The sequence below is a fragment of the Canis lupus genome, chromosome 6 (genome assembly GCF_048164855.1).
Source record: "Canis lupus baileyi chromosome 6, mCanLup2.hap1, whole genome shotgun sequence".
Classification (NCBI taxonomy): domain Eukaryota; kingdom Metazoa; phylum Chordata; class Mammalia; order Carnivora; family Canidae; genus Canis; species Canis lupus.
Genome location: NC_132843.1, coordinates 17807977 through 17880065, shown reverse-complemented (window position 1 = coordinate 17880065; position 72089 = coordinate 17807977). Strand labels below are relative to the sequence as shown.

The window sequence follows — 72089 nt, the reverse complement described above, 5'->3', positions numbered from 1 at the left end:
TGCTTCTCTAGCATATACAGGAATGTCAGGAGGGAAAGCTGAGGGGGAAAGTGCTTTTAATTATGAACTTGAATATGAACTCTGGAATTGGAATTAGGACATGAATGTTTGAGTTCAGCTCTGTTACCGAGAAGATCTATGGCCTTGGGTATGTCACTTACCTTCATGGGGCTCGGTTCTGGAATCAGCACCATCAGTGAGGACATTGATGATCTCTGAGGCCTGTTCTGGGATTTCATCCCAGTGCTTGGCACTTTCATGTGTTTGACTTTCCCCCATGATGCCAGACTCCTAAAAGTGGTCAGTCTGGTGCTGACTTGAATAATAATGTCAATAGTGACTTGGTTTGCCTGTGGTTGGTGATGTGTGAGAACTTCTAGCACTACCAACCTTTGTGTGTGTGTGTTGGTCTTATTTCACTAACTGAATTCATCTCTTCCTGAGCACAACACCTGTGACTTTTACTCTTTTGTGTCCCTAGTAGTAGAAATGAATATCTGTTTCATGAATGAATTCTTGGCCTTGCTGGCCCTCTAGGGGAAATGAAAAGAGGACCGCATGAAGAGTACCACTCTATCAGTTTCAATCAGTGTCAGAGCATCATTTCAGTTCTGGTACACCTAAACCACTTTTGGTTCAGAATGATGTCTACAACGTATTTTATAGGCATTTATCTGGCTAATAGATCAGAGAGATGGTGAAAACTGGAGACATTTTGGGAAAAGAGTACTTTCTGAAAAACTTAGTAATGTTTAGAAAAACATCACCTCAAATATTTTCCGTGTTAAGTAATCTCAGATTTTGCTATACTTCTTTTTTCTAACTTAGAAAAAGAAAGGGATCCCTGGGTGGCGCAGCGGTTTGGAGCCTGCCTTTGGCCCAGGGCGTGATCCTGGAGACCTGGGATTGAATCCCACGTCGGGCTCCCGGTGCATGGAGCCTGCTTCTCCCTCTGCCTATGTCTCTGCCTCTCTCTCTCTCTCTCTGTGACTATCATAAATAAATAAAAATTAAAAAAAAAAAGAAAAAGAAAGTGCCATCACCATCCATAAGTGATTAAGTGATACCTTCTCATTGAGTTTTTCCGAAGTCCCAGGGAAATTATTTTGAAAAAGACTCAAAATAATCAATAAAGAAAAGCCTCTGCTCCTGTTACAAATCTGAGCCAAATCTTGTCACTGTGTTTTCCCACTGACATTGTTCTATTTTCCGGAAATCCTTCCTGTAGCATTCAGTTGCTTTTTTACCCCTTCCCTGTTGGGGGACCAGGAATAAAATTGTTCATCTAGCATTTGGCACATTCTTATAAGAAGGAGGCAGGGGTTTGCTGAAAGTGTCCCTTTAAAGTACAGAAATGCTTCACTTTGCATTTCTGCTCTTCTACCTCAAGGTCACTGACATGGAGGACTTGATTGGAAGCAATAGCTTAAAGGGAGAGAAGAAGCATATCTCATGCTACTTCAGGCCCCTCCTCTCTCCACCCTAGATTCTGAGCTCATTGCATACAGTGGCATGTGATGTGCTCAAATATCGTCTCTTGGCCAAGTCAGTCCTGAGCTTGTCATGCCACCATCTGAGTCTAGAAGAAAAGACTCCCATGGTTTCCTGATACTCTGCCCTCTGGAGCTCTCAAGCTCCTGGTGTCCTGACAGACTGTTCTCTGATTGCAGAAGGGTCCTAGTTAGCCCCTTCCCTCTGCATGTGTGTAAAAACCTTCCCCATTCTTCATCCTCTGGGAACAAGCTTGACATTCAGAAAAGAAATGAGCCACCTTCCTACTGAGGACAGGCTTAGGAAGCTAACAATCCCCCAAGAATCAGAAAACCAAAAGAACCACTCAGTAAATGCCATTGCAAAGTAGGAAAGGGCACCAGCCTTGGTTGCCTTCAAATGCTCTGAGCTAACGGGGCTCTCAGCCAAAGCCAGATGATGGGGAGTTTTATGACAGTGACACCTGACAACTAATGCCCGGTGAAACTTGTCAGTTCATTGCAGCAATTCTAAGCTCCAGCCAGGAGAATCACATCTCTTGGTCTTTATGGATGCTTCATGAATGCCATTGACCGAGAAGAAGGTGGTTGGCTAACAGAGAGTGGCAGGTCAGCAACTAGACAGTGTGGATGGACCCCAAGTCACTTCTATCTGGCATTGGCATGTCCTGCTGCAATGTTAGTGGGATGTGTCCTTGATTCCTGGCATCCCCCATGTTTTAGACTAAATAACAAGTTGGAGCTTTGAATTACTCTGGGAGAGACTAGAGTGCTGGCTACACATCCTGTCCTGACTCCCTTCCTGAGCAAAGGTTGAAAGCATGGAACTAGTGCTCTGTCTTTGACAGGCTCATGGCTCCCTGAGGTACAGGGCCTTGTCAGGGACCAGCACTTAAAAGGGCCTCCTTTTCATCCACCTTCTGACTCAAGTTAACCAGGGTTTCATTAACCTCAGCAAATGAGTTAATTAAATTTGGTTAATTAGATTTGGTTAAAATGGGAAAATTAAACTGATTTCCCCCAGTAGCTTTTCCTACTATACCAGATTTTGGAATAAGAAGCCAATGTCTGTGAGTCTCCACCATGTTATGAAATGGGGTTTCCACGGAGGCAGGCAGAGGTTCTAAATGAGATACAGTCAATTCTCCAGGTGCTCACTTGAGGAGCAATGGGCTCAAGTGACCATAATCGTCTCTGGACCCGGACATGCTGTTCCCAGGGCAGCCTTTTGAAAGTGTGTCCTTCCATGTCTTTTTTTTTTTTTTTTTTTTTTTTTTTAGCCAATTGCAGTGTTGTTAATTGAAGATAAGAATCTGTCTACAAACAAGGCTGCTTCCAAATGGTACCTAAGCTAACGGTTTGCGATTGCTCAGCAAGGGGCTTACTTACCCCCCCAGACCAGCCCAACCTCAGAACAGACTGCTGCTGCATGTGCCAAGTGGAAGCTCATGTTTTAAGCAGTGCTAATTGGAAGTGAACATCTTATAAATAATCCATGCCCACAATCTTTGACGTGCATATACATTCAGCAAACCAAACCCCACAGATTACATTCAGAGTGGTTCAAGAGGAAGGCCTGTGACATCCGTGGCCTTTCAGTGCCTAGACAGACAAAGATGCAGCTGTATGCTGGGGTAGTGTTCTCCTTGCCTCCTTCAATTATACTTCCTGTCTTCATTGGGTTGTGTGTTCTAATAAAATATGTAGAATTCAGGTGTAGGTCTCTTGTCTCCCTCTCTCTCTCTCTCTTTCTCTCTCTCTCTCAAAAGTGAACAAGATGAGAAAGAAAGAACTTGGCTTTCATGGGTTTTGGGGGGCCAAGGCAGGTCTGAGTAATTGGAACCAATTAACTTAAGTGAAAATTTCTGAAGCTGTATTTCATGTGAGTGTTTGGCATTTTCAGGAGAAGGCTGTAATTATGTTGCTTGGAAAAATAATTGGTGGTTTGGAGCCACACAGATGTACAGTGCCCCTGAAAAGAGATGCATTTTCTGAGTGATAGGAAATGTGGTGATTCTTAGGACCCATTCCCCCAAATTCCTTTTATACTTATTTTGTCTCTTGCATCTGTTCCTTCAAAACCACAAGAGCTTAGCATAGTTCTGCAGTGCTGTTCGGGGAGTGAGGTGGGGGAGCTGGAGCTGAATTTTCCATATTCATGCCCTCAAATAGACCCTCAGAGGTCCCCTGTGGGAAGGAAAGGGAAACTCAAGCCCGGTACAATAACATACGCTTCTGGGGGCTCCACGCTCCTCAAATCTATTTTTAAAAGCATGCTTTAGTAAATTATATATAACATATAGCCCATCATGAATGTATGTGTACAAAATGATGAAATGGAATCACTTCAGGTTGTGAATGTCATTCAGTTCCTTCCTTCATCCAAGTTAGCATCAAAGATGAGCCACACAGCCTTGCCTTCGAGATTGGGCCCCTGTGGTGTGCGGGTCACTGCCACTTGTCTCCCCTTGGGCTCTTTTTTTTTTTCAGAGTCATGGCGTGCATGGACCATTGGGCACCCTGGAGACCATCATGTTAGTCTAACGGATGCCTCTTCTGCTTTCCCCGGTATTAAGAAGTCATGGGTACGTAAAAACCACCCTTGTCAGCCCATTCATGAAACTATGGGTTGATTTCTTAACTCTTTCTTAGTCTCAAGGGTGAGGAATGTGTGGGACAGTTTGAAATTGAATTCCCCAAAGTCACACTGGAGTTTGTAGCAAAGCAAAAACAGGACAAAACACAAGAAGGTGTTTGATGCCTGGCTCCTCAGCACCCCAAAGGCAGGAGAGTAGATGCTTCTCTCAGCCACTGAATTTATTTCATCTTCCTGAAGGTCTGGCGGTTTCACCTGTGGAACTTCCTTTTGAACAGGGCTACCACCTCTACATGAGCTTTTTGTTATTTGAGGGCAGCTACACTGGATGAAGTTACAGAATTTCCTTCATTCCATTCTCCTTGGCCAGTCCACAGTGGCAACCTGTGTCCAGAGCTCCCTCTCCAAGCCATGGGAACGGACACAAGGGAGTGGAGGGAGATTTTCTTATGTGGATATTTATAAGGAGCTGACTGAGGAGGTCACGAGACACGAAAGTCGACCAGGACTAGCAGATGAATTCAGAAAGAGTCTTTAAAGGCCCTCAAAATCTGGAAACCCCCAACCAGTGTCCAATTGAAAAATCAGCCTATGCTGAAAGAAATGTTGGAGAGGAAGAGGCATGCCTGTCTTCCCCTCTCATACCAAGTGCTTTGAGGAGGATGAAGAAGTGGGCTGCAAGGCAGAGAGGGAGCCTCCGACTGACGATCGGGCCTTCTCGAAGGTTGTAGCGTGAGGGTGACCATTCTGAGCACAGTCTTCCTGGGCTAGAGCGGCCAGAAACCACACAGGTTGTGGTTAACTAGCCAGGAGGCATGGAAGGAAGTCAGGCAAGCCAAGCAGGCAGTATTTCTGAGCTCAACAAGGCTATTGACATTTGCTCACTGGCCTCTGGACAACAAAATACCATAAGGCAAGATCATGAAGTAAAGGAAAACGTATGCATTTTGAAACCAAATGAAATACTCTGGGCTAAGTTCCAGAGCGTATTCCTAAATTCTTCTTTTCGGGGGGAAGAGGGGGCTAAATTTCATTAGTTAAAATCCTTTAAAGCATCATTTATATGCAGTTTTGGAAATGAAGAATTTGCCTTTTAATGACAAATCTGCATTTCATCATAAAGATGGAACATGACATCCTTGGCTTGGTTATTCTCCTGAGAAGTAGGCCCTTGTTTGTACAGTGTGTTTAGAATAGAGCAGAGACAAAGACTACAGCAAATTTATTTCAGGCACAAGAGAGTGGATGCGTATAAACATATGAAGCTGGAGCCATGAACAATGTAGCTTCTATTCCAAGTGCTCCAAATCCCTCTTAACAGAACTCCAGAAATAATTTCATTATTCTATTGTTTTTAATTGCAACTCTAAAGATAGTCACCAATATAAGAAATATTTTAGAATGACTGAAAAAATCTTAACATTTTGATAACGTAGGCCCAACATGTCAGAAGCATTGTGTGAGGAGCAGTTAATGTCAAAGGCAAGTTTAAGTACTTAAATAATGGGCAATGGGAATGATTTGGGTATTCTGTGCTGCTACACAGCTTCAACATACAACCCCTTTAAAACTGCATAATAAAATAATATTTATAGCCTAATTGTATAATGCCTTGCTTCATATTGTAAACGAAAGAAGGTTTGCTACCATAAGGAATAACTAAACCAGGCTACAGTGTTTGAGGCTAATCGAAGAACACTTCGGGCACGTGTGTGGTCAAGTCTATTTATAATCAGCTCCACTCGTAATAACTCCTCTTGAGGTCCTCTTGAGGTTTTATGTAAGAAATTGGATTTGTACCCATGAAGGAAAACTTCAGGGATGTGGGACTTCTACAGGTGTTCCTTCCATCAGTACCATGACGTGACATAAGGAGAGAGCTAGAACGATGACCTGTGGTTGGAGCTGGATATTTTCACATGAAATAGCCAGATGATAAAGGCAAAGTTTTTGGTAGTAGAGACTGGCCACTCTCCTTGGCACCAGGGCTCTTATATACCCAAGCCCTTTTGACTGAGGAAAGCCTTTAGGACCAAGGCAGTTCAGAGTGGGTGCATATGTGCCACATTCTCTTTTCTCTCTTTTGTGTTCTGTGGTTTTCTTGGAGACCACAGGGTAGAGATGGAGGTAACAAGAGATGGATGAGTTCATGGTGTAGAGCTTCATGCTACCTCCTGAATCTTGTAAGACTGTGATGGGAGGAACAAGAAATCTTTATTATGTTAAGGTGCTGAAACTGTAGGGCTCATTTTAACAGAGTCACTTATCCTAATATAGCATCCTCATCTGGAATCAATGAGATAATTAATTCAAGTAGCCTCTTTGCCTAAAACTGTGGGCAGAGACTGAGAGAGATTGGATCCAAGTCAAGGTGTATTTACCAAATGCTGCTCAATGTAAGACACAGCCCAATATGGCACCTACTTCCTTGTAATTACCCAGTCTGCTTCTACTATTCTTCACACAGTCACATTTCACGAGCAACCTGGGCCCTGAAGAAACAAGCCAGATAACCACACCAGATTAAGTCTTTGATTTCTCTCCAAAAAGGCTGATGTGTGTGTGTGTGCATGCACACGCATGCATGTGAATATGTGGTTTTAGTTGTCATTCAGAGGCTTTGCCTTGGGACAAGGTTCATACATTCATTTAAGCAGGACTCACCAGAGGGGTCAGTTAGATACCTCGAGGGGATTCTTGGAGAAATCTTTCCCCAAGCTTCGATTTATGACTTGACCATAAGCATTGATATGCGAAAATCATAGAAGATGCCAAAGCCTGATTCTCCTAAGAGGAAATCATATTCAAATTATTCTCCTGAGCAGCAAGCTCAGAGATGGACAGTCAGCCAACAGAAACCTCATCCATAGCAAGAATTAGGACTTGATCCTCAGTAGTAAAAACAACACCTATTACTCCTCCACCATCCCTCAAACTAAAACCATGATCAGTGCGCATTTAAACGATTGAAAATGCCACATACATTCCATTCTGTGCCTGGGCCAGGCAGCTCCCAAGGCAGATGGTGTGCAGTGTTTGAAAACTCGGTATTATTTAAATGAAACAAGCATCCCATTGCTCTCGATCATACTGAACAATGAAGATTTCACACCCAGCGATTCCATCAGTGGAGCTCCCTCTGTCTCCATTTGCGGCGTTGGGCAGGTAAATAAATACTCTTTAGATCAAGTTCTCTGCCTGATGCTGCTTACGGAGACAGAGATTCTAACGATCAAGTTGGTGTAGCACCGGGTCATTACCATCTTCCTCTGAGACCTGCTGTTTGAGGGAGAAGTGTGCAATATGCTGTGATATGACTTTAAGAAAGTATTAACGTGCCTAAGATGACTTGGAATTGCCAGCCTTCCGGGTTGTTGTGGGGACATTGGAAGGAATCAACGAACATTTCCAGGAGATTACAGATATCGCAGGGGAAATTGTTAGTTAGCGCTGTGCACACAGACGGACTTTAGACACCTGCAAAGAACAGAATCGTTGCACAAGGAGGGGAAGGAAAAGATAAAGCCAGAATGCTCTACTCCATTCGGAATAACAGCGCCCTCCCCTTCCAATGCCTCTGTACTGTTTTCTCAGTTTCTCTCCCTGCCTGGGTGGCTCGGTTCCATCTGGTCTATACGGAGTTGCCTCACTTGCTGAAGAACCTCAGTGATGAGCTGCAACTGACTTGGTTTCTGTGCTTAAGAAAAAGCAGGCCGAGAGCAGGAGGCATCGACCCTGCCTTCATCTCCAGGAACCATTCCCATGTCTCAGTAGGACAGATCGTGACCTTAATTCCTCTCTCGGTGATCTGTCCCCTAGCCTTTGGCTCTTGAGATTCACACTCCACACTTTTGCTTGCTCTTGGGAGAAAGGCATTTATCAGGACAAATCAGGAACCTGAACTCCCAAGGGCTCTGTGGGCGGTCATCGCGTTGGCTTGCTCTGCTCTGAAAACAATGACTTCTGGAGAGCCTGGGCAAGAGTGACAGGAGCCTACAAGAACCAGGCTGTGACAGCCGGGAAGCTAATGCGTGTTACCACAGAAGCCACCAAGGGGAAAAACTTTGAAACATTTTAAAAATGCAGGTGCACAAATTACTCATGCCAGGAGCGGCGGTGGCACTTTGTAATAAAATCTTATGTTTATTTTCCACTGTTGAATACACATACCTTAGTGTTCCCAGAGAGAGAAGCCCACAACGCTATCCAATGAACAGTTTGCAGATGGATTAAATACATGTACCAATGAAATAAAACGTGCAGATTTGGGGCTTTTTGCCTCCTACCTTTGCTCTGGGCCCAGAGCTCCCCAGTGATGACGCGGGAGGTTTGTGCAAAGATCTGAAGTTGAGAAGGATTAGTTTGAGAGTCAGATGGAAAAGGACACAAATGAAAATACTTCAGCATGAGCCTGACAACCAAAACTTAGCAATGAGTGATTTGCTAGCTTTGGAGCCTGTGATAAATGATAGCAAATGAAGGAAGTTTCCAACGGTTTGGGGGCGGGCAGGGCAATGGCCAGTGAAGTACTGTGGGATTTATCAGTCAACAGGACTTCCTGGTTCTCGTGGAAGCTTTGAGGGCGATGGAGCATGGGATATATGTTAGGGTCTTTGTTGTTAATATTTTTTTCTGAGGTGTAGAGTTTGCAGGGGCAAATCTTCAAATGACTGCTTCCTGAGAAAGCACTCATTGGAACCAAAATTTACTTGAAACCTAGTTGTTGAATAACACTATTAGTGGCACCATTTGGAATGCCAGATTGTACAAGACAAGACGCCAGCACCCACTGTGCTAATTATCTAGAGGCTTTCCCGAGCTATACAATGTTCAGCAGAATGACATGAGATATTCAGACAATAAGCTCCGCAGACGGAAAAGAGAAGTCCCTCTGGCTAACATGATCCGAAAGGAGATTCGGAGGGCAAGCCAGGTGCCCCAGGCTCCAGGCTCCAGGTATGATGTATGACCCAGTGCTTAGGGAGAAGAGAGTCCGACCTGAGAAGAATGGGAAGACCTCTGTGATTGCCATCCAGGATTTGGTTGGGGGAGGAGAAGCCCGGAGTCCTGGACATGCACGTGGGTGTGCTGCTCTATTGGCCCAGAGACATACCCCATGATTCCCAGGCCTCCTTGTTCCACAGACTGCAATCCAGACCCCAGGGCTTCTGTTATCTGCTGGGTCCAGCAGGCTTTCCCTGGGAGTCCCTCAGATGGCTATTCAAATTGATAATGAAAAATCCAAAAGATGTATTGACTAAATACCACTTTTGCACAAAACACACACACACATACACACACACACACACACACACACACACCAGTGCTAAACCGGCCACTCCCCCACCCACTCCACCATCAGCATGGCTGGGCCTAGGCAGCCAAGGGGGTTGACCTTGAGAAGAGAAGAGAACAGACTCCAGCCCTCAGTGCAGGGAGTTAATATTCTGGTGTGCCTATTGTTCGAGGGAGGAGGAAAAAAAGAGGGCACAAAAACACATCTCTTATTGTCAGAAATCCTAACAAGGATGCACAATGGCCCGCTTTCCCCCAGCCTGGTGACAGAATTTGCGTCTGCCACAAAGAGGAGCCCCATCTCCTGCCCCTCCAAAGCTTTCAATCTGTGTTGGGTCTCCGGGCCCACCTTCTCCTAGGCAAGGTAGAGATGGCACCGGACCTTGTCCTCAGGCATCACACGGAAGATGGTGTGGTGCAGGGAGGGGTTGGCCCTCCCCCTTGCCCATCCTGTCCTCAAGGGGACAGAGGAGACCAGGGGGACAGAGAAGAACCCAAGAGCGGTTTCCTCCCTGCTCCACACACTGGCCCCCGACCCCTTCAAAATCAAGTCATTGGCATGGGCAGATTGCACAGCAGTGGCATGTGGCACGTTCGGCAGAGGATCAGCTGTGGCATCTGTACAGCTGGGCCAACGTGGCCGGTAGGTGTGTCAGCCAGTGTCCGGGAACTAGCTATCCATCAGCAGCCATCTCGCTCTGTTTGTTTAAGCAACCACAGATGCAAGGGAGAGAGAGAGAGACAAAGAGAGAGAGAGAGAGAGGGGGAGAGAGAGAGAGACAGAGACAGGGGGAGAGGGAGAGAGGGAATTTCCACCCCCTCTCTTACAAATCTGTCCTGAGGTTTAGAATCTTCTTTCCCACTCCAAGCTCTCTGGGCCATATTAGATTCTATTTTTGTGCCCCCTCTTCAACCGGAATGAGGTTTGCTTTGGCATCTGAGCTACCACCTGCCGTATGCTCTTTAGTTCCTGTTTGCTGTAAAGCTTGCTTTGGGTCTTGGGTATCTTCACAGCTCATTCTGTGGAAGAGAAAGGAGCATTCCGGTCTTGAGGTAACTCCCAGTAGGTCACCAGCCTCCTCCAGATGGAACTCTGCCCTGCTGTAGCCTCCGTGAAGATCAGCTGCCTCTAGCTTTTGCATTTTTTTTTTCTGTCTAACAGGCAACAGCCCTGAGAACAATTGTCTTGGAGGAGGGAGGAAGAGACGAGGCTGAACACTGCTGTGCAGGGAAGGGAGCCATTTTTAAAGCCCTTCTGAAATGTTCACTTGTACACTCAAGATCCCAATTGTTGTGGAGCTTCAAGCAGGTGAAAACATGAGATGAAAGGAAATGAAGTGGCTGCTGACAGACTGGAGAACATGGCTTAATCAGCAGCTCGAATCGATGAGTCCAAGGCTGGCAGCCCCCAGCAAAAATCAATGGGGGAAAAGGACTGCTGGCCCAGATTCCTCCTGTATTTGTATCTGCCCCGAGACCACCCAGAACTCTTCCTATGCCATGTGCATTTTGCCCCAAATGATAACGAAGGCTGTAACTTAGCTGTCCCCTGAAAACTTCCTGGAAATCTAGCCTCCTACCCCGCATCAATAAAGATAGGCCAACTGTTGTAGCAAGCAACCTCAAATCCCAGAGGATTAACACAATAAAAGTTTATTTCTCCCTCACACAGAGACCAATATGGATATTCCTCTCCTGGCAGTTTTCCTGGGTGGCCCTCTTCCAAACCGCGACACGGGGATCCAGGCTTCTCCCACCTTGAGATGCTTCCAACTTTAATCTTGGGCTTGTAGAAGCAGACGAGAGCATTGGGAAGGCACATTGGGTACCTACCTTTCTTGGCCTGGAGGTGACACCTGCTATTGTGCTTACATTCCATTATCTTCTTTTTGACATCTGGTCCTATGTCGATGTGAGGAGCCAAGGAAATCTAAAGCCCTGGCTAGATACCTTTGGGGTTCAGATAGGTGGCCATGCCACTTCCTCACCAAATAATACCCACATCCCCCGGCAAATAAAACTCAGAGTTATAGAACCACCGATTGGAAATGTTTCTATAATCCTGCCTACTCTGTACCTTCTCTTTATTGTTGCAGAACGCCAACCATCATTGCGTTCAATTGACCTATTCCACCCTCTTTTGGCTCTTATTGTGTAACTTTCATTAAACTTCATAGGACCTATTTCCTTTGCCTTTGTACTTTTTGTTGTTCTCTGGAATTCCTCCAGTTGCTATGCATGTAGTATTGGTTCTTATCCTTAAGGTAAATCATTTGCCTACCGTTGTTTCCCATTGTGAGCAGTTTCAAGTTGTTTCATTTAACAAAATTCCTGAGCTTGGAATTGTAGGTGATATTAAAGTTATTATTTTTCACTTATCCTGGTCTTTCAGAGCACCAGGAGGTTTTCTGATACGCCCTACGAAAGCTCAGGCTAGCATGTAGCAGATGACCAGCTGAGACAAACTGTGTATGCCAGTGCCCAGCTCAGCTCTTCCCCACAGTCTTCAGTCTTCTTCTGCAGATGTTTACTGCATTTAAAAATGCTCAGATGCCAAGGAGTTATCAAAGAAGTAAGACGTATTCCTCCAGAGAAAATCTCCAGCCTCCCCACCTATTCAAAAAACCATCTTTAGACTCCTACTTTCCATTAATGTTTTCTTTATAAGTCACCTAAAATGGAATCATAATGTCACCCCCTATATAAGGGCCTGAATGGGTCTCACTGATGGTATCAGCAAGGCCACATGCCTCTGGTGTTTTGAGGCATCCCCCACTAACTACAAATGCCCTGCCCATGAGCATTCAATCATCCTCCGAAGAGATGTCTACTGCCCTCAATGATGTGCTCCGTGGTAGGCACCAAGGAAATGAAAGTGAATTCATATGACTTTTGACCTCAAAGAGGTCATGCATGGTCTTGTACAGGAAATAGGTAGGAACGAAGGCAAATAATTCTAATGCATTGCAAGCCCTATATTTTTGCTTTGTTCAAGAGACCAGGTTGGTACCAAATGAAACACTGCTCACCTCTGCCCAGGAAGGAGAGAGATCAGAGAAAGTTTTGCTTCAAGGAAAATATAATGCTTGGGTTGGGTCTTTGGAAAGGAGACAAAATTATTGTTATAAACAAAAAGGTGACATGGAAAGAACCATCTAGCCTAGAAGGGTGGATCTTGCAAAGAAACACTGGCATAAATTAGTAGTGCATAACAACAACAAAAAAGAATCTCGGTGAGATAGGAACTTAGAGACTACACATGGGTGCAGCTGGGGAAGGGGGGTGGGAAATGGCAAAGATCATTTTAGGTGGAAAGATCCAGAATAATCTTGATTTCCATGGCTTAAGGTCTAACAAGGTTTATAGAAGGAGAGTAGGAGGACAAACTATTCTCTGTGTAGTTCTTGCTGTGAAGAGGGGTCACGTGGGTTTTGCTCTCCAGACTGTCTTCAGTGTCAGGCCATCATGCTTTCTGCCCACTCTCTCATAGCTTTCATTCACTGAGTACCTTCCTGCCCTGTGCCTTTGCAAATAATACCTTACCCACACCTCAAACTGCACTGAGTCTTTCCCAAGCACTCCATTCCACATTGATTGCAAGCAGAGTGACCATTAACCATGTACGGTGGCCTTGCACCTAAAATCCCAGTTCATGTAGAATTGGCCCCATGTCATTTGTCCCCAACTTGTCTCCAGTGGGTTCACTTGAGAAGCTCTCCTCCCTCTAACTAGTTGGAGGGGTGAGTTATCTTTTTCCACTTGTAGCCCCCTCTCCACTTGGCAGAAGGCTGGCCACATAGAAATTAGAAAATATATACTTCATGATTAATTGAAGGGAACATTTCATGAGGTCAGCTTATGGTCACCTGTGCTAGAATTACCTTTGGTGGTTGTTGGAAGGCAGATATTGGGGTCCCAGTCCAAGATCTGATAAGCCAGCAGTCTAGAGGGGGCACCCTGACCATTTAATAAGTGCCTGAAATGGTTTGTCTTGTTTTGTTTTGTTTTGTGAACATGGAAATTTGAGAACCAGTGGCTTAGAGTAGGGGTTAGTAAGCTTTTTCTGTGAAGGGTCAAATAGTAAATAATTTAGGCTTTGTGGGTCAGATATGGTCCATGTTGCATATTATTCTTTTTTTCTTAAACACTCTAAAAATGCAAACATCATTCTTAGTTTGTGGACTTTATCAAAACAAACCACGGATGTATCTTTTCCACCTCTGGCCAAGAGGACAGATTCCTCAATCTCCTCTAAAGTCTTCAGAGATATGTGAAATCCAATGACTTCAAAGTGTGGACAGTCCAGAGGGAAAGCTCTACTTAAATTCTTTGTAGCAACAGGGTCTACTCACCCTACTACCTTCCTTTGTAGCCTAGCATCTTGGGAATGTGTCCAGGCTTCTCAGGGAACATCATCTGGTCTGACCAGCACCATGAAATGGTTGATTCCCTCTGCCAGTTCCTGGGACCCACACCTCTTGGTTCCCTCACATTGGATCCTCTCAACATTGTTACATTAATACCAGCAAGGGAGGCACTAAAGCCAGAGAGGGGATTGCAGGTCCCCAACCCCCTGCCTCTCCCAATCTGTACTTAGCAGATTGCTTTCTGCAGGCATCTGAGTATCAGCTTCTAAAAGGCCTCTGGACTACCTGTTAAATCCCCCCTCCACCATTCCCTGTTTTAGGTCCTCCAGGGGCTTTTTCTTTGGGGACAGCAGAAGCGCCATCCCATCCTGCCACTCACGGTTTGACAGTGGTTAAGAGATCACTCTTCTCTTTCAGCTCCTCAGTGAGATGTGAATTTGCACAAGATGATTCAATATATTTTCCTTGTGTGTTCTTCAGTATATTTGTACTGCCGGGTGAATTTTTGACATTTCAGTGCACTGCTCTCAGCTGCCCATGTTAGGGACCTGCCCCTGACCCTGGATAGGGTCTTTTAAGCAAGAAGAGCCAGAATAAACACATACAAGTGTCCTTTGTAGTGTGTGCTGGTGCCCAGGCAGCCCTTGGTCATCTGCGTGTTCGGTCCTCCAGGGGTCATGATGAAAAGGGTAGCGAGCCCTCCTCCCGGGATGATTTGTAAGCAGTCCTGCCTGCAGGCTCAGGGTGGACAGGATGACCCCTCCGGTCCCATCCGGCCTTGGGAGTCTATGATTTCTCACCTGAGTCCATTTTGTGCCCTGGGCTCATGCACATCAATTAGAAACACAACAGTTTACGCTTCTACAGGAGGGAGGAAAATGAACCATAGCAGTCTTCCTATCCGAACCAGACCTCATTTTTCCAAGTCACCACCTTACTCTCATCTGTAAAGCGCTAAATAGCCTGAGACCCAGTTATCTTTGTGACAATCTCTCCCCAGGTGCCCCATCATGGTAATTATGCTCAGCGGGAACGCTCTAGCTGCCCATCTCTGGAGTTAAACTCATTAAGAGGAGAGGCTGAGAAATCTCCACAGAGGGCCCCCGCCCTTGAAATGATGGGCATTCCCCTTCCTCGGCTACCTGGATTGGGGGTTGGAGGAGTTTGGGGTCTAGTGTAAGACTCTAGGTTGCCACAGAGCTTGCTTTAACCTGGATTTGCTGCTCTGATTTGTACTTTGGGTTTGCTATTGGGTCAGGAGAGAAGAAGAGCAGAAGTGAGGCCATGAACAGCTTCCCTTTGATGAAATGAAGTACATTTGAAACAAAGCCATTAAGGTTGCTTTTTCCAGGTATAGAGTATGATGGGTTGATCAGAGATGACACTCCCTTCCAACTGATTAGCGAAAAGGAGAGGAAGTTTCTGGAAGAAAAATAGTACAAGTTCAGAAACAAGAATGTCAGAACCTGGGCTAAGGGTTTAGCTATGAAGAGAGAAATATGTTCAAGGAAGAGGAGGGAAGAGGGAGAGAAGGACAGAGGGGAACTCGAAGACGTAAGGTGCTCTCTAGGGGAATTCGAACATTCTGGTGTCTCAGATTTTGATGGGTACGATTTTTTAAGAGACAATAAAAAAATCTCCACTTGTCTTGTCTAATGAAACGAAATGTCAGAGATGTCCTGCGCTGAGAGACAAGAAGTGGAAAATGTGTTCGTGGTTGTATAACTTGTAACTTTTTCGGTCAAAAATAAATGCCACAAAGGCCACATCCTATTTGTCTAAGTTGGGTGCCGATATTATTCCTGTAATGGGCAAGAAGGGGCCACCCTACTCAAATGTCTGTCTGTGACAATACGTGGAAGAATCTTTCAATGCTAGAATTTATGAAGACAATAAAAACATTAATTGAAATGGCTGAGCATATGCTATGAAATGAGAACTATGTGCTGTAAACCATAAAGTATAATTATACGCAAGAAACCATAAATGAATCTATACTAGAGGTCTGTTATCCAGTTCCATTTATTCCTCATAAAAGAAATAATTTTAAAAAAAAGCACCCTCATAGATGGTTGTAGATAAGACAAATCTTTGTTCTGATTTGGTTGAGATTTTTCTTCTTGGACGTCCAAGTGATTTTAAACCTCTTAAAGGTCTCCCATGCAGTTCTGAGCCCATAGGCATCTGCACTGGAATCACTGTAAAGCCCTGGGTTCCAAATGACTCTGGGGAGGGGAGGGGATCCTCTTCCCTCTCTTTCTGCTTTGGATGGCATTTCTGCCACCTGTTCTGTGGTCCTCGATCCTTGGGTCTGGCCGTCTTTCTGTGATTCCAGTTGCCACTGGACTCTGGGCTCTGCAAACACCATTGCCTCCCTCGGATCTTCAGGCCCTAGAGGCTTCCTGCCTTGATAAACCTCTGGTTCGCCTTTCTGTTGCCTATTTCTCATTTTTGTTTTTCAATTCTCCCACCACCTTTGTAACTAGCACCCCACATAACCCCCCGACACACACCCACTGAACAGAATCAAGCTCTGCGTTTCTGCCTGGATTCTGGCTTTATATAGATACTTAGTGCTACTTGCAGAAAATGATGAGATAACATGTGTACTTTCAATTAAAAAAGCAGGGCCTCTACTAATTTATTGCCCCAGAGCATTTGCTTTTCTCCAACGTCCACTTCAAAATACCAGAGAAGTAGGGCTAGAGTTTGGTTGCTTCCCACTTTTGCAGGTGGTCTGTGTGTCTACCTGAGCGAAGATGGAGCCACTTTGTTCCTTTTGTTGGAAGAATCACTTCTAACAAGAACCAAGTTCCAAAATGCATCCCTCATTGGACAGAAGCATTGATTCAATGCATTCCTTGTGAATCACTGTTAAAATCCTCCATGGCTATAGCAGATTAGGGCTTCAGTGTCTTACTCATTTGGGCTCATTTTCACACTCACTGTGGGCTTAGGTGAAAGCAAGGTTAGTCCAGAAGCCATTCAGGTGATTTGTTGAGCAAAAGGAACAGAGGCAATTTTCCAAGGAGAAAATATCAGGGAAGGGAAGAATAAGGACCCCAACCCCAGGAGCTGAGAACATTTTTGAGACCCCAGGAGGGCTGAAGATGTTGACCACTTGAAAGCTATGCCAGAGCATATGGTGTCTTAAGAGAGGGAACGTTTATCTGCCACTTTATTAAGGAATCTCAAGGAAGACAAATATAATAGGAATGAGGGGGGATGATCAGAGGACCACATTCAGTAACTCAATAAACACTTTCAGAAACACCTTTTATATGCTAGAGACTGTGCATCTGGCTCAGGGAATAGGGAGAAATAAATGAAATTGTCTCTGCCCTCATGAAGTAAATAAAAACTGAGTCGAAAGGAATTACAAAGAGTTCAGGGAAAGAATGCAGATGTGTGTAACATATTGTAGAAGTCAAGGTGTGAAAAAGAGAAGAACTAAAGGCAGAAGAATGAGACAAGTCTGGATATAATGAAGACTTCAGAGAACAACAGATAATAGAAGTTCAGCTCCTAAGAGCAAGATGGGCTGGGGCAGGAGCAAGTTTCTCACTCTGGCTCTGGTGTGGCTTGGACATTTAACAAAGTCAGATGTTTCTGTGTGTCTCCATAGTCATTCTTGCACAGCATCTTGCATGACATCCGTGCACTGTGTTCTTGTTCTGACATGTGGGAGGATGTATACAGAAGGGAACTGGCTTGTTTGGGGTTCAAAAACACAATTTTGTACCCTATTATCTTACCCCCACCACCCCCACCAAAAAAATCAAGAAAACCGTCATGTCTACTAGCTATTCTGTGTTCCTGCACACGTACCTCATATTGACATTGTCGGTAATTAGAGTTAGCTCAACATGGAAATTGTGTGTATTTATCAAGGACTGAACAGAATAGAATTTACTCTTTAGTACATAGGCACGGTAGGTCACCATCTCCATAAAACTCTGGTTTGCTTTGTGTGTAGATTTTAGAGATTTAATTCTTAATTGTGAGCTTCTTTACTTTGCCAGTTCTTCCTCCTACCGTGAGGACATTTTGCATGTAGTTTTCATAGACTGTTTTTGTTAACCCATATTTACATGCTTATGGGTTGCTCGTTTAATGAGGCAATCGAAACAAATAGTGTAATCATGCGTTTATAAGGTTTAATGATAGACCTTCACATACAGTGACAATTATGACATCTAATCTCGTTGTAAAAATTCAGCTTAAAATTTCAGGAGGAAGAAAAGGGCATTTTCCCTCTCGAGTTTCTGTGTCTCAGATATGTTCAATTCATTGGGCAAATCGCTGAGAGGAATACAACTGCTTTGGAGACTCAGTAAATGGGAATTTTGAAGAGCACAAAAGTGCATCAATGTTCAATTTTCAACTTGTAATTTAGATAGCTGAGAAAATGACAGAACTTTTCTTGGATTTAAATTCACTCCCAATGACATCATGATATAGGAGGTCAACATTAAACGGTCAAGAGCAAATTTTCCTGTGATCCCAGCTAATCACCAAGATGGGATGGTTCCTTGACTCTTCTACCTTATGCCGCTGTGGCATTTGGCTTTCACTCAGGTGTATAAAACACGATATACGACCCTACCGGCAATACCAGCTACAATAATAATAGGAACTACCCTTAGTGGAGTGTTTACGTGTTCCAGCTGGCATTTGGACACAGTTGAGACTGACTTCGAGTTATGCCTGTACCAGGGAGGAGGCCGTTTTTTACTGATGTGTAATTCTCAGACAGCCCCAGTGTTTACTTCTCATTATGGAATTTGTATTTAACATTCTCAGCACAGGAATGCCAAGTGAAATCACATTGCTTCAGTGGCTCATTCCCCTCACCCTGGCCAAAGCCTTTGCTGGAGCATATTGACTCCGAAGGGATTTTGCCCCAATGGGGGTTTGTAGGGAGCAGAGGCAAGGGGCAGCAGCAGCCGGGTGCAGGAAGTTGTGAGGATGTCACAAAATCCATGACCGGTGACGACAGTGTGCTGAAGCCGTTGTCTTGAGCTGGTGTCAGGTTATCTTTTAAACTGTCGATGGCTCTCAGAACTGTGCCTCGCTAATTGCAGAACATCCCAATCTTTATGGAGAGTCCAGTGTAATCCCCGTCGCTCCTCCTGAAGCAGCCATGTAGTTAGCATGATGGCTCTTCCTTGAAATCATGGTTGCATTATGTCAAATAGAATTCGTCAGCCATCAGCTTGCTGAATGCAGTAATTGATCATTATTCCCCAAGAAAGGTTAAAAAAAAAAAAAGCAACAATTAAAGAAGCCATGAGAGAATTTATTAAAGCAAGGAGGAGAAGAAATCTCCAAAATGCTTTCATCAGGTTAACTGCAAGGAGACAAGGAGAAATATAGAAATGGTACTTGAGGTCCGTCATTGATTTGCTCAGAGGCAAAGCCCTGAAAAAAACAACTGATCAATGCAGGGAGGGATTGGTTCTGCTGGATGCCCTGTCAACGTTCCTCTTTGCATGGCAGCATATTAATTGCAGCAGCGTTTGCTCTGAATGAATTTCTTTATGTTCATTCATTCCTTTATTTGTTAATTCATTGTTAAATACATCGTTCAATTATAGGGGCTCCTATTACCTAGTTACCCTTGCATTTGCTCAACTGGTACTGCTAATGCTGGGCTGCCTCAGAAGAAAGAAACAGGAAAAAAAAAAAGATGCATTGAATTTTCTTACAGTTTTAGATCGGGGTGTAATATCAATAACTTTAATGGAACTGGAGTTGGTGCCCTGATAGGAACCCTGCTGCTCCTCAAATAAATGGCTTGGCTCCACCTCAGCATTTATCTGCCAGGGCTCGGCTTTATCAGGGCACCAACTCAGATTCCATTAATGTTATCTCTTAATTAGCTATGCGATTAACCTGTGTTACTCCTGCACGATAATGAGTCGAAGACAGAACCAGAGAAGTTCAGCTGCCTTATAATTCCCTCTCCAGAAGCCAAATCATTCTGGAAACCATTCCAGGAAAAGAAAAAAACCTCCAAGCAGTTCTGATTCGTTCTTCTCTTGGATACAGGGGTGAATTTTGCACTCTTTGGAGGGAAAAGCAATTGGGATGTTAGCTAACATTTATGTCACTTGGTACCAGACACTGTTCTAGTGCTTTCTATTGATTATCTCATTTAATGTTTACAGTGGGTCTATAAGGTAGGTCCTATTACCATCCCCACTTTACAGAGGAGGAAATTGAGATACAGAAACGTCAAAAACTCTATCCCAAGGTCACACAGGTGAGAGATGACTGAGCCAGGGTCCAACCACAGGCAGGAGACAGGGCACCTAGGCACCCAGTCATTCCTCTGGGATCCCGAGTATAGAACTCAGTAGTAAAGGAGTCATCAGACCATGGCAAACACGGCCCCCTGTACCCTCTTTGAGGCTGTCCCAGCAGAGCCCCCAGGACATTGGCCTCCCACTGGGCAGGTGCATTTCCCCCCCCCCCCCCCCCGGCTCTGCAGGGCGGAGAAGAGCCCTCATAGCTTAGATTTTTTGCCTGTAGAAATTTCTCTCCAGTAGATCTCAGGGGAGCAGGGGCTTGCACTGGTGGACTTGGATGGCCCTGGGCAAAATGTAAAGACGGAAAAATACCTTGGCTTGCCTGCTTCTCCCATCTTTATTCTGTGTCCTTTGTCCCCTCAAATTCTGATCCCTTCCCCCACTGCCCTCTCCCTCCCCTCTCCACCTCCTCCCACACAGATAGGCACAGCCCTCTTTTCTGCTGAAATTACCCAAATAATCAGAAATGTGTTGTCTGGACAAATTTAAAGAGATCATGACCTCATCAACCTACCACCAGTAAGTGACCTGAGTGGCAAGAGACTCCCCTCTGTAGCACTCCTCTATCCCTGCAGGCTCCTCCCCTCAGTGCTTGGTTAGGGGTGGGTGGGAAGGGAAGGAGGACAGAGCTTTACAGTATAAACCTGATGTTGAGGCATCTGGGTGGCTCAGTAGTTGAGCGTCTGCCTTCAGCTCAGGTCATGATCCCGGGGTTCTGGGATTGAGTTCCGCATTGGGGTCCCTGCAGGGAGTTTGCTTCTCCCTCTGCCTATGTCTCTGCCTCTGTCTTTCTCTCTCTCATGAATAAATAAATACAATCTTAAAAAAAAAAAAAAACACCCAGTGCTGATGGGAGAGAGGATCCTTCATGATGCTCCTAAGACAACATCACCACACTGCCTCTCTCCCTGTCCTAGCCATACCATAGGACCAGGCCACTGTCCTAGCACCAGGACACATTGGACACTATGGACATTTGGTGTGACTGGAGAAGAGGCGTTGTTGCCACCACCCTTCCTTCGCCTCCCATTCTGTTCTTCCACACTCTATGCCCTCTCATCCAGTGGAATATCATAAAGCAATTTTCCAAAGAAGTTTTAGCCCTTGAACCCCAGTGTTAAACCATTCACATCCCTTTCTCGCCCATAGAATATCCTATCACTGTGAGCTCTTCCAGAATCCTAGAGCTTCTTATTATTTGCAGTTGTCCCTATAGAGATCGAACCACAATATTGTAGATCAATCAATCACATTATAGCGTGTCAATGAAAAGAAAGAAAACTCCACCGAGGGATGGGTGTCTGAATGTTCCACTTTAGAAATGGATGTGAAGCCATATGCAGTCCCTTAACACGCCAAAGTCTGAGATATAAATGATCAATTTTTTATACAAGTAGGTGTACTTTAAAGCGCATTATTTATAAGTGATTGCTGTCATGTTCTTTAATACAAAATCTAAAAATTAGTAATAACAGTCTTTTGAAACAGTATTTAAAAACAACTACCCAAAGGACACAAAGATCTTTTTGTTGTTGTCATTGTTCTGGTTAAGGCAACACCACCAGTTCTGCCAGAGTTTATCTAACCCTCTCATATCCCTCTGTTCCTTTCTCCCACTTTTGTTCCCGGGCTGGGAAAACATGAGAACAACCTCTGTTTTACAGTTTCTAGAGCTTGCAGCCTTCGAGGCAAATCTAGAAAACATTGTTTCTCTGGGAATTAAAGGAGAAGGAAAAGATGATTTTGAAAAGGAAAAGATGGGGAGGAGGAAGACGCTGCCTCCGATCTCATATAGAGAATATCAAACACAAAAGGCACTTGAGTTCACATTTTGATTCCATTTCAGTCAGAAACGTGAGGGAGAGGGACGGCAGACTCACTTGACCACATGGGCAGGACAGACCAAATTCATTCTTATTCAGCTAATGGAGAATTTCAAATAAGGTAAATATTGCCTGTCTGATCTTTATATGGGGCATTAAAACCCACAAATCTCTTGTGTGTGTGTGTGTGTGTGTGTGTGTGTTTTTCCCAAAGACTCAAAGAACAGTTTATCATCTAAGACTTGCTTTATTTTCAAAATAATGTCTGCCTAGGTGAACACATTTTCTCTCCAAGAGCTCAAGTTTGTTTTTAAGGCAACGTTAATGACTGATGGTGAGTCATCCAGTTTTGTGGCTTGGTACAGTAGTTTATATTTATATAATAGCTTAAAATTCAACTTTGAGCAATGTCCACAGCAGGGAAGAACAATTAGTAAATTCATTAATTGTGCTTTTGTGTACACTTTTATTCTCAAGGCTAATTGTTTGTTTAAATTATTTTGCCTGCATCAAAAGTGTTACCACATGAAAATATTTCAGCATAGGTTTCTGGTGTGAAATATAAGGCTTAGGAAGTTCAGACATGCTTCTGAAATGTAATCAGCTTGCATTTGCTAATGACTGGTACTCAACGTGGAGCCTTTTATTTAAGCATATAAGCAATTAGTTTGGGGAATGTAAGTGTACAAAGAATCATGATTCATGCCGCTGCTTATCCTTCTTCTCTGCTGTGGACAATGGGCATCTTCCATGTTTGACTTTTAAATATAATCAAACTCTGATGTACTGTAAGTTGGAATCATGCGGTCTTATGCAAAGCAATGCCATAAAAGGACTCCATCAGTTGCCAAGCCGATGTGCCAGTGTACATAATAAAAGTGAGGCTTCACTCTTTTTTCATGGAGAGGGACAAAAATCTCCTTCTCCTCTCTTTTCTGAATTCTCTGTGTGTCTGGGCTGTAGCTGTAAGATGAACCAGCTGCCGCTGGAGCGGATGCTTTCCAGTTCCCAGTTCCAGGTGTGGGGCCGGAAAAGAGATTGATGACTTAGTGTAGGCACAGCCAGTTTCCTCCACCAGGTACAGGGGAGCGACAGCAGAACAGAAACAGCCAGCCCTCCCTTCTCCAGCATCTTCCCAGCCTGGCTCGGTCCTCAGGGAGACACACCATCCAGAATGCACAGAAGGAGAAGCACGATAAGGACTCAGGACCTGCTGCGTCTTGGTGCTGGGCTAGGCATCTGACCAACAGATTTAATCACTGCAACCTCCATAAGAGGTGGGCATCGTGAGTCCCATTTTTCAGAAGAGGAAATGGAGGCCAGAATGTAGATTGGAACCCACAACTATACGGCTGCAAATCCAATGGCCTTTCCATGAGACCATGTTGCTTTCCTGGCATTTAGCACAGTACCTTGCCATAGTGGGTACTTCATTCATTCATTCATTCAATAAATATTAATCCTGCCTGAAGATATAGCTGTAAACAAGTTAGATAAGAATTCTTGCCTTCAAAGATTTTATTGATGGGCAGATGAATGTATCCCATTCTAATAATGAATGTGTGTTGAATGAGATTTTGGCCAAATGCAGGCCAGGCCTGTAGCAACCCTCATTTGTGTCCCTATGGGGCCAAATGTTTTCATTCCAAGTGAAAGCGAACAAAACCCTCCCATAAACCTGAGGACCCTGTTATCAAGCCTCCAAAGAGAAGCAGGAAGACTATGAACCCCTCCTAAGTGTCCCAGTTATATGGGAAGCCTGTTAACAAAAGATGGTGGCGGCAGGGTGTAGAATTCATCCCTTTCTTTGCAACCTGGCAGGACTCTAGGAGGGAGATCTAGCACTTGGGCAGAGTGGGCTCTAGAATGTGCTTCTATAGTTACTGTGGGAAGACAGAGCTTCTCATAGCCAAGGAGACTGAGGAAGGGACGCAGCCCACCCCAAACATCAGAGAGAACAGAGGTGGGTTTCAGGCTGAAAGCGTAGAGAAGAAAGACATGTCTATAACTCCACAGGGGCTACTTTAGTTGTTAAATGTTTGTGTTCTGAGTCTGGTCACACTGCAAAACCAGCTCCACTAATCATCAGAATTCCAGATGGGAAGGACCTCTGAGGTCACTTAGCTGAGCCTGGCCTGCTGAGAATCCCTCTCCACATAGCACTTTCAAGGCCCTTTCTCTACCTGGTGTACACATCCCAGAGGACTGTGCTTTGCTCTGTCCCTCAAGAACCAATTCCAGAATCCACCCACAGTACCCTTTAGACCAAATATACAGCCTGGGTGGGGGTCTATTTTTAATTTCCCAAAGTACTGACCAGAAGCCTGGTGCCATGAAAAATTGCTAAGGACCCTCTCTTCCTCTGATGGTACCATCCCACCGTGAGGTCTCTGGTTGGCCAGACACCTGGGGAGGCAACTCCTTCTAAACAAAGCTGCTGTCTACACAGCCTCACAGAAGGCTTATTTCTAAATCCAGTCTGCCTGATTAACACCCTTCCTGGATTTAGAGTCATTATTTACGTGCACAAAGACATAGCCACAAGATGTTCATCACAATGTTGTTTATAGTTGAGAAGATTTCAAAAATAATCTCCACACTCAGTGATAGAAGACTGCTCAAATAAATCATGGATAAGTCATATAGTGTAAAGCATATTATGAAGCCATTAAAAATAATACACCAGATGAGTACTCAGGCTATGTTTCATCACACTAGTAGGTGAAAAAGATAGGCTACAGAGAGTATATGGAGCACACTATTATTCTCTGTCTAGTTTTCAAAAACTCATGCATGAAGAACAGAATAGTAACAAAACTAGTTCTTAGTAAAGAACTGACCTGACTAGTACTATTTTCTTCCCCGCTACTTTTCAACTTTTCCTACAAAGGATATGTGTTACTCTTGTAATTAGATACATAAATCTTACTTGAAAACATTAAATTATGCTTCCTTTTGGTTTGCTGCATTTCTCACATTCATCATTACCAGAATCCCTGTAACAGAGGAAGAAAGGAAAAGACAACTTGTCCTCTTTTCCCCTCACTGGCTGCTGGGTTGCCTGGGTGCCCCTGGTGCAGAATCAATGGCAATGGCCAGCTATGACTCAATCCCACTGCCACTCAAGCAGCTCATTTACTGAACGGACGTCCAGAGACTTGAAAGGGCAGATGCCCTTCCCACTGCAGAGAGCGTTAAGGCTAAGGAATTTCATGCTCATCTGAGTAAACAAGAACACTCCCCCAAGTTTTTCTGCTGTAGCATCACACATTCATCTAGAAAGGATTGAAAGTCTGTTGGTAGCTTCCACAACATACCTTTCCTGTAAAGGAAAGACTGAGATCTAGAGGGGCCAGATGTCTTATCCTTGAAGGTGCAAATGAGGTTGGCCAAGCCAAGATAGGACCCTAAGAGTGAGTCTAACTCCCTCCATCTCCGATGTCCTGTCCCTCCCTTTTGTGCCCGTCAAACTCCTACTCATACCTCATGGGCCACCTAAGCATCACCTTCCTAATAAATTCTCCCAGACTCCTTAACCTTGCCTCTCTCATCACTGTCACTTAGATATAATCCAATGGTTGCATTTTTGATATCACATTGCCATTATTTGACCTTGAGTCTGGCTCTTATCCTGGACTTGAGGGCAGGATTTGTCTCTTTACATTCCTAGTGGCTAGAATATCACAACCATTTAATAATAAACTCAAAGGCTTAAAGGCACTACAAAGCTGCAATCTGTCACTGTTTCTAAGAGTTAGGAGGTGGGAGAAGAAGCTGACCATGAAAAAGTGTGCCCCAGTGTCCTGGAGATGTAGGCACTGTGTGTCAGGGTCTGTATGAGACAATCTGGAGATAGAAACCTGTTTCCTGCCACTATAGGAAGATGGATGGCATAGAAAGTGGAAGTTTCCATTTGGAGGATTATGTGGTGAACAAGGCATTAGGAGTATGATGGGGTGGATGGGTAGTCGCATGACATTCAAGAAAGACCATAGCTTTGAAGAGAGATGCACCAGAATTTGAGCCCTAAGTCTACACCTTATTATGACTTTGGGAACATTACAAAACTTCTTTGAGTCTCAGTTTTCTCATCTAATACTGATAATTACTTTGCAGGGTTATTGACAGCATTAGAGATCATGATTGCAAAATCCTTGGCACAGAGTCAATAATTACTAACTAATGGCCTTCACTATTACACATTCCTGATTCCACAGACAGTAAATCAGAGCCCACATACAGTATTCATGGAGTTGTTCCTCTAGATGGAAGCTGAAACAAGAGGGAATCAGAGAGCCTCAACTGGCCCCCAAGAGGAGAGGAGCCCAGGAAAGGACCCCAGGCCCCTTGAGGTCAGGAGAATGAGCTATACACAGTATATCATTCTCCCCCATTCTTCCAGAAATAGAGAAAAGGATGGGAGTCCTCCTAGTGACATTGGCGTGCTTGCAATCACTCAGGAGACTGTGGCAGAGAGCAAATGATTATATTTAAGGAAGTGACAGCAGCAGGGTGACCAGAGCCCAGGGAGTGATGGTTGGGCAGGGGCCATGGCACTTCTCACAGCATGCAGCAGAGTCCCAAGGGCCATGGCTGTTGGACTGGGCTTTCAGCAAGACACTGGTGGGGAGTTGATGACAGACTGCTTACATAAAGAATGACACACATCAGGTGACCCCCACCTGCTCAGGGCTGGGAGTGCCACATCAGCAAGGGTGTCAACAGTTTATTTGGGATCCACTCATCCCATGGCAGACCAGCTCCATCTAGCCACTGGTTGAGAGCAGGTGATGGAAGATGCTTGAGGAAGAGCAGGATGAGGATCTTCTTCAGACAGGCATTAGAGCAGGCATATCTCTTTCCTTTTCCTTCTGGGCCAGTCCTTTGAGTGGGACCTCCCGCCTCCAGTCCCAGCCTGCACATATTTTCTGTAGGAAACCATCCCTGAGCCCCTGTGACTGGCATGACTGTCCTTCTTAAGCCCCCCCCCCCTTTTTTTAATTTTATTTTTTTAAAGATTTCATTTATTTATTCATGTGGGACTTGATCCTAGGACCCCAGGATCACAACCTGAGCTGAAGGCAGATGCTCAACCACTGAGCCACCCAAGTGCCCCAAGCCCCTTTTGATTACCACTGTATCTAACACGTGTTTTGTATTGGTCTGTTTATTTGCCTATTTTTCCTAGATTGTAAGCACATATAGACAGTGCCTGATACATAATCGGTGCCCAATAAATATCCAATGAATGAGTGGATGGGTGGCGAAAGGACTTTTTAAGTTGAAAACCACCATTATTATTATCAATATATGTTATTATTCAGGACATTAAAGCACAGGGAGCAAGCACATAGTTTTTCTTTTTATTTCTCTACATCGATATACATATGCACATGGACCCACCCAATCATAGGACCAAGAATTTAAGAATACCTTAACTAAACTAAACTAAAAAAATATTTATTGGGCACCTACTAATTGCCAAGGACTTTTTAAAGTGCATCAGATACATCAGTGAACAAAACATATACTCTGATAAAACATGTCATTCGAAAAATTTCTTTGAAAACCTGCCGCACAGCCAGGGCAATTATCTCATACTTTAAGTCTGTATTTAGACTTAGACTCCTTCAAATTTGTTCTAATTCAGACATTTCCAGAAGTAGAGTTCTCATGGAATCTTGAAAAGCACATCTTGTGAGAGATGATTTGTCCTTCTCTATAGCAAAGTCAGTGACTTTCCATGAATGACATTGATTGTCATGGTCCCCAGGAGGCACCTCTTTGCAAAAACCACTGGACATACACCTTTGACTTTCAATGTTCTCCTCCAATGTGAGCATAAACAAATGGATTCTCTTTTTCACCTGCGTGTTTAACTTGTACCACATGAGGATTGAGCTCATCTGTCTTTTTTTTTTTCCTAACAAGGGAAATACAGTTTCTGTGAACATCATCTTGAGTTTATCATTTAGTTTTTTTAAAGAAACAGATTGGATCTTATGTTTTCCCATCCCTGGCTAAGATGGGGACACTCTCCATCCATTGGTTACTTTTCCATACAATGAGTCCATCCACTGAGATCACTAAATTGCTCTCAGTAAGTCTGTTAGCTTTGATGCAAATGAAAATTCCATCCCACTCCTGCTGAATGAAGTTGTACCTCAATCGCTCATGGTTAACTGTATGAAACGAGCCAAAATGAAGGCATGGTTAAAGATCATAGATGTTCTGTGACCATTTTTATCACTATCAGGGCAAATGATTTCAGCACTTGTTCTGCCCTTGGCATGTGAGTAGCAGCATCCTCCCCTGTAGAGTCAAGTCATCATGAATTTGGTGCTAATAGATGTCCAGACCTGGGTCAAGTGCATGAACCACAGAAGAATCAAAACAAGATGACACAGCACCTGCTCTTAAAAAAAGGAATCACACTTTTTTTTTTTTTGAGAAAACCAAAATTAAATAGTTGAGCAACTAGGAGATGCTAAAAGACATATGGAGCTAACTGTAAGTATTTGGAAAGAGAGGAAGAAGAGATCCCTGGGCTGAGGCAACTCCCAACAGACTTCACAGAGTAGATTGGACTGAAGGACGGAACTTGAAGATGGAAAGATTTGGACTACAGTGAACTTTGAAAGGAGGATGAGCAAGGACATGATCAGAAGAGTTGCTGGTGGGAAGAGTGAGAACATTGTTCAGGCTGCCACGGATGGCTCTTGTGCAAAATGAATTGGAAATACATTTAGAAAAGAGAATTTAAGTCAAACTGTGGATGTTAGCAAACACTGGGCTGAGGAGTTTAGGTTTCATCTGCTATGCAATAAAAAGCCATTGTTGAGTCATGGATGGAGGAGTGGCTACAGAAATATTCATTAGGCAGCAACCTTCACAATGAACTAGAAAAGAGAATGGAGCTTCTAAAAAAAAAATCAGAGGGAAGCACTATTGATTAAGTTCGGTTAGAGTCACAGCATTGTGATTTGAAAGAGGAATTGACACATTAAGAAATTATAAATTAGGGTTGGCTAAGGATATGTATGACAGGGTAAAATAAAACATAATTCCAGAAGGGCAAACAACAAGCTCCAAAAACACGAGACTTGCCACATTCATAGCATAACCTCAGTAAAATTTACCAAAGAAAAGAAAAAGAAAGCCTCACAAATCAATAGTAAAATAGAACAAATTAGAAAAATGAACAAAGAACATGAATAGGAACATTTCCACAGAAATCTGAAAGTCTACTGAACTTGTGAAGCCATATATACCCACACTAAGGTATGCAAAATAAAAAAACTAAGATATTATTTTTGCCTATTAATTTGGGTAAAAATATGATAATTGTTCAATTATACCTAGTGTCTTCAAGGAATACACTATTTATGGGAAAGTAAATGGTATACCTTCTCTGGAGAGCAATTGGCAATATAAAAACATTATAAGTATTTTTATTCATCATGAGCCTAGGTTTTTCTCTACTTCTCATGAGTCATGTCTCATGTATATACATCAAAACCTTACTCATAGGTGATATAATTGAAAATAATCTACATGTCCAAAAATAATATGTTAGATATGAAAAGTACGGAATATTGTATAAATATTAGAATCAGTGAAGAAAAATCTTTAATATATGGGAAAATGTGCATAACATATTCTTAAATTTAAAAAGTAGATCATAAGCAGGTTGCAAAATATGTTTCTACTTTTTAAAAATCTGTGGATATAGGGATCCCTGGGTGGCGCAGCGGTTTGGTGCCTGCCTTTGTCCCAGGGCGCGATCCTGGAGGCCCGGGATTGAATCCCACATCGGGCTCCCGGCGCATGGAGCCTGCTTCTCCCTCTGCCTATGTCTCAGCCTCTCTCTCTCTCTCTCTCTCTGTGTGTGGCTATCATAAATAGATAAAAATTTTAAAAAAAATCTGTGGATATAAACAATACGTGGATTTTGGATTCTAATTCAAACTAGGCTACTTGTAAAAATATATTTTTAAAACAATCAGAGAAAACCAAACATCATCTAATGAGATGAAATTGAGTATTTGTTGTTAATTTTGTCAGGTATGATAATGACAGTTCAGTTATGGTTTTAAAAAGCTTTTAGTAAAAAATAAAATAAAATAAAAAGCTTTTAGTGTTAGAGATACACACAGAAGTGTTATAGGATATTTGTTTTACAATACTCAAAAATAAAGACAATTAGATAAAACAAAAATAACGACATGTTAATAAGGATTAATCATATAGTTCTATTTTGAAAATTCCCATAATATAAATGTTAATTTAAAAAGGAAGGCAGCACCCAGCCACACTTCAAAAATAACATATGTATATGCATAGAAAAAGTTGGAAATAGTATATACCAAAATAGTTACAATTTGCTGGTCAGACAGGTGATTTTTGTTTTCTTGTTTTTTTTTTTTTTATAAATACACTTTTCAAATTTCTGAACATATAATACTTCTGTATTATATAACTTATATAATACTAACATATAATACCTCTATAACCAAAAAAAAAATATATATATATATATAACATTAGGCGTGCCTATGTGGCTCAGTTAGTTGAGACTCTGATTCTTGATTTTGGCTCAGGTCATGATCTTAGGGTCATGCAATCAAACCCTGCATCAGGCTCTGCCCTTAGTAGGAGAATGCTTGAGATTCCTTCTCTCCCTCTGCCTCTGCCCCTCCCCCTCCTCTCTCTCTCTTTCAAAATAAATAAATAGTATCTTTTAAAAAAAGAAGAACTCTAAATGCTCTTTTTAAAGCTTCCTACTTTTTTTTTTTTAATCTTTTTTTTTTTAATTTTTATTTATTTACTTATGATAGTCACAGAGAGAGAGAGAGAGAGGCAGAGACACAGGCAGAGGGAGAAGCAGGCTCCATGCACCGGGAGCCCGATGTGGGATTCGATCCCGGGTCTCCAGGATCACGCCCTGGGCCAAAGGCAGGCGCCAAACCGCTGCGCCACCCAGGGATCCCAGCTTCCTACTTTTGACTTTAAAGAAGTAAAGGAAATGGTGACACCAGTAGCTGAAATGGAGAAGATGAGAACCAGAGAGGGTTTGGGAAGGAAATACTCAAAACAGGGCTTAAAGAAGTGGTGGTGGTAGTAGATATCTGGATAGAGTCCTGAAACCAATGGAAAAAGGGAATTGAGATGATGAAGTGCTTAGGGAAGGCAGGAGCTCTGAGTTTGACCCTTAGAAGTACCTGGATATTATGTACAACAGCTTCACAGGTCTACCTTGGAAATAATGGTTTTGAAAACTGAAGTTGATTTTTCCTCTCATTCATTTATTCCACATGGTCCAGGCACTGTTCTAGATGCTAGGAGCACTGTGGGAAAACAGAGATGCTGGAATACATCTTAATGGACTTACAAACATCAGAGAGGAGGGGTTAGACCCCAAACTACACAAGCAGTCCATCATAATAACTATTATGAAGGAGAAGTACAAGGTACCAAAAGAGCCTATAATAGAAAGACTCAACCTAGTTCACTGACATTCTGGAAAACTTTCTTAAGGAAGTTCTGTTCCTGAAGGATAAACAGGAATTTAGCAAAGAATGGGGCAGAAGCATTCAGACCAAGGGATGAGCTCACTCAAAGGTCTTGATGCTGGGGAAAAAAAACAAAACAAAACATGATTACTTGAGGAACAAGAAGGAAGCCAGTGTGTCAGGAGCAGAAAGTGATGCATCAAAGGATACAAGATGAAACTGAAGAAGGGGGCCATGGAGAACATGCAGAGGTTTCTGGGCCATGATGAGGATCATTACTATGACAGTATTTTATTCTAGGTGAACAAGGAGGCTAGTAAAAGAGTTCAGATATGAGGGTCATCACTAAAGTACAGGCATCTGAAGAGAGGTCCTATTAAGAGTATTCAGAAGCCTGTTGAACAGTCAAGGTGGAAGAAGTCAATGCTTTGTCTTGAGGTAGTAGCCATGGAGGCAGAGAGAAGTGGACAGAATAAAAAATTAAACATTTCCTGAGTGAGGGATGCCTGCGTGGCTCAGCGGTTGAGCATCTGCCTTCGGCTCAGGTTATGATCCTGTGGTCCCAGGATCGAGTCCCACATTGGGCTTCCTGCATGGAGCCTGCTTCTCCCTCTGCATCTGCCTCTGTCTCTGTCTCTCTCTGTGTCTCTCATAAATAAATTTTTAAAATCTTTAAAAAAAATTTCCTGAGGGAGCAGATGAACTGGCAAAGAGGACTGAGTAATAACCAGAGAAGTAGGAGGAAGATCAGGAAACCAGCTTCAAGGAAGGCATGTTTTCTGGATAGAAAGAGTGGTCACGTAGGTTGGTTGCTACCAAACAGTATCCATTGGAATTAGCAAAATGCAAGTCATTGATGACTTTGCCAGGGCAGTTGGGTCAAGTGCTGAGGTGGAGGCAAGATTGGAGAGGTCAAGCATTGACATGGATGCTGCGCTGTTTATTGGAAAACAAGAAGACAAAGATAAATGGGGGAGATGTTTAAATTTGAACTTGTATATAGGAATAATCCTGGAAAGGAAATAGGTTGAAAACCAGAAGTGGTAGTCTAAGGTTTGTCAGAAGTAAGAGTATGGTATGCAGAGCACAGTGCGGGGACTGTCCTCAACCCGAGGCACACTTGCCTGGACTTCACAGGGGGTAAAGAAGAAAGATGGACAGATTCAGGGGGGTTTATAGACCTAGTGGCAAGAACTTGAGGGAATTCCTTTCTGATTCCTTATGGTTTCTCAGAAGGGAAGGGATAGTTATGTTTGATGTGTGTAGAGTTTGTGAAGTGTGTGTAAATGTGTTCCTGGATGCTCTAAGACCAGAGTAAGAAGTAGGATGGCTGGAAGAGAAGGGTTCCAAATAATCATGGCACGCAGAGGGGGAGCAAACCAACTAGAGAGCTAAAGACATAGGAAGAGGAGACTCTGAGTCAAAGTCAAGTTCAAATGAGTTCCAAATGTGGACAAATGACGAGGCAAAGGGACATCCACTTCTAAAGCCATGATAAAGTAACAACCAGAGCTGCAGGTGGGCCACTGATGTCACTCCTAGAAGCTGGCAATGAAGGCCAGTGCTCTTCAAAAGTATACCACATATGCCGAGTACTTGGAGTATGGACATGCAGGAACTCATCTAACCCTCATCCAACCCTAACAACAACCCCATGGGGTGGATACTGTTATTTCCCCGGAATAGCCGAGGAAACAAAGGGTTATACACATTGCCCAAGATCAGACAGCTTGCAAGAAGCAGAATTCAAACCCACTTTATATCATCCTTGAGGTTCCAGGGCTGCAAGATGTCAGGGGGACACCATATATTCACTTACTGTTTCTACTATTAATTAACTTCTTTTTAAAATTTTATTTACTTATTCATAAGAGACACAGAGAAAGAGAGAGAGAGAGAGAGAGAGGCAGAGACACAGGCAGAGGGAGAGGCAGGCTCCATGCAGGGAGCCTGACGTGGTACTCGATCCCAGGTCTCCAGGATCATGCGCTGGGCCAAAGGAGGCGCTAAACCACTAAGCCACCCAGGGATGCCCCTATTTATTAATTTCAAGTAAAACCAAGTTTCTTCCCAAACTCTCTAACCCTTTTCAGTTTTATTTTTCTCCATAGTACTACCAATCTTCATTACGCTCTCATCACTTACGTATTTACTATCTGACTTTCTCTAGATTTTCCACCTTAGCCATTCCTCTTTGGGTTCACTGCTCCTTGCTCAACATTTTTAATTCATGGTGCCTATGTCCCTCCTAACAATTGAAGATAAGCCATAAGCAGCCCCAATGTCAGGAACCTGAAAGTATGAAATTATCTCTCGTTACACATTTTGATGTCATGGTGGTATACTCCTTACCAAAAAATGTGGCAGCTCTTATGAAGTGCTTGTATTTAGATCCTAGCTCTAGTACTTACTGCTGGTATAACTGTCCACTCTTTGATCTCTGGACACAGCTTCTCCACCCATAAAATGGGCATAATGATCCCTACTCCTAAGACTGTTGGCAGGGTTAATGTAATGTTATATACCGTGTCCCTGGTGCACTGATGGTGCTTAATAAATAAATATTTTTCCTTACTCACTGTTTGGCCTGCTGTTACCAACTCCCCAAATAATGTGACCAGGGACTCTTCACTCATTTCTTTTTTACTGCCTTAGAACAAAGGGAACATAATCAAGAGTGGAAACATTATTTGATATCTGCTTCAAAAGCAGGCTGTGTTTGATGTGTGATGCTGATGTGTGATACTCGATCTATTAGATATTAGTATTAGACTGCTGGCTTTGCGCTGTTTATATTGGTAACATGACCCTGACCAGATTCCCAGCTGTGAGCATTAAAATGTGGGCTTTCAGTTGTTGGGCTTTTTTTTTTTTTTCTCCTTCTGCCAGAATGAGGTTGAATAAGCATCCAGTGTAACAGCCCTCAGCTGAGTGTGCTGAACTCTTAAAATTCCAAAATCGGGGTCTAGGGAAATCTTCATACCTCATGTTACCTCCCCACCTCCAGACTATCTCAAGGTGCTCCTTGGATTCTATTTTTCAGGCTGTATTCACCATTTTTACCCTGGACCTGCCCATCTGAAAGCTTGCAGACCCCACTTACTGAGTATGTGCTGAGCATTTGATACATCCCATGCTGTTCTCAACCTACTTAATTTCATTTTCTCCATAATCCTACAAAGTAAGTCCTTTAGTACCACAAGGATGGGTCTCCGTTATGTCTCTTGTCCTTTCTCCAACCAATTCTGGCCATCAACCATGTCTTTCCACTCCACAGAATAAAATCCAACCTCTGCAGCATGCCCTTCAAGGTTCTACAGGAACAGACCCCCGTAGGTGAGGGCACCAGGAAGCATCACCCAACCCCGATTTTTTTGAGAGTAAAAGCAAGTGCCATTTGCAATTATGCCGGGAAAAGAGATGAACACCCAGACCACCATGGGCTAGTGGGGATGCATGGCCACCCTTTGTGTGCCTCCTATGCTGCTCTCCTTGCTGACCTACCGCATTCCCCAGCTCTACCATGCTGTGTCATGCATGTGGAAGACTGACGAGACTCTACCTTTCCCAACCCAACCCAAAAAACTCATTCTTCAACACCTATTCAGAAACAGCTGCTTCTGTGAAGTTCATCCCAAGTTTTTCAAAGCCAGTTTACAGATTGGTTAGAGCCCAGGTATTGTCCCCTTGTTGAATCTATGAGTTCATATCCCAGTTCCGCCATCTGCATATCGCATGTACTTGGGCAACTCACTCAAGTTGTCTTGGCTCCCTTTTTTTTGTAATGTTGAGATAATAGAACCTTCTTCATGAGGTGGCTTTGAGGACCAAGTGAATTCATAAGTGCATGGGGCTTCGGGTGGAATGTGTGCTGCACAGTGATTTGGGGCACAGATGTGCACATGCTCATACATGTGTGCACACCTGAACCTCTCCTGTAAGGCATGTGACTTTCTCCTTTGAGGACAAAAAGAAATTGTCAAATGGAATGTTAAATGCTAAAGAGTTCATAGATCATTTTGTCTATAATAATCCCCCGTTTTTATTATGGTGATTTTGACATCATCTTAATCAATACAGCATGTTAAAATTTCTAAGATCCCTCTAGGATCCAAGTAATTCTATAAGCTATCCCACATAGGCTTCTTGCTGGCAGGAGTGTGGGATGGTCTCAAAATGCCTTTTATAAATAAGCAGAATAGGCTTCTATCCGTGTGATGCTATTTCAGAGTTCAGTAACATTTATTTTACCTAAGACCTGCATTATTAAAGTGCTAATACTCCTGAGATAAGTAACTGATCTTTTCTATCTTCAGTTATTTTTACCTTAGTGTGAATGCATTTCAAATCCTTTTTGAGTGAAGGCATGAGAGAAGATACTCAATATTCCTAAGGGTTGGAAGCAGGAACCTCGAAGGGTAAGAAAGAGTATGGAAAAGCAGGATTTCAGATGACAAAGATGAATTCTGTCCACATCACACTTTCACTCAGAGCAAAACACCCTTGAAGGAGTCATAATGCTAAACACCTAGGCTAGGCTGAGTCTTCGCTAGAAGTGGCAAGATAACCACTCCAGCCCCCTGCCCATGCCCCTGAAACACACACATACAGACACACGCAGACACCTGTGTGCACACACACATGGACACACACACAGACACACACGACTCATTTCAAGTCTGCCTCCCTCAAGTCCAGGTTAATGGGGACTTTTGCTATTATTGTTGTTATTCTCTGGCTGTCATTTTGAAGCTTTTCCCCCCACAGATTTTAATTGAATGTTCCAGAGGGGAGATATTTCCAGCATTTAGTTTTGAACTTTTGCCTCACATTGTGACCAATTAAAATATGACTAACAACAGAACACATTTTCTTTTTCTTCCAGCATCACCCCCAACAGAGACCATGGAGCTTGAACGCCATATTATTATTTTCCATGCTGTTTGACTTAAAGCAGAGAAAACTTTTTTTGTAAAGTTCTTTGAAAACTTTTCGACAATCTCATTTGGTCTTTTCTTTCTCCCATTCCATGATATATTGGGCAGAATTCTCTATGGTCTGCTTTCTCTCCAATTTTCATGTCAAACCTTCTGTAATATAGGGCAGTGGCCCCCACTGCATTACTGAAAGCCAAGCCATTATGGATGGCTTTAAAGATCATAGTTATACACAGATAAGGATGCAAATCCACCAGAGCCCAGCCTGGAGGGCAGCCCTCTACTTCTATCCCCGTGTGGCCACCTATCCCTTCCCCCATATCTTTGGCACATCCCTCAGGTTCCCAGTCACCTCTCAGTGAAGAGTCTACTGTGCAAAGAAAAGAGAGCACATCGTTGATGAAGAGCCAGGGTTTCCCTCTCCATATCTGAAGCATATCCATAATAGCACCCTTATGTCCCCCTGATCCACTTCCAGGAATTCCTCTTCTTTCTTTGCGGTTGATTCTTTTCCTTTCTACCTACCTTTGGCACTTGGCTAGAAATGACTTCCCCTTCTACCTGGTGCATTTTTTATTCTCCCTTTTCACCATCTCTCAAACTGAAAAGATAGGCACGAACTCTTCCTTGTTCTCACAAACCACCCTGCAGACTCTGCCTCCTGCCCCATGACTTTGTCTTTCCCTTCCACCACCAGACTGCTGGACAGAAGAGTCCATGTTCTTGACTACGACCGCCTCAGCTTCAGTTACACGCTGACACACTGCAATGTAGATCCCACCATATTATATTATATTGACAGTGTGATAAAGATCCACGGGCTCAAACAAAGGTCAGGAAAGGACTTGGTGATTAGTAAATTGCCCTTGGATTCAGGCAAGGACTTTGGTAATAGGGATAATGTGACAAGTGGAAACAACAAGTGGAGCTTAAAACTCAACTGCTCCCCCTCTTTTCTGCCTAGAACCACAGAGGGTATGGAAAGGAAGAAAAAGAAGGTTCCTGCTGTGCCAGAAACACTTAAGAAAAAGCAAAAGAATTTCACAGAGTTAAAGAAAGACCAAACGTCTAAGAAAGATGTTTGCCCAAAGAAGGCAAGGAGGAAGCTTACCTGTGAAAAGTTAAAGCGTTACTGCAAAGAATATAGGCAAATGTACAGGACAAAGATTCGTGTGGCGAGGGTGGCAAGAAAAGCTGGTAACTTCTATGTACCTGCAGAACCCACACTGGCATTTGTCATCAAGGTCAGAGTATCAGTGGTGTGAGGCCAAAGGTTCAAAAGGTGCTGTAGCTTCTTCACCCTCGACAAATCTTCAGTGGCACCTTTGTTCAGCTCAACAAGACTTCAGTTAACATGCTAAGGATTGTGGAGCCATATATAGCATGGGGGGGGGGGCAAACCTGAAGTCAGTGAATGAATTGATCTACAAGCGTGGTTATGGCAAGATCAACAAGAAGTGAATTGCCTGACAGGCAACACATTGATTACTTGATCTCTTGGTAAATATGGCATCATCTGCTCGAAGGATCGGATTCATGAGATCTCTACTATTGGAAAACGTTTCAAAGAAGCAAACAACCTCTTATGGCTCTTCAAATTATCTTCTCCATGAAGGAGAATGAAGAAAAAGACTACCCATTTTGCAGAAGGTGGAGATGCTGGCAACAGGGAAGACCAGATCAATAAGATTATTAGAAGGGTGACCTAAGATATTTACCATGATTATTATTTGTAATTTCATCATTTAATAAATGACTACTTTCAAATTGAAAATAACAACAACAGCTCAACTGCCCTTTTTTGGTTTTCTGAGCCAAAACTAGTCTGGGACTGCCTGGACCCAGAAATGGCAATAACCTTACTAGAGGGTGAGGGTGTCCGTGTCCACACTAGTCTTTGACATTGACCCTGTGGGAGATGATGAGAGCAGGAGATGGAGATCTGGCCTTGCTACAGGGAGCATGGATCCAGCTGGGAGACAATCAGGCAAAAGAGAAGCAACAGGACATCCTACTGCTTGCTTCTCTGGGCCTCCGAGGCTTACATGATTGTTTCCATGTGCAAAGAAGAAATGGAGGTCTCTACCTTTCTAGAGCTTCCTGCCTATTCTTCCCTGTCATATCCCTTTCTGAGTGTTCTCCAGTCCAACTCCTCTTTTTAGTCAAGAAAGCAAGAACTGTGTTCCTCTGTACATCACCTGCATCATTTACCACGGGTAACTGTCTGCTCTCCTCTGCTGGATAAAGTCCTGACAAACCAGGAAGTCAATCCCTTCCCTAGGTCTGAAAAGACGCATCTCCTTTGTAATCAAGAAGGTAGAAAGATAAGACAATGGCTCTTGCTCTCTCCCAAGCAACTTATGTCCTTTCTCCCTTGCCCCATGTGCACATTCTCTAGGAAGCAATCTCAGAGGGCTAAAGCCACCAATTGAGGTCATGGCCTCTGTGCCAAGTGCCAACCAGTGGCTGGCCCATTCTGATGAATCCTGGTGGGCAAGCTGAGGTCATCCATTTATCTCACGTGAATCGTGAAACAGCCCACAGATGGCCAGCCATTAGATGTGCAGTCACTACTGCTCAGCCTAGATTTGAACCTGTGACCTCTAAGTAAAAGGTCTGTAATAACAATGCAATAACAATGCTTGGAGGATCTAGGCGCTCTCCAAGTCCTTACTTTTTAAATTAGCACTTTGTATTTAGTCACCGAGGAAGGAGAAGAAACCAAAGAAGGAATGGATTGAACACCTGCTGTCCTTAAGGGAAGGAGGAGAACTGGAGGCGGAGAAACTTGTTCTTACACGCCTCAGTGGGTGAAACTGTTGCTTTTTAAAGCAGGGTGCCATTTGAAAAGTGACTGCCTCTTACCATCGCTCTGCAGTGCTATTTGAAACACCTGCCTTGGCTGTCGCTCTGCTTCGGTGCTTGTCTTCATTTGCTTGCTTAACAACTGGAAGTGTTTATACCCTCGTCACAAAATCACTTTCTTGAACAGAGTAGAGATGGTGAAAGTTAATTCTCTTCTCCCCAAAACTCTCAGCAGTTTCAGTCCGCTGCTTCATTAATTCACTCAGCTCTGAGGCAAAGAAGCAATACTATTGTGCCCATTTTACAGATCGGTATAGTGGGAAGTTCAAAGGCTTCGTGCAAACTTTGTTTCCCACATGTCAAGAAATAGTCTTAGCAGTTGACAAGCCACAGAATGAAAGGGATTCATTCAAGGTGTCAATTTGTTCATCTGCAACTGAGGATAACGGAAAGTTTGTGGTATAAATGAAATAATAATACATATGAAGTTTAGGGCACAGCACTCAGCTACACCGGGCTGCTGCACTGCACAACTCAACCAATATTGTGCCGCCAGTCATCTAAAACACGGTGTGAATCATGCCCCCTAGAGTTGTACAATCAACAGCCATGCCAGCCACAGTGTGACACACAATACTTTCTCTGTAAGTATTAGCCGTCATTGTTAGTTTGGAAGATTTTCTTCTGGCAACAGCAGAGTAGGTGGCTCAGAACAGCCCTCTCTCTGACCATACACAACACATGAAAAGAAACATTAGTTTAAGGACATTGGGAAGCTACCAAGGCAGTGAGAAATCATGCTGCCGACATCCCAGAGAGGAAGGAAGCCCATTTAAAGCTGCCTTTCTCCCGAAACGGTGGTTCTCAAAGTGTGGGCACTGAGGAAGCAGTAGGTCTTGTAGTTCTCTTGTTAGAACTACAAATAATTGGGAAAGACTCAGAAATCTCCTGTAACAAACCCTCTCATTGATTCTGTTGTACCTCAAGTTCTGAGTCCGGCTGAGAGACCAAGAAGCAGGACAGGAATTTTGGGAGTCTCAACGGCCTGGGGAGTTAAAACATCATTCTTAAGATAAAGACCAAACTCGGGGCGCCTGGGTGGCTCAGAAGTTGAGCATCTGCCTTTGGCTTGGGAAGTGATCCTGGGATGCTGGGATCAAGTCCTGCATCAGGCTCGCTGCAGGGAGCCTGCTTCTCCCTCTGCCTATGTCTTCCTTCTCCTCCATCTGTTCTGGACTCTTTTAATTGCCTTGTACTTGCTATGCTCCTCCCTGTCACAGGGCCTTTGCATGTACCTAAAATATCCTTTCTGTCTCCCTTCAACTAGTTAATACCAATTTGTTCCTCTGTTTAAGAATTGCTTCCTCAAAAAAGCCTTTGTTGATCTCCCCGATTAAATCAAATCCCCTTATTATCAGTTTTCATGGAAGGTGACCTTCTGATCCTCTCTTTAGTAGCACTCAGAATAATTTAATTTTATATTTGATTTTTTTTATTAAAGAGTCATGTCTATTTTTGCTGACCACTGTATATTCAGCAAATGAATATAGCATATATTATATTCATTAGTCACTGATTAAATTAATAAATAACTAATCAGAAATAGTATTGTTATTATGATTTCAAAAATGAGAAGATTGAGTTTTCTGAGACTCAAATAAGAAGCATCCCAGAAGAATTCCAGACCCCCGTGGCTCTAAGTCAGCATTCCAGGTCACCAATTAACAACAAACTCTTCCCTTCCTGTGTTTGAAACCAGTTAAGCAGTAGACCCAAGGAAGAGGCTGATGGAGATCAAAATATCAACTTAATTACTAATAAATCTGCATTGGAGAGCTATGTTCAAGTAATAGCCACAATCAAGTTTCCTAATATATGCCCTTGGATTTGAACTTGTCCGTTCAAACTGCTGGCATCACCTATGTGGGGGCAGATCAAGACCCGTGAAACTTACTGCATGGATTAGCAGAGGTATTTACATCCAGAGGTCAAGCTGCTCCACCAGAGCCTGGAAAGCCAGGGAGAGGCTAGCTGGAGTATGCCCAGAAGTCTCTCCCAAATTTTCTTATACAGTAGTTCACTATTTTCATGGGAAGAAATGAGTAAGAGAGGAAAGAAGGCCAAGAATATTGCTTTGAAGGAAGCTTTCACAAGGAAACCTAAAATGAAAGAGTGGAGATAAATATTAGTGGGACCTTATTCACAGCTAAAAACTTGGTTATTTTAAAAAGTGAGCCAAAGCACACTTTTTTTTCCTGTTAGTAAGATTAGCGCACTTTCTACTGTTTCCTTTGTTTTTCCTTCCTCAAATGTCCTATTATTGAATTGATTGTTATAGCTATGAATTAACATTTTAAAGTTGTCATTGAAAGAGTTCATTTCTCTTATAAATGCAATCTACCTAGATGTGCATGCACACAATGCTAACTTCCTGAAGATCTCCTTTTTTTTGAAATATGACAAGATCAGCTCCTGTACTGGTTCAAAACATTTGGTTAAATTCATGCATTGTTTAGGGCTCTGGAAATACAAATATAAGTTGAACAAGTTAGGGATGAGGTCAGCTGCAAGTAATAGAACACCCAACTAACAGTGGCTTACGTATTAAAGGGATTTGACTATCTCACATACAGGAGGCTGAGAGTTGCATATTGACACACCAGTTCAACGAAGACACCAACCACCCAGGTTCTTCTTGTCCAACTGCTTACTACTGCAAAATGTTCGATATGGGTCTCATACATCCTAAGAATATGTAAAGCAAGAAGAAGTGAAAGGTTCTATATTACTGAGTTTTCTCTTGAAACACTGTGCTTTTTATGAGGAAACAAAACACTTCTCAAAGATGTCTAGCATACTTGGCAGTCCAGTATCACATAGCCACTCTTGGCTGTAATGGAAGCTGAGCAGTGAGTGTCCCGATTTGCTTATATTTAAGATTAAACCACTACAGCCGGGCACATTATTATGCTGAATAAAATAGGGATCTCATTGGTAAGGAAGAAGGGAGACATTGGAAGGGCAACTAACAAAGTCTCCCATAAATATATCTGACAAACCGATCCCTGAAGTTGTTCATTATACTGTAACAAGCATCATCGATCTACTGAGGACAATAAATAGGGAGAATGGTAGAGCCAAGTCTTGGAGCCATAAGTAATAAACTCATCTAGCATTTGCTCAATCCTCACAAGTTGTGAAAATGTCTCAGGGTAATAAGGACAACAGAATATCCATTAGTAGGGAGGAGGAAGGCAAGTCTGGGAAGAGGAGACTACATGAAGAGAGCCCTTGGCAATAGGTTGAATAGAAGGACCTAGAGAAGGAAAGTGGAGAACTCCAAGTGAAGAATAGAGGGGAGGTAGATCATGCAGTGCAAAGAATTGCCTCATGGAAGACATGAATTCTCACTGGGGAATGAAGGAAGAAGGAGAGAGACCAGGGGCCTGACGGTGGAGGATTGGAGTGCCTGGCTGGACATACCGGAGTTTATTCATGGGATAGACAGGAACCACACTGTTTCATGAGCAGAGCAATGACATGATGAAAACAGTAATTCAAAAAGATTAATTTGGTGACTGGGAACAGAATAGATCAGAGGGATCAGAGATAGAGGGACAAGTTGGGACACTATGGCAATGTCCACCAGGTGATGGGAGCCTCAGTGAGAGCATTGTCATTGGCAATAGAAACATAGCAAAAAAGTGTGGGTATCCAAAACATTTTAACCTCATTTCAGGGTATCCCCTAACAGAAAAAAAATATAGTAATGAAAAACATAGACCCTCATAAGTGGTGGTAGCCAAACATTTAATCGCCATACTCCTCATCTCAATTGCTCATCTGAAAAAAAAAAAAAAAAAAAAAGCTAATTTTAAATAATGAAGGGAACTATCAGGGGGTTCCACCAAAAGTAATTTTTTAAATCTCAAGTCATTGCTCTTCCAGTTAGTTACTCATGGCCCGGTTTCACAGAAATGGGCTGCAGGCATTACAGGAAATGAAGTTTTATTATAAGAAGAGCCAGGACTGCTCCAATTCTGCAATCAGAGGGCATCTGTATTCTCCACCTGAGAGGAAGCATTTTGCACGGGGAGGTGGGAAGCAGACAAAGGCCTCGTGTGGGTGGCCTGTGTGGATCTAGTGAAGAATCAGAACTCACATGGAAGCTGAGGAAGCACAGCCCTCCAGCTAAAGATTCTATGGATGGTTCATGCACAAGGATTGCACAGCAGAATCACCACTCACAGAAAGCCGACGGCCTGCAGGGCACTGCTAGTGGGACGTGCTGTTATTTGCAGCCAAAAGCATTCCTAATAAGAGCCCCTGTTCCTCTTCTTCCACCAAATTCACACCACAGCTCCACGGGCCGACAGCAGAAGATGCTCCCCAGAGACACGGTGGGTAAGTACCAAATGAATTAGTGACAGGCATCTTCGTTATTTCCATCAGGGGTAGTGAGTAAAACTGTGGTCTCCAGAACCAGACTACTGTGTTCAGGTTGTCACTCTGCCACTTAACCGCTCAGAGGCCTGAAGCTTCTTTTCGCCGATCTTCCCATCAGTAACATGAGCATAGCTCGTACTCTGTAGATATGTTTCAAGGACTCGATGAGATCATGACTGTTAAGTGCTTAGCTCAATGCCTGGTATAGGGTTAGCACCCAATAAATGTTAGCACTGTATTTTTTACAGATGAGGAAACAGTTATCCAAAAAGCCTAGAGAATTGGCCCAAGGTCTTGCAGATAAATGCTGTGCGTGCTTATTTTCACGGACACCTCTTTTCTGAGCATTGTGTCAACAAGTCAGCAAATATTTATTAAGTGACCATGAGGTACAGAGTTCTGAACTAAACATTCAAAATTTATGCTGAAGGATGGGCCTAGATCCTACTTTAGTGGAATTTACTATCTGACAAGGATGTTTAGTTTTTCATGGTCAGCCCGGCTTCACACAAGGCTGGCCTTACAGATAAAAGAGAAAGAAGAAGCCTCTGTGGTACTGTTTGAAAGGTCCTATGAAGGTCACTGTAACAACATACATCAATTGGCATTGGGGATAAACTCAACACAACAGCTTTGTATTGGCCTGAGTCTTGACCACCTAGAGAGTGGATTCACCAAATCAACCTATCTTTCCCCTTCTTCCTTTGTAATCCCTGTGCAGATAAAATAGTTTCCCTGAGACCTTTAACTGATGCCTGCAATGTGTGCAGCCAGCGCTAGTCCGAGTGTAGCCTTGCTTCTCACCTTGTAATCTTTGAAATTGCAATTATCCTTGGGAAAGAAAACGGTTGTCAGTGACATGTATTTTTATTTGTTTGTTTGTTTATTTAAAGATTTTATTCATTTATTCATGAGAGACACAGAGACATAGGCAGAGGGAGAAACAAGGTCCCTGCAGGGGAACCTGATGCAGGACCCCAGGATCAGGACCTAGCCAAAGGCACACACTCAACTGCTGAGCCACCCAGGCATCCCAGTGACATGTAAATATGTGTGTGTGTGTAGATGTCTGTGTATATATTTCTCTTATGTCAAGTGAATTTCCCTGAAGAGAAGAGTGAAGTTGCCTCTCGGACAGCTAAGATAGCTTGGTCCTTGGGATAAAGGCAGCTCTGAGAGAGGAAAGGGAAGGAGCAAGAGACAGGAGGGGTGCCAGATTCCCTGTAGGTGGGGACTGCTCTCTACTCACCTTTCTTCCTGTGGAACGCCTCTACCCGTCTCCACAAGCCCTCTGCTTTGCTCTACCGCTGCCACCATGCTGTGCCCCTGAGAGCCACACACCACATAGCCAGGTGGCAGGGGAGGGTAAGTCTTCACAGGAGCCCTCTTGCTTGCAAACCTGAACACAAGCACAAGGCCCCCTTCATTTAAAAGCTTTTTACAAATCACTCAATAGAAGGTCTGGGTCAGCAAAGCATGACCATGTGGGGACATCGTAAAAGTCTCAGAACTTTACAAGTCTCTTCCAGGATATGGATCCCACACCCTTCCTGTTCCCATTTTCTGGAGGGTGAGCTCATCAAGTAAAACCTCTCCTCTGACCCCAACTTGGCCCAAGGCCGATGTGTATCCCCTCTTCCACGATGTTCCTCACTGAAGAAGCCAGTTGAAGACGAGTCAGGGCCCTGCCTGTGGTCTCAGAGGAAATTTGCTGTCTGAGCATCTGCAGAATGATGACACCTCAACGTGAGGCCACTGGACTTTCTGGAATTTGTGACCCCTCTGACATTTCCTCAGTGGATACAGTGGGAAGGGCCAAATCCTGGCAGCCTGGTCCAGGGCGACACTGATAACCCTGATAAGTTAATTCACATGTAGTTTACCACGACTGGCAATGACTTTTAAAATATTTCCCCTCCCAAAGGAAATTGCATCTCTGAGCATAACTCTGTAACGTATTTTTAAAATTCTCTACTGATGGACTTCCTATCAATATGGGCTAGCTTGAAGGAAAGATCTGTGCAGGCCAAGAGACCAGCATGATTGGTGATCTGTTCCACTATGCCAAGACCAGCTCTCATAGGTGCCCCAGAGTGGCATCAAATGTCTGCCAGGCACTGTCTGAGTGGATTGTACCAAAGGGCAACCCACCAAACAGCCTGACTGGTGAAAAAGAGGCACAGTGGAGACATAGGAGAAGCACCTGCTCCCACCTTTGGGGAGGCAATCACCTGGTTGGCCGCAGAGAAGTGATACATGCCAGCCCTTCCTGTCGATGGCTATGCCATGGTTGAGAACATGAGCTTCCAGTGAGTTTGTCTCCAGGTTGCCAAAAGCCTGCACCTGACAAGCAACCGGGGGTGAGTCGTTCCGACAGACAGTGAGAGTGAAAAGGGGAGGCTGCATTTGAGAGCAAGCCTTGGCCCTGTTAGTCCTTTGAGAACAAGGACCTGGTAAATGGCTCTTGCTGGTGAAAGACAGAAGGAGAGACAAAGTTCTGGCCCCACAGGCTCTTTGGTGAGGTCTAAAGGTCTCCCACCATTCTGATTCTGTAATACCTCTGCCAGCCTTGGCTCTATAGGAAAAAATTGCATTTGAGAAAAATGGGCACAATAAAATCAGAATGTGTGCCTTTAAGGAAGAGTCCCCCAGATAAGTATTGCTAAAGTCCCTAATATATAGCCCATAAAACACAGAGGATATTTGTGCCATGGCTAAGGTTCAACACTGATCATCACTAAATGATCACCACTAACAAATCAACATGTGACATTAGCCAGAAGAGCTACTGGATGTTAAAACAGACTCAAAAATCCCAAGAAACAGCCACTTAATGAGCAAACAGTTTAATTTAGAGTGTCACTCATAGGAAATAGACAATAGTATTTAGTAAAGTTGTAACAATGTAACAATGTACAATAATTCACTCACATTTCACATCAGACACCCCCTCTTTCTAGCTAATATTTTCTATTATCAGTAAAATACACAATAACAACCATTTATTGAGCATTTTCAGTGTCCCAGCCACTGCACCATGAGCTTTGAAACAAGTATTCTGTGACTCAACTATAATAGTGAATATTAGAGAATTTGCTATTTACCAGGCATTGTTGGAAGCATTTTATATGTATTGATACCTTGCTCCTCATAAAAACCCGGTGAGGTAAGTACTAGTATTATCACATTGTACCAAGGAGAAAGCTGAGACACAGCCAGGTTAACAAATTTGCCTAGGGTTATATATCTAATTAAAAGACCAACCAGTGGGGTGCCTGGGTGACTCAGTGGCTGAGTGTCTGCCTTTGGCTCAGGTCATGATCCCGTGGTCCTGAGCTCGAGTCCTGTATCAGGCTCTCCAAAGGGAGCCTGCTACTCCCTCTGCCTATGTCTCTGCCTCTCTCTCTCTGTCTCTCATGAATAAATAAACTCTTTAAAAAGAGAGAGAGACCAATCAAGAATTCAAACCCAAGAGGTCTGTCCCCACGTTCTCAATTCTTACTTCAAAATTGTTATCTTCAACATATCTCCATGAAATACATACTGCAATTTCTCTTTTTTTGTAAGAATAACAAAGGCAAGGTTTAGAATGATTAAATAATTTCTCTAATTGTATTGCCAGGAAATGGCAAAGCCTGGACTTGAAGTCAGGGGTTTCTGGCACCAAAGTCTAGGGGCCAGAAGCCTATATTATTTCTTGTATCTATATCCATTGTAATTCATTGGCTGTGAATATATAATCATTCTTCCTATTCAAATATTAGGTCAATATATTTGAATGGTTGTTAGCTGCTAGACACTGTGTTTGGTGTCAAAGATCAGATATCCCCTCCCTTCAAAGAGCTTATACTCTATTCGTGGAAGTACTGACACTGAAGTAGTCATCCGAGGACATAGAAAGGCTCAAATAATAACCTCTTCCCCAAGCTCTTTGTCACCCACAAGGACTCCCTGATGCGTGGCTGTAGCTACGAGTGTAAAGAACATTGACTGTGCTCCTTCCTCCATCAAAAGTACCTCTGATAACAGATCGGTGTTTTTGTGGATGCTGATTATCAAACTCTCTAAGCCATCTCATGGTACTTGATGCTATAGTCAACATACTGGTAGTGGGCTCTCTTTCTTCTGCCCATAATGAGTGGAGGCCCCTCAGCATCTCCCCACTCTGGTCTTTATGGCTATAGCTGCTACAGGTCCTTGAGTTGTGCTGAGTAAGGCATCACTTCTAGAAGTGACTCTGCTCAAGGACCTCAACAATAGAGTCAAGGGACATTAACAAAACATCTATGGAGACTAACAATGCTTTATTGGTAACCTCAAGAATTGGTAACCTTTCTGAGAATGCCGCTTACTGGCCATGTGATCTCTGATTACTCAATTCATATATATCTCAGTCTCTACTGTATTGTGTGCATCACTAGAATTTTTGTGAGAATAAAACAAGTTAAAACATGTAAAGAACACTTAGAACAATGTCTGGATGGTTTATACTGAATAGATGTTAGCTGGTTGTTCTCTTCCTCCTCCGCCTTCTTTTTCTTCTTCTCCTTCTTTTCCTACTTCTCTCTCTCTCCCTCTTCTCCTCCTTCTTCTTCCTCTTCTTCTTCTTCCTCTTCTCCTCCTCCTCCTTCTTCTTCCTCCTCTTCTTCTTCACCCCTCCCCACTTTTCCTCCTTCTGTTCTTCTTCCTCTACTTTCTTGTTCGTGTTGTTATTATTGTTATTATCAAGTTTATTGTATGCTAAGAGTTCCCTTTGTCTTAAGAGTTGATAATACACTAGTAGTACTAAGTTGTTGAAGTGGAAAAAGGACATCCTGGTCCTCTTAATTTTATTTTTATCAACTCTTAACACATCTGAGAAGAATTTAATTTAAAAATATTTTTATACTCTACATGGTCTAAGTGATCATTTTTTTAAAAGATTTTATTTATTTATTCATGAAAGACACATAGAGGCAGAGACATAGGCAGAGGGAGAAGCAGGCTCCCTCTGAGAAGCCCGATGTGGGACTCGATCCCAGGCCCCGGGATCACGACCTGAGCCAAAGGCAGACGCTCAACCATTGAGCCACCCAGGCATCCCTCTAAGTGACCATTGGTATGAATAAGATTTTAACTATATCCCATAATACCTTAGTGGTGTAAATGGGATCTAAAAAGACTCCTGAACTATATTTGGTTTGTGAAAGTGTAATGTTAACAAGAAAAAATGCAGAGAAATCCAAACTTGCTAAAAAAGCAAAAGAATGAAATAAATGGCTTGCATTTCATTTAAAAATTCTATATTTCCATGAATCTTCTATTAGAAAAACTGGGGTTGAGGAGGTGTGTTGTTATTGCTGGCATTGCTGAGTGCATTGATGCATTTTGGAAATGGTCAGGAAAGTTTAAAGTCACACAACCGCATCTATCAATCTCTGTTCAGGAAGTGTGAGCAAGTGCTCCAGATTAGCTGCTGTACAATTTTGAAGTAGACATTTGTCCTTCAACCTCTCACTAAAGTCTTTGTTTTTGGTCATTGTGTCTTTACTGAAAAGCCTCTGGTTCTTATTGACCGACATTAACCTTAACTATTACTTCATCCCCCCACCCCACCCCCATAACTCCAGGCTGTGTTCTAAACCACAAACCCATTGTTTCACATCATGAAAAATGTTCTCTATTATTACAACCTGTGGTAAGAGAGAGGCTTTACTATCATCTTGATATGATAGCATCTGATAAAGATGCCATTATCATGTATCAATACTAGAAACACAGTGTATGCCTGATGGTTGTGGCTCTTTTGTTTTCTAAATTAATTGAATGGCATCAAGGACTGCAATATTGGACTGTAAATCAAAAAGAAGTATCTTTAAGAGGTTAGTTACAGCACAGTTTCTGGGAACAGGAAGCCTAAGGAGAAATTAGTGACAAACGTCTAGGAGGTCAGAATGAACTTCTCTGAATGCAATTTCACAAAGGAGTAAAAGGGAGAAAGAGAGAGAGAGAAAAAAGAAGAATGTATCACTTATATAGAACTTAGTAACAAGTCTCTTCAAGATTAAGTGACTTAAAATGATGAGTCCAGGACCAGGGTGTGACTAGTGATGATGTACTTACAATGGTTTGTATTCTATGCATTTGACTCACCTCACCCTAGTCCTAGTTCTCTAAAATGAAAAATACTTATAATCTCTCACAATTTCAGCGGGTCAGAAGCTTGAGAGAAACTCAGCTAGATGTAAGGTTTAGCTCAGGGTCTCCCATGGAATTGCACTCAGGGTGTCGGCTGGGACTCAGAAGACTCTGGGTGTCTTCTGAAGCCTTGACTAGGCCTGGAGGAGTTGCTCCCAAGGTGGCTCCCTCACACAGTTGGCGAGCTGGTGATGGTTGCTGGCAAGAGGCCTCAGTTCTCTCTAGATTGGCCTCTCACGGGTTCCTTGGGTGTCATAAACATGGTGGCTGACTTTCCCCAGACCAAGTGAGACACGAAGAAGAAAGGTGTAAGCCACAATGTCTTTTGTCATCTATTGTCAGAAATCACACACCTTCATTTCTGCCATATTCTATTGGCCACACAGACCAACCCTGATAGTGTAAGAGGGGACTACACAAAGGTATGAAGACTGGTTGCTACAAAGAAAGAGGAAAAGGAGAGAAAGGGAAATAAAAATGCTTACTTGAGAATCTGATATTCTAACAATGACTTCGGCTTGAACTTTTGGATAAAAATCAAGTCAAAATAGCAAATTGTAGAGGAGAACTAAGACCGGTTGGAGCAGCTGTGTGTACGCGTAGGGAGTGCTGATTGGTGGTAGGGCTGAGCATGAAGACTTCCTCCCAGACATGGCCTTTCCATCAAATGTGTCCATCTAGAACGGATGTTAGTCCATAAAATTCCATCTTTCGCTCACGGGGTGCTGAATGATTTGGGCCATAAAGGCGATAGAATAACTTCTATTAAAGACAGGTCATTCCATTAATCAGCATGGCTTTGTTTACAAGCTGCAGGACTTCATTTACTTATTCCTGGGTGATCTTCGCATAAGACCAGGCTCTATGATCAAATGACAAATAACTGTTCATCCATGTTCTTTGCTTAAGTTACCACAAATAAGTACCACTAAATTTTCTATTGTTCAAACGATTCCTGTGCTTATCTCTAAAAAGAAGCCCTTTTGGATTTTTCAATTTGACATTGACTTTCCTTCTGTCAGTGTGGAAGGCATGGGCAGGCAGATTGTCCTACACCCCTTTATTTTATGGGCAACCCCTCTCCCTCAAACACTAAACTTCCCAGAAACTATATCATACCTTCTGCTGATCCAAAACCCTGAATTTAAGACTCATGTGAGTCTTTCTTTTCATCCAGGAGTGCAGTGATTACTTTAATGCAGAGAATACTGTACTCCAGAAGCTTCATCCCTCAAGACTCACCACAGCCTAACTCCCGTCCTCCTCTACTGAGGAGTCCCTCACCATCCTGCCAGGGGGGCTGCCCTCACACCTAGCACTGTCCCCTAGCTGACACTCCCTCAAAGCCCTCCATAGGAATGGAGGGAATGTGTCTGTCTTTAATTCCGAGATTGTCCATCAGAACGAAGAGTCAGTGTGCAGATGCCCTTCACTGCTCTTTTGTCCCTCTGTCTTATCACGGCTCTCCAGCAGGGCCTTTGACTTCCACACCTCACTGGGGGTGTCTGGGCTACTTTTTAGCTTGCGTCTCTGTTTGCGAAGATATGTATCCAATTCTGCGCACAATGAAAGAATAACAACAACATGAATTACAAATGTTATGATGCATTATGCTTTGATTAAATAAGAAATGCGATCGGCTGAGCCCAAAAGGATAGAATAAGAATCCCATCAAGAGAAAAGATGAATGAACAGAACTACAGTGACATCTGCTGGTCCCTCCCATAGAGCTGATTTAAGTATCCCCAGAAATGGGTGGTGAAAGGAAATAGTAATGATGATAATCTCCTGCTTAAAACAAACTCTTAAAATGTGCTTTTATGTAAAGACGTATTAAGTTCAACTGATTTAATTGCTATGTCGTGAATGAGAAAACAAAAGGCTTTGGAGTAGAAGGCAAAGATTATTTATTTTGCAGTTGTTCCTAAGAGGAATGGAAAAGACCACTCATGGCATCGTTTCAGCACGCAATGGCCCACACCACCATCACAGCAAAAAACACAGTTATCTGGAGAAGAGGGTGAGTGTGCACAATGAAAGAGCTCTACTCAAAAGTATCTCTGAGAGTCTTCAAATATTGGCTTCCCCTTCAGATGTTCCAGAAGCTAAGGTTCCAGGGCACACAAATTGCCCTCCCTGCCCAGGATGTAGAAGGTCTTGCACAGTTTCTCTGCAAAGAAATATCTACTGCTGTGATGCTAAGTCACATTAGAAAAGCATTAAGATGTAATCAGGCCCTCCCTGGGGGCTACGGCTTCGGTGGGATCAATGCCTCACCACCCTGTTGGCTTCCATTCGGGCAGATCTTCAATTTTCAATGTTCATTGCCCTTGCTGCCAAAAAATGAAGTGAGATCCTGCTCTGAGCTTCGGCATCCTGAGCACAGAATGCCCAAAGCTGCCTCCCTGGAGCCCAGGCAGTCTCAGGGCAGCCTTCCCTGGAGCATTTCTCTGCCAGTGTCTTTTGTAGAAAGGGCAGGGTTTTTGTTGGACCCCCCAATGCAGTGTCACAAAGGGAGGCATCATCTGGACTCTGGATAATAACCATTCTGTTTTCAATGAAACACGAACCCACATGGATAATTTTTTTCTAAATGCCTTCAGTATATGGTGTCTACAACAATGGATTATAAAGCTTTCCTAACAGCATTACTTACCAAAAATTAGTAGAGATGGCATTTTCCAGAAATTATCAAAATTATTCTAAAATGGTCTGCATGTATCTCAGCTTTGGGGGCCGGTGTGACAAAAGATGAGCATTGCATTAGGAACAAAGGAACTTTTCGCTTCTGTCTCGCGCTTGGGCTGTGGGGCTGCTCTGAGTGGGGAGGCATGGCTGTCATCTTGCTGTGCTGAAAGCATCCTTAGCCCACATCTGAATAAAGGACAAAGAGATCCCCATCCAGGCAGCATGTGGGGATGTGCACATCTAACAATAACCATATATTGTGTGCAAGTACAAGTGTGGACAGTCTGCACTCCTTGGAAGCTAAGCTGCGTTACAGCTATCTGGGTTCCTTTTAATGACTCTGAGGGACAATGCATCACCTACAAGTCTAAAGCACATTCGATAAAACATCTTGGAGTCAGTGCCTGTGGAATTCATTTTCCAGAGACAGCCACACTAGGGGATTTGGTTTCTAAGTTCTTTCTTTCTTTCTTTCTTTCTTTCTTTCTTTCTTTCTTTCTTTCTTTCTTTCTTTCTTTCGTGTGTATATGTATGTGTGTGTGTGGTTAAACTGCAAAGCTACTTTTCCCCCTTCTATAATCTTTTGGGCCTGGTCGAGTCTGCATGATTCATCATTGTTTCAGCAGGTTTTCTACAAGGGAAGATTACTAAACTAATTGATTATTAATTGATTATCATAATGTTCACATTCTATTTGCAGTGATTCTGAAAGCAAGGTATGTCCTGGGTAGTTCTCAATAGCCAGGGACTTGCAGACCCGGAGCCAGGCTGGCGCCTCCCCTAGGGACCCATCCATCTGGCTCTGCTGGTGCCACATCCATTATTCCCACAAATAATGCTAAGGGAGGTAGTATTGGGTGGAATTGAGAATATCTTTCTTATAGTGTCTTCCGTTTGTAAGATGTTGAACATTTCTTTTTTTCTGAGTAACTCTGTCATGATGCCTTTCTATGAGAAGAGGTGAAATGCTTTTCCAGAATCCTTCTCCACTTCTGTGGCCACAGACTTCAGGCTCCTGAGGTCAGCAGGCTGTGGTCATGGCCCTATCTACTGAAACATGGCTCAGCTTGTGATTCAAACTCTGTTGCTACCAAGGAACCACATTGTCATGCTCATTCATTCGGCCCTGTCTTTGGTTATCAAAACCCTTTACTGGGTGACTTGTGTGCTTTGGTCCCTTGCTCAGGCCCTGGGGGCACAATAGTGCACAAGGGCTGCCCTCAGGCTAACAGGGCAGAAAGACAATTACCTGGACCAGAGCAACAGGGCATCATTTGTGGTATGGTAGCACAGAAGGCAGGAAAAGCTTCCCAGACAAAGAGACATTTAAGCTGAATTTGAAAGGGGTGGAATTAACTGGGTAAAGAAGAAAAAAAAGTATGTTCTAGGCAGAGGAGCATCATAGAGGAATGAAACCACAGCCAAGTTCAAATAAACAGCTGCTCTCAAGTGGCCAGAGGGAAGCGTGTAGGTATGTGAGGTCTGGCAGTGACAAGCAGAGTGTCAGGAAGCAGAGAACCCCTATATGTGGAGCTTGTTGGTTCCTCAAAGGCATAGTTTTATAACTTGTTTTATTTTCCATTTGTTAAGCACCTACTGTGTACAGGGGATGGCTCCACATGCTGTACTGGTGGGACTGAGGAAAAAAAACATCTCTGCTCTCAATAACAAACACCAATTGAGTGCCCACTAGATACAACACCAGCTGTTAGATTCTTTCCTCTTGCTGTTCTATCTCATTTTCCCAGCAAACATGTAAAGTAGGTATTGTCATCTCATTTTTACAAATGAGGAAACTGGAACCCGGGGAGGTAAAAATGACTTATCCAAGATCAAACATGTGATTTGCAGTGTAGCTGGGATGAGAACCACAAAGAATTCACCAGAAGCTTATGAGTCAAAGTTTCCAGTGATGCAACACCACAGAGGAGAGGAGAGCCAGAGGGGAGGGAATGTAAAAATTTGGAAGAGATAGTTATCCCTGGTCAAGTTAACATAGCCCCTTGTACCAGAAAGGAGCTCTGATCCCAGACTTTCCAGAAATCCCCATGTGGACATTCTCTAGGCAAGAGGGCTTCATAGAGAGGACTCCTTTATTTCTTCTGTTGCCCCTTCTCCTGTTCTCCAAGCCACTCAGCCTTTTAAACACCTTCTCTTCTCCCGAGGTAGCCCCCAACAGGCTTATAAATCCTATTTTTATCTCCACCACCCCACTTCCCAACCTACTGTTGACACCAGAAGGTCCAATAACCAGTCCCCCAATTCCTGGGTCATGGCACCCCCTACACCAAAGGAGGTAGTGGACTCTCACTAATAGAGAAAGTAGAGAAAAGGAATAGACAATCCAGGACTTCTTAAAACAATTCCAAGGGTCAAAGTCTACTTAGAAATAAAATGTTTTCTAAAGTAGAGACATTCAAGAAATAGAGTATTTCGAAGTAAGTTGAAATGTAATCAACACATGAAAAAAGTCTGAGGATGAAGGCTGTGCAAGCAGTTGTCAAGGGTCAAGGGTCAAGTCAGTATGCAGGGAGTATGGCTGCATGTTACTGGAACACTACAGGCCTTGTTTATTTATGCCTGGATTCCCCCGGTAAAATTCCCTGTGCCTGATCTTTGCACTCTGAACCCAGGTTGACAAGGTCAGACCTTAATGCCTTGTCTGGGGCTCCACTGTTTCAGATAGCGCGTTGTGTGTTTACTCATAGCTCCTTTGGTCTTTGAGTTCTCCAGTATTCATACAACACTGCATTTCTGAATTTGTAATACCTCACATCACAGAGGGAAAATAGAAACGGAAGATGCTGAAGGGGACATGAAGGGAGAAAAAGACAGGAGACTTTGTCAGGAGTCTTAAACTCTCCTATTGAGTTAGAAGAAGCCCCTGGGAGTAGATACTTTAGATGTTTGGTCCTTCCAGGCTCACTGTTACCGTAGAGAAGAAAGGGCATGATGATTTAACAGTGGTGGGGACACTCGAGGGACTCAGAGAGAAGACAGGAGGAAGGTGTCTGTCTCACAATTGCTCTTTTATGTGGGCATTAAGGCTGTGACCGAGATTGTCATCATTTACAGGATATATTTCCTTCAGAAAAGCATGAGAAATCTTGGCTTTTGACTGTATAAAGAGAAAACTTTCCAGCTTTTACCTAAAATCCTTTATCCTATGATTCACGGCATTAAGAAAGGACTTAGGCACTCAGGGGAAAGGATTTTGAATTCATGCTGCACTCCTGGATTGCCCTGTAGATTTTGGCAAGTTTCCTTACAGCACTGGTTTTGTGATATTAACCATTTGCTGCCAGAGCACAAATGATAAGGAAAGTCAAAAGTACTGACGTGGTCAGTGTATCTGTGGCGTTGTTCTATTAAGTCATCCCAATGTTAGACAAGACATTTTAAGATAGGAATGCTACCATTTAGAACAGGACACCTTTTTTGACTTCTCTGAAGCTTTGACTGTTCTGGAGCAAAAGACCCCAAAGTCGTTGGAGGTATTGACAGTGACCAGGAGGAAGTAACATGTATAAATAATCTCTCCTGGCTAATTAATTGTCTTAGGAGACTGTGTCTATGGTTTCTCTTATGTCCCTTCCCCTAATGCAAATGCCTGAGTCAGTGAAAAAGATAGTGTGTGATGGGTTACTGACTTTGTGAATATCATTGGGGTCAGCTTCAGAGCTTGCCCAGCTTAGCACTTACCAAGGTGTCTGGCACATATCAGGTACTCTGTATGGACTGAATTGCATTCCCCCTAAACGTATATCTCGAAATCCTAACCCTCTGTGCCTCAGAATGTGACTGTTTTGAGAGATGGAGCCTCTAGGGAGATAATTAAGTTGAAATGAGGTCATTATGGTGGACTCTAATCCAATCTGAATGGTGTCCTTATTAGAAGAGGAAATTAGGACACAGACACAAAGAGAGACCATGTGAAGACAGTGGAAGAAGATGGCTATGAGCAAAGCAGGAAAGCCTCAGAAGAAATCATCTTGCCAATAGCTTGATCTTGGACTCTTACTCTCCAGAATTGTGAGGAAATAAATTTCTGTTGTTTAAGCCACCGCATCTGTGGTACTTTGTTATGGTAGCCCAAGAAAACTAATACAGTACCTATAATTGTGTGCTAAATGGGAAAAAAAAATCAATCCATAAATGATGACTCTCAGGAAGCCTAAAATCTGTAGACATTATGGTGAGTAGTTGACACTATGAAGTATGGGCAAGGGTCTTGCATTAGCTCTTCTGCTCGTGAATCATGACCTCAGACAAATCAGTAAACCTCTTTGAGCACCAAATCCCTCTTTTGTGAAATGAGGATAATGGTATTTGATTATATACACTATATTTATGGGAAAATCCTCCAAAATGTACCCGGCATATACAGATACCTTGTCCTATTCTGGAGATGCTTATGATGATTCTAATCAAGGAGAGAGACATACTCATAAATGAATAACTGCAAATTACAGGATACCTATTTCAATAGACATGTGTCCATGTGCTTCCATAGAGATATGTGTATGTGTTAAGGTCGCATCACATTAACTTTTAAGAATAAGGTCAGGAAAGCTTCACAGAAGTAACAATTAAACTGGGTCTTAAAGTACAGGTTCACATGGCAGAAAATGAGACAAGAGGGCTTTGGAATTTAGAAGCATGTCCAAAAGCCTCGTGTCCAGAAGGACAAGACAGGCTCAAAGAACAGTAGAATAGTTAGGTGTGATTGGTAAGGATCACCAAGATTGCCAGAACATGAGACAGGAAGGCTAGATTGATGTCAACTCATAAGTGGTCTTGAATACCTAGACAAGCTGTCTAGGTTATTTCACTAGACATTCAGGATCACAGAAGGCTTTTAAGCAAAGGACATAAACAGTTCTGTCTTTTGGAAATCGTACCTTGAAGGCAGTATGGTGAATGGATGTGATGGGAAACATTTGGAAACAGATGACAAGTAGGTATGCCATCATAATAGTTCATGTACTTGATAAACCCGCGGGTGTCAGGAGATTTGAATTGGATAATCCATGTGAATGCACTCTTTAAATAATAGTACTAATAATTGTGATTATTTTTGAGAGGGAGAAGATTTAAGGCCAGACTTTGTCAATACATGTCAATGCTAATTAAATTTTCAGGGCAGTTGTGAGAAATTAGTTAATATTATAACAAGCATGTGATACCAGGTAATTTTCTAAGTTGCAAATCCTTTCACTTAACATCAAAATAACCACTCACTTAGATATAACAGCCAGCCACTTTGAAGAAAGAAGAAGAGAGGATCATCAAAATGACTTTCGATTCACTTCTATCCGATTTTAATCCTCATTGTAACCTACAGTTATCTTTGGTGGCAGTAAGAGCAAGTATGCTGGCACATATAGTAGAATAAACCAAGGGTTTAAATTCTACAGGCATTGGTATTGGAACTCCATAGATTATGAAATACAAATAGCATTATGTTTTAGAAACTGGATAATTGATTTTGTTCACCAACGTGCTCTCCTCTTTCTCTGTGCCCCCTACCCTGTGTAGCAGAATTACCTGCTGCCTCTTTCGTGCCTCCAAAGCTCTTTGTTTGGAACTGTGTGGATCACTGCAAGGGAATATGCATATGCCGCTGTCTTCACTGCTGGATCACAAGTTCCCTGTCTTCTTCATCTTTGGCTCCCCAGAGCCCAGCACAAGCCCTGCCTGGCCATGGTGGATGCCCAATATCCAGTCGTGAATTGCCTTAAGGTTACTCCCAGGCTCAGGATGGGGTGTGTGTGTGTGTGTGTGCGCGCGCGCGCGCGTGCGCACACGCACACGTGTTTCTATTATAATCTCAGAGTGATGAAGTGGCATGGATTCTGCTTGATGGCCTGTTTCATAAAATAGCTCTCTTCTTAATGTAAAAGGACTGGTGAATGCACTCATACATGCCAATTTAAGTACACATGTGAAGGCTGAATGGCTATGTCTTGATAGTCAGCCTTGGTGAACTCAGCTCTCTTTGAATGCAAGTGTTTGATTCACAAGTGCTTATCCTGTTCTTTTGCCTGAGTGCAGATCACATTTATTTGTTTGACTTACACAGGACTAGTGTGTGTACATCTCCCATGCAGAATCTCACTTTACCAAGGCAGAAAGCGATTTAATGCACATCTCGTACTTTTGACATCTAAATAATCCAGTTATCATCTTGACATGGAAATTGAATGTCTTTGTTCTAGTGGCCTGATACACTCAAGTTAAAATACATATACCAAGTATTTCAAAACATGATATGTTTTATAAATACCAAAACTTCTTCACTGTGTTTCAAACAATGCCATCAAGACGGTTCATTATACAGGGATGGGGAAATAAATATGCTTTTTTCCTCTTTGCTTTTCTTCAGTTGACTAAGGAAGCATAGCATAGCATACTTTAAAAAGTGTTTCCTTGTTCTTCCACTTGCTCAAATAATACTTAATGTTGAGATATTTTAGAAAGCATTCTATTTCAATTACAGTTGATTTTTGGAGAACTTATCATTTGCAAGGTGTCATACTACGTACTTGAAACATACCATCTCCCTTATGATCCTCTCCAGCCCCACAGGGTAGGTTTTATTCTCCCTCTTCTATTTACAGATGCAGAAATCGAAGCAGAGTCACTTTCCATCACTAGCAGAGTGGAGATAAGAGCCTGTAACTTTCTGACCTGAGTCTGGCTTTAGACACCGTACTATACTGTCTCGGCCTTTTGAGGTAGCACACAATCGTCTGTCTCTTCTAACTTCGATCTGAAGTTAGACTTCCAACTGAAAGTCTGCAATTCTCTCCAGCATGAATTGGGAACTTCATATATGTCAATGAATGACTAATGTAGTGCTAATCACAAACTTCAGGTCCATCGGGGAAGATTCAGAAATAGCAGAGATAGGAATATTTTTGCACCTGTCTAACAATAGCATCAACAATGGTAATAAAGATAATACATTTAGTTCACTGGTGGAGAAAATATTATAAACTAATCTCCATGCAGGCGATAAAATTAAGGCAATCAGTGGGTTTAAGGTAGCAGTTTCAATATACTCACTTGGTAGCACACTATAGCCCAACAAAGATCCACGAGATTTCTCAAGCAATCCAAGGGATTGTGACAAAATGTTAGATAAATCATTCCAAAGCCATTACAGAGAGACTCACTCTGCCATATGGAAAAAGTGGTTAGGGAACAATTAACTTCCACAATGTATATTGCCCCTGGAAACAAAATTGGGTTAAGCCAAGATGACAAGGCCGACCGCAACCTCTATAAATTAGTCAGTAATGATGGGCATAGTTTGAAACCATAAATACTTTAAAAAATAGAACAAAACACAAGCCATGAAATCATTTATAAAAGACCCAACAACAAATTCTAAAGTAGACACGCCAGGCTCCTCTTTTCTACTTAATTTGTCGTTTACAGCATGAGCAAAGCAAATGCTTGATGAGTGTGAAGGTTCTGGTGTAGTGAATCAAGATAGGGTAATTGGCACTGAAATTATTGCAAGTATTTAATAAAAGAAGCCTTGTTGATGAAGTGCAGAAGATGTAAAACAAGAGAACATAAATGGAGACACAATGCTTTCATTGCTGTGTGCTACCATCCAAGAAAGAAGCCTGCTAAGATTATAAATCATCAACTAGGGCAGCCTGGGTGGCTCAGTGGTTTAGCACTGCCTTTGGCCCTGGGCCTGATTCTGGAGTCCCAGGATCGAGACCCAATGGTCGGGCTCCCTGCATGGAGCCTGCTTCTCCCTCTGTCTGTGTTTCTGCCTCTCTCTCTGTGTCTCTCATGAATAAATAGATAAAATCTTAAAAAAAAAAATCATCAACTAGCTTTATAATACCAGCACCTGGTAGAATCAACACAGAGCTCAGTTAAGACCATAAACTAGGTAAGTAAATACAATATTTAAAACACAAAACACACTGAGATAGAACCATTGTCAAACCCCAACAATTTCTGCATAAAACACCCACAGTTTGCTACCTGCTTAAACCTATAAAGTAAATGAGCAGAAGCAGATAAAAGGGCAAAAGGCCAGAACAGAAAGGCATGTCTGTTATGAAGAAGAGCCCAGATATCTCTGCAGCTGGAGATTTAATGAAACCAAGTTTATAATACACTTTAGGGGCAATTCAGAAAATGATGCCATTCAATTGCTATTCCAACAATAAATTATTTTAAGGATTTATATATGAACATGAAGATGCCATCAATATAATGATGACACACAACATTCTTAAGAATTTTTAATCATTATTTTCCAGAAAATGTCTTGCTTATTTAAGCACCTTCATATGTTGTAGGCAACTGTACTCTTACAGTAATTGCAACTTTTATTCTTAACGTTATATTGCAGATGAGAGAATGGAAGCTCCAGAGCAGTGAAACAACATGTCTAAGATGACATGGGGTGTCACTGGTAGAACCAGACCAAACCACCGGATTTCTGACTTCTAGAGCTCTTTCTTCTCACGTGTTCAGCCCTTTAAGTTTAAAAGTGATCTGAAATATAAAATACCAGTTGATTATAAGAAAAACATGTATCCGAGTTGAGAGATACATTTAAATCCCATTAAACTAACTGAAAAATTCATGAGCAATACATGGATAATTTGTTTCTTATTAAAACATTAAACTTGTAGAGAATATTTAGCTGTTCAAATGTCAAGTAACAGGATAGCTATAGTAAGTTAATTAGGTACCAATTCATTGCTAAAGATACTTAATTGACATTTAATAAGCATATTAAATACCAATTAACCAACTATATTTAGTGCTAACTATATTTAGTCAAAGCTGTTTTGTTAATTGCTTGCTCAGTGCCTTAGTATCTATGGTCAATAGATTATAACCCAATTAAATATATACATTAATGTGTTTGCATATATGTCTCCCCAGTGGGAAGTGTAGCCCGGGTGCTCATGTGTGCGTTTAACCATCATCACCCATCTTAGTGAAGAAAACATCCAGCAAGCTGTTCCAGCTCATGCAAGATGCTCTACAGAGAAAAAAGTTAGCCAATCTGTGATGACAAAGATACAGTACCCTTTGTCACTGCCAAACTCGGAGACATGAAGGAATTAACAGGTTCTGATGACAGGGGACACTGCAGAGCCCACAGCCCCTTTGAGACCCCTACAGAGGAACTTTCTGGATTCAGAAGCCACAGCCACAATGTTTGGCTAGTGTTCCTCTGGACTACTTGTTGAATAGCATTGTCAGTCACATGCTTTAGGACTCATATTGTGTATTCTGGTCACAACACATGTCCTGCAGACATGATGTTTGCAGATATGATGCTTGCAGCACAATAGAGAAGAGACACGTGACAAGATATCAGGGACCAGAGCACATTAACCTTGGCTGCTCTTCCCTGACCCCATGAAGGCATTTAATGTGTGTGTAGGTCCTAACACCAGGAATCCTTCCCAAGGTCTGAATATGCAGAACTGCCAAACAGTGGTGTGAATCCATTACTCAGAGGGCTGGAGAGTAAGGCTGGTGGTCACTCAGACTACTCCAGCAGGCAAGATGCACCCAAATAAGCCTAGTTTCAACATGGCAAGACTTTGTACTAAACATTTCCTAAATGAAGGTAAATGAATATTGTGGAAGTCAATCCAATCTTGAAGTTGGAGGGATTTTAATTATAATTATCAATATTAACATTATAATTACACATTATTATAAAATTATTCAAGTCATTGAAACTCACTGGGATCACTGAGCCTGGACAGAGCCAAAGTACAAGGGCATGAACACTTAGTTAGGTATGAGGCTATGTGATCACGTTCGCTCTGCAATCCAGAAAAGTCAGACACTTGGATAGTGAATTAAGCAATTAGTTTTGGGAGTTACCAATTTGTGGGAACTTTTCACTTTTCCAAGGGCAGTCTGGGATCCAAAGTTCAGGAAAAGCTGAATCAGACACTGATGACATTACAGCTATGGGAGTCAGGAGTCAGTGGACAGGAATACTCAAAATTATTCTTAGTAATCTTGGATAGATGGAAACCCTGTGGCTTTTAACAGAGATTGTCTTGAAGTACTGCTGCTCCCTCCCTGTCTGCACAACCAAAAGAAACTTCATAGAATAATTGTAATTCAAACAAATTAAGGCTGGAGGAATAAAAATACATGGTAGGGAGACTGTATTTCTAGGAGATGAGTATAGTAAGACATGGAAAATAGCAAGAGTAATAATTCAACTACAAACAATTCCACATACAATAAGTGAAGTTATAAAGTGAAACGTGTGGCTATGGAAAAAGATCATGAATGCATTAACTGGCTACTAAGTTGAGAGGGTGTCTAGTCACAGTGACCTGGGTTAACTTGTTCTGTCATTTTCTGCCCACTTGAACAATGTGTCTGAGTATTTCTCATCAGAGGCCCATCAGTGATTATCAGCAGGACTGCATCTGTTTGTGGCAGGGGTGGTCTCCTCCTTCACTAACTACTTTGGGCTCTGATGAGAATCTTCCCATCATCTTGAGACTTGGCAGGGTATTAATATGTAACACTATTTAAACTGTCCCAGGGCGGGTCAAGTAATGCAATTTACCTCATTTGGCTTTTGCATCGAATTTTCCATTGGAAAGACTTGTGCACTTTGCATGTTTTCAGTTAATGAAGGATTGCAGTGTGCCTGTGAGCTTTGTTTGAGGATGCCATGAAATGGGGGAGAAAATTAGTATCCAGAGGGAGATAATTGTTGCCCTGAATAAGTTTGATCAATGAGGGAAAGGAATAAAGAGATTGCACGTGAAATTTAAATTCTTCAATATGAGGTGCTCTTGGGTAAGCAAAACACTCAAGCTAAGGTTAGTAATGAATTAGTTAACACAACAGAAGAGAGTCTGACTCTACAGACTGAGCCAGCATTTCAATTTTCAGCTCAGTTGGCAGTGGAAGTGAGGCTGACAAGAGAACTTGGCATAAATCATAAATTCCAGGATATCGTACTATAGCCTTCTAGGGGGTTGGGTAAGCCACCATTGACATATAGATTGGAAGTTCAGAATCTAGTGGTGTTTAAAGAAAAAAAGAAAAGAAAGGCAGAGCTAAGCTGGAGGATAAGAAAAATGCAGGAAATTCAAGGTAATGAATTAAATGGAAGATCTTCTGAATGAGAGAAATAGACTAAAATAGGATTCCATATTTAGTTTTCAAAGTAGGTGATTACAAGCAATCTGAGTGAAGTATTAAACTCGATACATCTTATAAATTTTTGGTTGATGATCACTTTGAGTTTATTAGATCAGAACAAAAGGACATAAATGCAAATCAAGAAGGAATGTGTGTAAAAGAAATTTAAAGAGATGTTTTATGGAGAAAGTGATGACTTTTAGGATGAATTTGATAACACCATGGATTTCAGTCAGTTAAAAAGAGTATAGTTGCTTATGTATGTAGAAGAAACTCCTTGAATGTCAATGGATCACTATGCTGCTTTAAGAAGGAAAATAATGAGTTTACTTTTAAATGCCAGAATCTCAAACTAGGTTTGTTACCTCCAGACACCTTCACTACATAACCTTGTGGGGGTGGGGAGCAGTGGAGAAACACCTTGTGTTTCCTGACCTCCAACTCTTAAAGTTTTACTGCCCAGTGCAGTCTGTGGCCCAGCAAAATTGGCTGGGAGCTTGTTGAAAATGCAGGATCTTGGGCCCCAAGTTGGGCCACTGGAATAAGAATCTATATTTTATAAAATCCCCAGGTGATTAATGTATACACTAATGTTTGTAAAGCACAGGTCTGATTTGCATTTCCCTGATGATGAGTGATGATGAGCATCTTTTCATGTGTCCATTGGCCATCTGTATGTCTTCTTTGTAAAAAAAAAAAAAAAAAAAAAAAAGTCAAAAAGTCTATTCAAGTCCTCCGCCCATTTGTAATTGGATGATTTGGTTTTGGTGTTGAGTTGTATAAGTTTTTTATATATTTTGGATATCGGCCCCAATGAGAAATCACTTTACACCTGTCAAAATGGCTAACATCAAAAACACAAGAAACAACAATTGTTGGTGAGGATGGAAAAAAGGAACTGTTGGTGGGAATGCAAGCTGGAATAGCCACTGTGGAAAACACTATGGAGATTCCTCAAAAAATTAAAAATAGAAATACCATATGATCCAGTAATTTCACTCTTGGGTATTTACCCAAAGAATATGAAAAAACTAATTCAAAAAGATGTATGCACCACTATGTTTGTTGCAGCATTATTTATAATAGCCAAGATATAGGAGCAGCCCAAGTATCCATCCGTGGATGAATGGATAGAGCGCTATGCATGTGCATGTGTGTGTATGCATATATATATGCATAACCATAAAAAGGAATAAAATCTTGCCATTTGTAACAACATAGATGGACCTAAAGGGTATAATGCTATGTGAAATGAGTCAGAGAAAGACAAATACCATATGATTTTACTCACATGTGGAATTTAAGAAACAAAACTAATGAATGAAGAAAGAAAAAAGAAACCAAAATATAGACTCTTAACTATAGAAAACAGTAGATGGTTACCAGAGAGGAGGTGGGTGGGGGGATGGCTGAAATAGGTGAAAGGGATTAAGAATATATTTATCTTGGGGTGCCTGGGATGCTCACTTGATTGACTGTTCAATTCTTGGTTTTGGCTCAGGTCATAATCTCGGATTCGTGAAAACCCTGCTTAAGATTCTCTCTTTCTCCCTCTCCTTTTGCCCCCCACCCATGCCGGCCAACAGCTTCTGCACTCTCTCTCACTCTTTCTTTCTAAAAAATGAGAGAGTACACTTATCTCAATGAGCACTGAAAAATGTATAAAATTGTTGAATCATCATTGTACTCCTGAAACACCTCAGCTTCTCAATCTCCTTGTGCATAAAAAGGAAATGATGACAATAGTGGCTACCTACTTCAAAGAGTTTTATTAGCACGAAATGAAATTAGCGCTGCCATTCAGACCTCAGACTCTGAGACCAGCTACTCTGGCTCAAATACTGCTTCCGTCGCTCACTAGTTACATAGCTTTGGGATGACTCCTCTAACTTCTCAGGGCCCTGGTTTTCTCATATGTAAAGAGAAAGATATTAATCAGACCCATATTATAGGGTTATAGTGGAATCCGGTGATGTAACAGATGCACACTGTTCAGAACATTCCTGATGCCTAGATGCATAACATTTAGTGAGTTGTGGAGCCACTCTTCTTGCTACAAATGCAGTGCCATACAGACAACAGGTTTTCAATAAATGTGAGTTATTGCTAGTAGCATTGCTTGCACACAAAATGACACTATTACAGAAGCTCTTGGATTAAGGAAGATGGAGAACAACAACTTCATGATTCAAATAATTATACGTTTGTGGGAGTGTTTGCCTTTAACACCTCTGATGGAATAATGTGTGTTTTGGCAAAAGGCACATTGGAACTACAAGCCTGTACAAGCAAGTGGAAAGACAGGCCAATTAATTCACACAACAGGGTTTTATTTTTTTAAAAAGATTTTATTTATTTATTCATGAGACACACAAAGACAGAGGCAGAGACATAGGCAGAGGGGGAGAAGCAGGCTCCCCCTGGGGAGGACTCGATCCCAGGACCCCAAGATCACTCCCTGAGCCAAAGGCAGATGCTCAACTGCTGAGCCACCCAGGCATCCCACACACAACTGGGTTTTAAAAGAAAAACCACCTTTTCCAAACGCAACCAAGGGGTTTCCTCCCAACAGTTCCTAACCCCATTGGTCTGGATTCAGTTCTCTTTGTCTATGTGATTGGAAGTTTCCTAATTCAATCTATGTTTTTTAAGCCTACATCTCTCTGTGTGTAGACAGTAAGCAGACAATCAAAATCACCCAGTAAGGTGAGGAGGGCAGAAGTGGTACTAACTCTGTTTTCTCTTTCTCCACTCCCACCCCACCACCCCGTTAGCCTCCTGTGACCTCCCTTCCAGGAATCTCAATTCACACTCATTCCCTCTAGCTAGTTTCTCGAAACCTCTTCTTGGAAGTCTGGCTGCCCGCTCCTTCCCCGTGACCTGGTTTCTGGCTCTGGGTCTCCCCGTGACCTCAGCTCAACCCCTCGCACTTCGCACAGCATCATTTCTGAGCCCTCGGGTCACCCAGGACCAGGGCTTCCAACTCCGCTGCCTTCTACCCGCCCTGTGCAACCCTGAAATCATTTGCCTGGAAACCAGCTCTTGGAGAGAGAAGCCGGTCAGACAAATGAAAGATTGTATTGCATTTCCTTCTTGCAAGCGCCAGCGCCGGCGGCAACATCTGTTTGTAGCAACAAGATTGGGAAGTGGTTTTCTGCTTCTCTGTTGCCCGTTCGGGTTCTTTCCCCGGGTGTATTGTCTTCCCCCGAGGGGTCACCTTGCAGAGTTTGCTCAGCGGTCTGGTCTTCGGCCACTAAAAAACTCGTAACTAATTACCATGACCTCAATCCTTAACTTGACCAGCTGTGTGGAAGAAAGGAAGCCTGGATCCCCCAGTGCTGCGGGATCTATAATTCATCCTCCATAAAAAAAAAAAAAAAAAAAAAAAAAGTCAATATTGAAGCAAAAATGACATTTAAAAATCATAAAATAAGTAGTCTGGTATTTACCTAAGATGTTCTTTACCTCCCTTCGTTTCGTATACCGTGGCCTGCGTTTGCTTCCTTCTGCCTGTGTCATAGAGAGGCGGCTCTCCTGCTTCCAGTGACTTCTGGGGAAGGGAGGAGACGAGACCACTGAGAAAAGATCAGGGGGCCCACAAAGGATCTCTGCAGACCTTCTCCTTGCAGTTTCGGTCTGATGAAAGAGGTTAACTTTAAGGACTGAGCTATGCAATTTAGCTTTTTTTCTTGATTCTAAAATTGCGCCGTAAATTTTTATAGCTTTATAGATTAAAGAAAGATTAAAACCACAAAGCACGTGTGAATTACAAACGGCTCGGCAGTGGCAAATACATGTGTAGCCCTCATCAGGCTGGTGTGAAGGCTCGGCCCAGCTCGGCAGTGGCCCCGTCACCAGGTGGCCACCAGTCCAATTCAGGGAAGCGGATCCGCAGCCCCTCTCCACCCGACAAACTCGTCTTCAGAGCCGCAGGTGGTGTCAACGTGACCCCTCAAGGCCTCTGCCAGAAACTCAATTGATTCCACCCACTATTCAGAATGGGGAAAATATTTTTAAAGTCATGACCTACCTGCTAGGCTCAGGCAGCTTATAAACAAAGGAGGCTGGATATTTCCTTCAGTCCTAGGGGCTGGGCCTACCAGGCATTGTCTAGGAGGCCCACTGGCCATCTAGGAAGAAAACATTTATCAGCGAGCTGGAAGAGGAAATGGTTGGAATGTGAAGACATGGGTCAGTAACCCTAAACCATTTTCTTAGGAGAACCCTAAGGAGGGGAAACTTGGATGGATCTAACTGTTGGGTTACTGGGCGTGTCAGAGAATTCAATAGGATGTATTTTTGTTCAACAAGAATTTCTTGAGAATTATGCTAAGCAAGTAGCAGACGAGATTTATCTGTGCTAAAAGCAAGATAGGATGGCTAGAGCAAACAGTACATTCATTCATGTACTCTAAAATTTCTGGTCATTTACTATGGATTGATTTAAGAGATTTACATTCCTGTGTGTAAGTCTGGAGAGAAAGAGAGAGAGAGAGAGAGAGAGAGAGAGAGAGAGTAGCCCATTGCTAAGTAAAAAAAAATACAATAGGAAACCTTCAGGCCCAATCTCCATGATGGTTTTTTTAATAATATGACATGAAAGTAAGCAGACAACGATTCTCAGTGCATTCCTATTTAAGAGAATAACCAAATGTGGAACACAACAAAATAGTTCAAGTTTTTATTCAATCATATTAACATAGAACAACTAATTGGAAGATAGATGATAGATACACAACCTTATAGAGCTTAAACATTGACTTGAAATCTTGGCCTCCTGGGGTCGTTGTGAGATATACCTGACACAGCATATATGAAATACTTAGCACAATGCCTTTCTCCACAGCGTTAAAACTCCCCACACAGCTCACCCAGAAAACACTCCTCAAGTGCAGGAGTCTGAGGAAATCAACTATTAGAATAAGCACTGTTTTTCCTTCTGTGCTCATCTAAAGCCAAACTGTACCCACCCCTGAAGATTAAAAATGTAGTGAAGGGAAACAACATTCTATTTATGAATCTTTTACTATTGCTTGCATTTATTATTTCTGAAGCACAAAATCTAGATCAAGTTCATCATGCTCCATTGTTCTCCGAAACCTAATAATAATTAAGATTTATTACATGCTTATGGAATGTCAAGGAGTGGCCTGAGCCCTGTGTATGCATTATGTTAATTAATCCTCATATAACCTTTCAAGGAAGGGTCTGGTCCCATCCTCATTTCACAGATGCTAAAACCAAGGGGAGGTTACACCCCAGAGTTGCATAGCTAGTCACGGCAGAGTTCAGATTCTAATGCCAACTTTAGATTGTACGTCCTTAACCACTAAGCCCACTGCTTTTGGAAACATAGCTTGAGATCCATTGCCCAAAAGTGAATTAATTCTAAGAAGGAAAGTAAATTTTTTCTTCAGGTAACATACATCCTGAAACTTCCCGTTTGTTCGCTTATTTGCAAAATCTTGGGTGACCCATTATTAGCTAATGTTCATTGAACCAGGTCTTTTGTTGCATATCTTACCTTATTGTGGCCTCATAGCAACCCTCTAAAGGAATTAATCTCCATTTTTCCATTATCCAAATCATGTCTCAAACATTACATAGGCAGGTACAGCCAGAGGTTGCTGTTTGGCCAATCTGAAGCTAATGTCATTATGTAACTCCACCAAGAGCAGCTCTAGGAGAAAAACATGAAGCCTGGGGACAGTCAACAGTTGCATTTGGCAAAGTTTGGTGATATACGTGACAGTTATACCTCCTTGCCTTCTGGCAATGAATGGACCCTCGAAGTAACTAATAGAAATAGAACTAAGCAAAAAAAAAAAAAAAAAAAAAAAAAAAAAAGAACTAAGCAGAGTAAAAGACGTTCCCATGATAAAGACTGTGCTAAAAATAACAGGACTCAGAGCGGTGGCAGTGAAGGACACTGTGGATGCTCTGCACTTAGCACACGAAGCCAACTTGGGTCGCCAGAGTGTGAATTAGCAGAGTTTACATAAACAGAAGAGCAAGTGACCAAAAACCAAAACCAGAAGAGAGATGTCTTTTAACTTTAGTCATGAGGTCTTCAGGCCAGCAGCTTCTACATCACCTGAAAACCTACCAGAAACTTGAGCCTCACCCCAGACCTACTGAATCAGAAACTCTGAGTGAGGGCCATCACACTATGTGTCAACAACCTTCATGGCACATGCTTCAGTTGACAACCACTGCTTTAGCCATTTAGCTGTGTTTGTAAGGTGACCAAGGCAGGGAACGTTAGAATTGCTTTGTACCTATGTGCACATTATACACAAATGATGGGTGCAAGTGCACATGCGTATCTACAGTCATGTTCAGGACCCTTTAATGGTTGGCAAATTAAGTATATTGTGCTCTGTGACAGAGTCCCATCATTCGCCAGTACTGCAACTTTGCCTCAGATTGGTTTTGTGTCTTGATCAAAGGTTATTGCTTTTCTTAGGGTGGCCTGGTTTCCACTTCCAGAATCCAATAGCCATTCCTTCTGCTAATCCCTTTGAGCTTTAGGGCAGCAACAGCCCAGTTGCTGGCAAGCCCCGGTTCCTGCACTCTCCCTCAAGGACTTGCAACACCCATGGTCTCCAACCCTGCTGCTCCTTGGACTCCTTTAGAGTGCTTTAAAATGTATGGGCTTTACATAAGAGCAGTTAAATTAAAACTTCTGCAATGACTGAGCAGCCAGCGAACTAGACCCTTGGGGTCCAAATGGAAGAGGTTTCTGTTCCTACAAAGCTTAAAGTCTTGGGGAAGACAGACATTGATAAAATAAACACAAATTGTTATAAAGTGCTACAAAAGGAAAAGCCAGGGATACTGATACTTTTTAAAAGCTCTCCAGGCGATTCTAATGTCAGCCAAGGTTGAAAATCACTGCCCTTATCCACATCTGTATAAATAAACCTTCCTCCAATTATCTTTTTTTGTGTGTGTGTTCCATCTCCTTCCTGACACATGCATCCCTCTACCTCTCGTCTCTGTTCACCTGGGGGACAGAGTAGGACAGAAGTGGTTAGCTAAGACCTCATATAATCCTAAGTCTATGTCTCAAAAAAAAAAAAAAAAAAAAGGTGGACGACTGACAATCAAATATTTCCAAATGAAAAGCGTGCACTAAGACAATGTCTGTGGGATAGCAAAATCAAATCTCGCTTCAACACTCAGGTCGGATTTGATATCATTCTGGTTGGAAAGAAGACAGAGCGTGCATTCACGAGACTACCAGATACCACTCCTTAATTGGTTTATTTTTACTTTTTGGTTTTGACTAATTCATGTATATGTGGCTATGAAGTTTCTTCTGAGCACTGTTTTGCTGTATCCATTAGACTCTGAAGTGCAGTGCTTTAATTATCAATGTTTTCTTTTTTTTAAGATTTTATTTACCTATTTCAGAAAGAGAGCACACAACTGGGGAGTGGCAGAGGGAGAGGGAGAAGCAGACTCCCCGCTGAGCAGGGAGCCTGATGTGGGGCTCCACCCCAGCACCCTGGGATCATGACCTGAGCCAAAGGCAGAGGCTTAACCCGCTGAGCCACCCAGGTGCCCCAATTATTAGTGTTTTCTTACTGGAGTTTTCATTTCCTCCTTGACCTAGGAGCTGTTAAAGAGCAAGCTTCAAAATTTCTTTTTTTTTTTTAGCTTCAAAATTTCTAATGGAAGTTGTTTGTTTTGTGTTTCAAAATATCTCTATTTTGCTGCCCTTTTGTCCAGTTGAGACACTCTTTGTGTCTCCTATTTTGCTGTGTCTCCATATTATTCTCCTTTATTTTCTGTTATTTCTACTTCACGAATGGTGATACTGTGGTTCGGCGTATAGCTACCATGACTGTGATATTTTCATTGTGCATTATTGCGTCATTTAGTATTATAAATAAATCCCTTCTTTGACTCAGTTAATGCCTTTTGGCTTGCATTCTACCTTGGCTGATGTTCGTGTCTCAAGGCTTGCTTTCTTATTGTTTTCATTTGCCCATTAGTTTATTTGCAACTTTTCTGAGTCACTTTATTTTAGGGTTGGCTCTGGTCCAGAGTAAGGCTTCCCTTTTTGAGTAAAGCTGGAAATATTTTCTTTTAGTGGGCAAGTTAAGCTCATTTATATTGATTGATGCAGCAATCTCAGTTCCATCATATAATTTTATGTATGTTTTCGGTTTTTCGAACTTTCATTATTTGGGTTTTTGTCTTTGGAGACTCTCATTTTGTGAATTTTGGATTGCCTTTTGTCTTCCATATATCTTTTTTTCTTTTGATTCCTTTTAAATTTCCATTTTGTTTCCAATTATTTTGCTAGCTTCTCTCCCTTCTACTTTCTAAATTCCTTATATGTGTTCAGTGGCATCCATTGTTAATCTCCTTTCAACTTTGCTTTCATTTCTATGATGCTTTTTTTTTGCTCCCACATTTTTCCTGCTAACTCCTACTTCGTCTCCTTGCCTTATCTCCT

General features: G+C 42.5%; 1 long non-coding RNA gene and 1 pseudogene across 1 annotated transcript; both read left to right on the top strand.

Annotated features, from left to right (window-relative positions):
• The first annotated feature begins 21918 nt into the window (after positions 1-21918).
• On the top strand, positions 21919-40587 carry LOC140634662 (large ribosomal subunit protein uL30-like; annotated as a pseudogene).
• LOC140634663 (uncharacterized) lies at positions 28783-36283 on the top strand. Its single transcript, XR_012032064.1, has 4 exons — positions 28783-29163; positions 34438-34575; positions 34672-35070; positions 35711-36283. It is a non-coding gene; the product is annotated as an uncharacterized lncRNA (long non-coding RNA).
• Positions 40588-72089: the final 31502 nt, after the last annotated feature.